The sequence below is a fragment of the Pristiophorus japonicus genome, chromosome 18 (assembly GCF_044704955.1).
Source record: "Pristiophorus japonicus isolate sPriJap1 chromosome 18, sPriJap1.hap1, whole genome shotgun sequence".
NCBI classification, from domain to species: Eukaryota; Metazoa; Chordata; class Chondrichthyes; family Pristiophoridae; genus Pristiophorus; species Pristiophorus japonicus.
In genome coordinates, this window is record NC_091994.1 from 1,705,713 (window position 1) to 1,777,026 (window position 71,314).

The 71,314-nt window shown below is 48.9% G+C and overlaps 3 protein-coding genes across 4 annotated transcripts; 2 read left to right on the forward strand and 1 right to left on the reverse strand.

Moving 5' to 3' along the window:
* Positions 1-4,368: 4,368 nt before the first annotated feature.
* Positions 4,369-31,486, reverse strand: armc6 (armadillo repeat containing 6). Of its 2 annotated transcripts, none has more exons than XM_070859547.1 (8): positions 31,396-31,486; positions 27,138-27,292; positions 26,913-26,992; positions 17,989-18,559; positions 14,121-14,266; positions 9,963-10,094; positions 5,663-5,800; positions 4,369-5,096 (listed from the first exon to the last, which is right to left on the reverse strand). In XM_070859547.1, exons 2-8 carry the CDS (start codon positions 27,256-27,258, stop codon positions 4,884-4,886), a joined length of 1,401 nt encoding a protein of 466 aa, XP_070715648.1. In that variant the 5' UTR covers positions 27,259-27,292; positions 31,396-31,486; the 3' UTR covers positions 4,369-4,883. The 2 variants fall into 2 exon arrangements, with proteins under 2 accessions (XP_070715648.1, XP_070715649.1); XM_070859548.1 differs by having other exon boundaries at positions 31,382-31,422.
* A 13,062-nt stretch (positions 31,487-44,548) lies between these two features.
* LOC139229097 (testis-specific serine/threonine-protein kinase 6-like) lies at positions 44,549-45,361 on the forward strand. Its single transcript, XM_070860754.1, has one exon. It carries the CDS (start codon positions 44,549-44,551, stop codon positions 45,359-45,361), a length of 813 nt encoding a protein of 270 aa, XP_070716855.1.
* A 7,935-nt stretch (positions 45,362-53,296) lies between these two features.
* On the forward strand, positions 53,297-54,109 carry LOC139229096 (testis-specific serine/threonine-protein kinase 6-like). The gene has a single exon (XM_070860753.1). It carries the CDS (start codon positions 53,297-53,299, stop codon positions 54,107-54,109), a length of 813 nt encoding a protein of 270 aa, XP_070716854.1.
* Positions 54,110-71,314: the final 17,205 nt, after the last annotated feature.

Sequence of the window (71,314 nt, forward strand, 5' to 3'; positions counted from 1 at the left end):
TACGCTTTGTGAATCTTATAACGGGAAGTGCCTCGAGAAGAGGTTCACCCAGCCCGCTGTTGCACAGTTCCACCAGCAGGGGTGAAATGGGAACCGCTGATCCAATAAGCAGGTTGGTTTGGAGTTCCCAACCCGTACTGGATTGTGAGCATACTAACAAAAAGAGAGGACCGTTTGTCCAATCACTGCTCACCCAGCGTGTTAGACAGTGCAACCTCCCCACCTGTAGAGACAGAATTCCTGGGGGCAGGCAGGAATAAAAACTGTGGTCAATTTCAGGAAAAACTCTGGGAACTTCCCCCTCAAGTCCAAGGTTTTATTAGAACTACTGGGCCCACAGAGAGTCGCAGAGTCATTACGGCACAGAAGGAGGCCATTCGGCCCATTGAGTCCGTGCCGGCAGAGAGAGAATTTTTTTTCTCACCACCTCTCCTGTCGGTACCGGTCAAAATTAGGCTCCAGGCTCCGTCCAAATGGCTATGCTTTATAGACCAGACAGTCAGCATCAACAAGCTATTCGACTGTATTGCACCCAAGGCTGTTGGCATTCCCACACGAGCTCCACACAAATGAACCTTACAGCGAGGGTCACTGGACAGCAGACAGCACCACTTCTTATTTTGTACGGTGGTAGCAAAGCAAATCAAACATCAATATCCCAGTCGGATATCCAGGCCAAAGCTCCCGGTGTAACAGTGTGGATATCCTGTCGGCTGCCTGTGAATTCTCTCTGAGGGCAGGGCTCGATGGTGCTCCAGGGTCTGATTCGGAGCTCCACAGTCACGTGATGGGGAGGCTTTAATCTCCCACCGATGGAGAAGATGGCAGCATCGACCGTGACCGGTTCTGAGGCGGTTGATGGTTGTCCACAGTTTGTGAGGAAGGTTTGATCCTTCAGGTTGTACTGTGGGGTCCTCGATAAGGAATCCATTCCGTATGTCGCAGTTCTTCCAAACATTTCACCATCGGTCATTAATGCTGAAGCGAAATGGTTGAAGGGCTTCAGCGATGGTATAAAATGGTCTTTGAGATTGGAGACAGGTTGATGGTAGGTTGTTCAAACCACACTGGGAAGCCTTACTGACTTTTCCCCTCCTGCCACGAAAGACCAGAGTTATATCAAAGAGCCCTTGACTGCTAACTCGTCGTAGATCAGGAACTAAACGGCAACCTTCCTGCTCTGTATCATTCAAGTCACGCATTGGGCAGCAAACTGACCAAATAGGCGGTCACATTTACTGCGTGTTGACACTCGAGGGGAAGGTGGCTTATGGTGGCTTGAGGCAACTAACTAAAACAATGAGAGACTGGTCAATATGTGTCAAGAAGATGGATAATTCATGGGAATAGAGCAATTTATAAATACTGCTCCATCTCCTGTAGCATTGCATGTGGGGAGTCAAAGAGCGAGTGCAGATGTTGGTTGGAGCGGGGTTAGAGGGATAATTGGACCAGGGTGTACTCATTTACTTCAGCCCCCACTTTAAAGTTATATATTTTTATAGTTCCCATTATAAATTCCTATGTCCACATTTCTAATCCAAACTGTCCATGTTGCAGCCCCTCTACTGGTGGGATAGTTTAATTACAGTATGACACGTTTACATACTGTTTCCATTTTAAATTCCATAGGAAAAAAAATAGCTGCACACTGATGTAACATTTTTAATTATAAAATATATTATAAACATCTGGGCTTAACTGTCGAGATAAAGAATGAAAGACTGGGCGACTTTAATCTACATATTGATTGGGCTAACCAAACTGGTAGCAATGAGGTGGGGGAGGATTTCCTGGAATGTATTAGGGATGGTTTTCTAGACCAATATTTCGAGGAACCAACTAGAGGGCTGGCCATCCTAGACTGGGTGATGTGTAATGAGAAAGGACTAATTAGCAATCTTGTTGTGCGAGGACCTTTGGGGGAAAGAGTGACCATAATATGGTAGAATTCTTTATTAAGATGGAGAGTGACACAGTTAATTCAGAGACTAGGGTCCTGAACTTAAGGAAAGGTAACTTCGATGGTATGAGATGTGAATGGGCTAGAATTGGCTAGAATAGACTGGCAAATGATACTTAAAGGGTTGACAGTGAATAGGCAATGGCAAACATTTAAAGATCACATGGATGAACTTCAACAATTGTACATCCCTGACTGGATTAAAAATAAAACGGGCACCTCCGACAGTGCGGCACTCCCTCAGCACTGCACTGAAGTGTCAGCCTAGATTTTTGTGCTCAAGTCTCTGGAGTGGTACTTGAACCCACAACCCACTGACTCAGAGACGAGAGAGAGTGCTACCCACTGAGACACGGCTGACATTAAAAAGAAAAAACAAAAAATTGTGGGAATCCACAGCAGGCTGATCAACAGCGCACAGAGGAAGGTTAATGTACGCGCTTTCAGAGAAATGCCTGTACGAGTTGGCAGGGTGAAAATCGCCTTCCTGCACTGTAATGGTGGACTGAAAATTCAGCCCCACAGGCAGGACAGAAAAGGCTACCCAACTTATATCCCACGCTGCCTCCAACTGCAAGATTATAATGTAAAGGGGAATTGAAATCCAGGGCTGAACAAAGTTGTCACAGCGTAACAATCCCTGGGCATTACTCAGCTCCACTGACGTGTTCTCACAACTTGTGCAGTAAATGCCTAATCCAGGTTAGCAGCAACAACAACCTGTATTTATATAGCACCTCTGACGTAGTGAAACGTCCCAAGGCAATTCACAGGAGTATTACGTGATTAAAAATTTGACACCGAGTCGCCCAAGTAGAAATTAGGGCAGGCGACCAAAATCTTGGTCAAAGAGGTCGGTTTTAAGGAGCGTCTTGAAGGAGGAGAGAGAGGTGGAGAGGCGGGGAGGTTTAGGGAGGGAGTTCCAGAGCTTGGGGCCCAGGCAACAGAAGGCACGGCCACCGGTGGTGGAGCGATTATAATCAGGGCTGCTCATAAGGGCAGAATTAGAGGAGTGCAGACATCTCGGGGGGTTGTGGGGCTGGAGGAGATTACAGAGATAGGGAGGGGCGAGGCCATGGAGGGATTTGAAAACAAGGATGAGAATTTTGAAATCGAAGTGTTGCTGGACCGGGAGCCAATGTAGGTCAGCGAGCACAGGGGGTGATGGGTGAGCGGGACTCGGTGCGAGTTAGGACACGGGTCAGCGAGCACAGGGGGTGATGGGTGAGCGGGACTCGGTGCGAGTTAGGACATGGAGACCGAGTTTTGTATCGCCTCTGGTTTATGTAGGGTAGAATGTGGGAGGCCAGCCAGGAGTGTGATGGAAAAGTTAAGTCGAGAAGTAACAAAGGCAGGGATGAGGGCTTCAGCAGCGGATGAGTTGAGGCAATGCCTCAATTATCCAACGCGTGATCTCGACTTGACACCACAATTTCCGTGAGTCCGAGCTTTAGGTGTGGGACGGGGGGTCGGGGGACCAGTGGAGCTGGGTAATTTGTAAGGAAAATAATTTTGTTTTCAAACAAAATGGCAAAGATCATCAAGTTCTCAGGGTTATAAAACAATGTGGGGATCTCTCAAGCAGGATGGAGAGAATCACAGCTCCGTTATTGACAGAGGTTCCACCTCGCCGGAATACTGAGACATATCCAGTCACTTGGAGGCAGTCTTCATCCCTGCTGATCAGGTTTAAAATGTCGTTTTAGAGGTTCTGTAATATAATAATGTATAAACAGAGAATAGCAGCTGCAACTATCAATGGCAAAGTTTTCAAAATTCTCATCCTTGTTTTCAAATCCCTTCATAGCCTCGCCCCCTCCCTCTCTCTGTAATCTCCTCCAGCCCCGAGATCTCTGCGCTCCTCTAATTCTGCCCTCTTGAGCATCCCTGATTATAATCGCTCCACCATCGGTGGCTGTGCCTTCTGTTGCCTGGGCCCCAAGCTCTGGATCTGCCTAAACCTCTCTACCTCTCTTTCCTCCTTTAAGACAGTCCTTAAAACCTACCTCTTTGACCAAGCTTTTAGTCACCTGCGCTAATTTCTACTTATGCGGCTCAGTGTCAATTTTTTTACTTCATAATACTCCGGTGAAGCGCCTTGGGATGTGTCACTACATTAAAGGCGCTATATCAATACAGATTGTGGTTGTTCTAAGTAATTTTGCAGACTTCTATTCACACATCCAGTGAGGCTGTGGCACGATTAAACAAAAGTTTTTTAAAAACGCAGACAGAAAGTGGAGATGAATGCAGCCTGGAGTGCTACATGCTCAGACCTTAGTTTGGTGTTGATATTGTCTACTGATGGGAAATGGGGAGGCAAGGCGGGGGTAGAGAGTCACGGACATCTGACAAATAGCACGTTTAACGGCAGTTACTAATCTGCTTCAAGATACAGAAGCTGCTAGGTTTGATGGTAAACACTTTAATATCCTCTGGTGGCAAGAGGCAAGTACTGCGACAATACAATATCACAACCGCTGCTCTCAAAGCACTTTGCTTTCTGCTGCTGGAACTTCTGCTCAAAGAAAGGCAGACCCTTGGACCACAGAGCAAGGGAATCTCCAGAACCCGGTTACCTGTTGAACTAGGGAAGCCTTCAGACGTGGCGATTTTTAGCGGAGGGACGCTTGGTGAGTTTGCGTGGTATGGGGCAGTGATCCTCACCTGATGACTTGCCCCACCCCCGTCTCCCAGCTCTTGTCGGCAACTCGAGAAGTACAGGTGCGAGTGGTAGTGGCTGGTAGATCGTGAACTTGCGGCAGTCACGTCACAGGTTCTCTGGTCGATTTAACAGCGTCTCACATTGCCGCCGAGGAGTTTAAATGTTGGATTAAAAAACCAGCAACGTGCAACATGATGTCTGTGTTCGGGGTTTTAATTGTCTCGTCTTATTCGCGAGTGATCGCCCGAGCAGCGGTTAATGGGAGATCCCACCTTTCTGCCCCGTCCACAACTCGTGAAGCTCCACTTTGCAGCCGAGATCCCTCAGGGCAGCCTTGGCCAGGTCCTCACAGTCTTGGTGCGTGGTCTTAGCCTGCAGGATCAACATCTCAGCTCCCATCTCCAGGATCAGCTGGGAGAAGGCAGGGTTCCGGGCCACCAAGTTTCGGAGCAACATGCAGGCCTGCTTCTGCAGGAGAGACCAGCCACGTTAAAACGGTGGTTCAACGGTGGGCTCTTTTCCCCCACCTGCAGCCCCCTCCTCTCCCAAACACATCCACTTCCTATCCCCACCCCCTCCCTCTCCCCCTCTTCCTCTCCTCCCAATCCCCAACTCCCCATCCCCACCCTCTCCCCACCCCCTTCCTCTCCTCCCAATCCCCAACTCCCCGAATCCCCACCCTCGCCCCCTGCCCCCCACCCCCTTCCCCTCCCCACCTACTCCCACCCCACTCTCTCCCCCCCACCTACTCCCTCCCCACTCTCTTCCCCCCCATCCCCCCCCACCTACTCCCACCCCACTCTCCCCCCATTCCTCCCCCACCCTCTCCCCCCACTCTCTCCCCCCATCCCCCCCCACTCTCTCCCCCCATCCCCCCCCCACCCTCTCCCCCCATCCCCTTTCTATTCCCCTCCCACCCCCCCATGCCCATCCTTTCCCCTCCGTCCTCTGTCCCCAACCCCTCTGTCCTACTCGCTCCACCTGACCCAATCCGCTCTCCCCCCCGCTTCCCCGCTTCCCCCCCCCCCCCTCACCTGTACGTGCACCTCGGCCGGGTGAGTCTTCATCGCCTGCAGCGCCATCAGCGCTCCACCGCCCTCCATGATCACGCTACAGTTTTCCGGTTTCCGCAGGGCAAACATCCCCAAGGCCGCACATCCCTGCTCACAGATCTGCAGCAACGGAGAACACAGTCAGCGGCAAAACCTCAGCCTCATCCTGCCGGGCAACGGGGCAACAGGGGAAGGGACAAAGGTTTTAATAGAACTTTTGAAAATAGCCTCGCTATTCGTTTTGAAGGATTTGAAAAAGGAAACTGCAGGAGTGGGCTAGAAACCCTGGATTAATTACCGGCTAAAGGAGCCAAGTTTGGTTAAAAGTATTAATTCACCAAAGGCTGACCAAATTCGAGAAGTGTTACGCAGCCTGTCTGGGAGGCTATGGATAAGGAGAAACTGTGGGGAACTGTGGTAAATATCAGACTGTGTAAACCTGGGAAAGTTCCCATAAATTCCAATAAATGCCTTTGAACCCTATTATCTTGAGGAATTATTTCTAAACTTATAGAACATCCATTCCCCAACACTTGGGACATTTGTTAGGTGACGTCACTATATAAATGCATAGTTGTTGGACAAGTAGCAGAAAAATCTTCCAGCTACCAAAGAGAAAGATGTTGCACGTGGGGATAATCAGAGAGCTCCAGTGCGTGTTATAGAGGCAGGACAGTGGGCACCTTCCCCAACCAGGGTTCCACATGGCCATACCCATTTCCTACAAGGTGCAGGAGCTGGGCGAGAGCTTGGCGAGAGCGGAGCGGAGCAGGGATATAATGCGCAACGGCAGCGGTGGTTGGAGACTGTCGTTGCGCATTATAAGGAGCGGGAGAGCTGAGACCAACGCAAACACAGGCAGAACGTGGAAGAGTGATGTCAGAATCAGCGCTGAGAGGAAGGAGCAGCAGCACCCTGGGAAAGTCAGAGGGGAAAGTTACTGAAAAGCTTGTTTCTGTCAGTGAGAATGGTATAAGGGCAGCCAATCTGAAGTGAACGATAGCCCACGAGGAGACCACAAAGACAGGTCAGAAGAACGCCACACAGGATGAGAACATAAGAAATAGGAGCAGGAGTCGGCCATTCGGCCCCTCGAGCCTGCTCCGCCATTCAATAAGATCATGGCTGATCCGATCATGGACTCAGCTCCACTTCCCCGCCCGCTCCCCATAACCCTTTACTCCCTTATCGCTCAAAAATCTGTCTATCTCCACCTTAAATATATTCAATGACCCAGCCTCCACAGCTCTCTGGGGCAGAGAATTCCACAGATTTACAACCCTCTGAGAGAAGAAATTCCTCCTCATCTCAGTTTTAAATGGGTAGCCCTTTATTCTGAGACTATGTCCCCTAGTTTTAGTTTCCCCTATAAGTGGAAATATCCTCTCTGCATCCACCTTGTCGAGCCCCCTCATTATCTTATACGTTTCGATAAGATCACCTCTCATTCTCTGAACTCCAATGTGTATAGGTCCAACCTACTCAACCTATCCTCATAAGTCAACCCCCTCATTTCCAGAATCAACCGAGTGAACCTTCTCTGAACAGCCTCCAATGCAAGTATGGTGATGGAAAATTAACCCCTCAGTCTCCCGAAGCAGAAAAATTGGCCATTTCGAGTCTCGAGTTGTACTACTAATTAAGGTTGTATGAATCTCGATCTCCAAAACTTGTATTTTAATGTTCATAAAACCAATTGTTAGAAAAGTTTAAATCCTTGGTTGATCTTGCCTCAGATTACCCCAAGAAACCCGACAATTTCATTGAAGCATAGCTTACTACAGTCTCCCACCGCTTATAGTGGGCGTGGTGTGATAGAATGTATCGGAGTAACTTTCTTCCCTGAAATGTAGAGGGTGAAGGAGTGCTTTGATTGAAGTTTTCAATATATTAGAAGGAACTGATAGAGTAGATAGGGATAAACTTTTCCAGTGGTTGGGAACTCTAGAACGAGGGGGCAGAGTAGAAAGGTTAGAGCCAGGCCTTTCAGGAATGAAATTAGGAAACACCACTACACACAAATGGTGGTAGATGTTTGGAACTCTCTTCCACGAACAGCAATTGATGCTAGAGCAATTGTTAATTTTAAATCTGAAATTGAGAGATTTTTGTTAACCAAAGGCATTAAGGGATATGGGGCAAAGGCGGGTATATGGAGTTAGGTCACAGATCAGCCATGGTCTCACTGAATGATGGAACAGGCTCGAGGGGCTGAATGGCCTCCTCCTGTTCCTATGTTGTCGTGGTGTTTTGTGCCAATCAATTTAGAAGCATTTGAAAGGGCAGGTGAAATAATATTGTTAAAATTGACACGGTTAATAATTGAGTTTATTGCACAGGAAGTTCTGATGCTGTCTCTGAAAGGTGCGGGCTGCCTACAAAAGTTAACAGTAACTTCCTGAGTTGGGAGCATTGACATGACAAAGCTTCTGTCTCCCACAACTGGTCTCTGGCCAACGACTCCCAATGTCACAGCAGTACCACGATAGTCCGCGCTGTGTCTTGTGACAGAGGGTCACAGCACGACACAGTGAGGATCCTCAATGAGAGATCTGAATCACTACGTGTGCAATGTTACCTCCTTCCCTACCCCTCCCTACTCCTCCCGCACTCCCGCACCCCTCCCTACCCCTCCCGCACTCCCGCACCCCTCCCTCCACACCTCTCCACACCCCTCCCGCACCCCTCCCGCACTCCCCTACACCCCTCCCGCACCCTTCCACACCCCTCCCACACCCCTCCCGCACTCCTCCCGCACCCGCACCCCTCCCTAACCCTCCCGCACCCCTCCCGCACCCCTCCCTCCACACCCCTCCCGCACCCCTCCCGCACTCCCCTACACCCCTCCCGCACCCTTCCACACCCCTCCCGCCCCCCTCCCGCACCCGCACCCCTCCCGCACCCCTCCCTAACCCTCCCGCACCCCTCCCTAACCCTCCCACACCCCTCTACACCCCTCCACACCCCTCCCGCACCCCTCCACACCCCTCCCGCACCCCTCCTCACCCCTCTACACCCCTCCCGCACCCTTCCCTACCCCTCCCACACCCCTCCCGCACTCTTCCCTACCCCTCCTAACCCCTCCCGCACCCCTCCCACACCCCTCCACAGCCCTCCCTACCCCTCCCGCGCCCCTCCCACACTCCGGCACCCCTCCTAACCCCTCCCGCACCCCTCCTAACCCCTCCCGCACCCCTCTCGCACCCTCCCACACCCCGCCCTACCCCTCCTGCACCCCTCTCGCACCCTCCCACACCCCTCCCTACCCCTCCCGCGCCCCTCCCACACTCCGGCACCCCTCCCTACCCCTCCTAACCCCTCCCGCACCCCTCCCTATCCCTCCCACACCCCTCCCGCACGCTCCCACACCCCTCTCGCACCCTCCCACACCCCTCTCGCACCCTCCCACACCCCTCTCGCACCCCTCCCTAACCCCTCCACAGCCCTCCCACAACCCTCCACACCCCTCCCGACCCCTCCCGCACCCTCCCACACCCCTCTCGCACCCTCCCACACCCCTCTCGCACCCCTCCCACACCCCTCTCGCACCCCTCTCGCACCCCTCCACAGCCCTCCCACACCCCTCCCTACCCTCCACACCCCTCCCACATCCCTCCACACCCCTCTCGCACCCCTCCCACACCCCTCCACAGCCCTCCCACACCCCTCCCTACCCTCCACACCCCTCCCACATCCCTCCACACCCCTCCCACATCCCTCCACACCCCTCCACACCCCTCCACACCCCTCTCGCACCCCTCCCACACCCCTCCACAGCCCTCCCACACCCCTCCCTACCCTCCACACCCCTCCCACACCCCTCCTGCGCCCCTCCCGCACCCCTCCACACGCACATTAAAAAGAAAAGACTTGGATTTATATAAATGCAAGTCTTTCTTATATAGCGCCTTTCACGATCACCGCACGTCATAAAGTGCTTTACAGCCAATGAAATACTTTTGGAGTGTAGTCACTGTTGTAATGTGGGAAACACAGCAGCCAATTTGCACACAGCAAGCTCCCACACACAGCAATGTGATGATGACCAGATAATCTGGGTTTTTTTGCTGTATTGATTGAGGGATAAATATTTGCCCCAGGACAGCAGGGAGAACTCCCCTGCTCTTCTCTGAAATAGTGCCTTGGGATCTTTTACGTCACCTGAGAGAGCAGACGGGGCCTCGGTTTAACGTCTCACCCGAAAGACAACAGAGATCGACTCCCTCCCACGCCCCCCCTCCCCCCATTTCCACTGACTCTGGCTGGTTTGAAAGTCCCGTACCTGTGGGCTTCCCATGTGTCGGTTCATGGCTAACACGATCAGGTCCGTTCCGCCAGCATTGATGATTGCATCCTTTACCTCGTCGTTACCTGCGATGGCTCGGAACGCGCCCAGCACTTGCTTCACCAGTTCCTGGAATTTGGAAAGGTGGGGGGGGCGGGGAAGAGACGACAAAAAGCAGTCGTGAGCACTTTCTCAACAGTGGTGCACACACTATTGCGAGCAATGGTGTAAGTATGAGCGCACCATGCCACGGGAGTGATGGTATGTACATTCGCACTTGTGGTCACCATGTACATGGACTGAGTTACCAGCCTCATCCACGACACGATGAGCAGGAGATGAGCACTTGCCCCAGTTAATCCTGTGTCACCCACGGGCAACAAACTCCTATCGCTGGTCTCAGAACAGCACTGCCCTAGAACAAGGACTTGGTCAACCTCTTGACTCTAGGCATGAAGTTATAACTTGTCCCACATGAAGCTCCTCGCACCCAACGTATTCACCAACCGCCAACAGTTCCCTATTCGCCCCCAAAGCAGTGCCTTCAAATTCTTCATCTCCAAATTCCTCTGTAAACTTCTCCAGTCGAGCACGCACCCTCCATTCTTCCAACTTTGGTTGGCCATCAATCCTTTCCTCGCTATTCCAACGTCAAGAGATTAATAAGAGAGGCAAAGTTAAAGCACATGGGATTAGGGGTAGTGTGCTGACGTGGATTGAGAACTGGTTGTCAGACAGGAAGCAAAGAGTAGGAGTAAATGGGTACTTTTCAGAATGGCAGGCAGTGACTAGTGGGGTACCGCAAGGTTCTGTGCTGGGGCCCCAGCTGTTTACATTGTACATTAATGATTTAGATGAGTGGATTAAATGTAGTATCTCCAAATTTGCGGATGACACTAAGTTGGGTGGCAGTGTGAGCTGCGAGGAGGATGCTATGAGGCTGCAGAGTGACTTGGATAGGTTAGGTGAGTGGGCAAATGCATGGCAGATGAAGTATAATGTGGATAAATGTGAGGTTATCCACTTTGGTGGTAAAAACAGAGAGACAGACTATTATCTGAATGGTGACAGATTAGGAAAAGGGGAGGTGCAACGAGACCTGGGTGTCATGGTACATCAGTCATTAAAGGTTGGCATGCAGGTACAGCAGGCGGTTAAGAAAGCAAATGGCATGTTGTCCTTCATAGTGAGGGGATTTGAGTACAGGGGCAGGGAGGTGTTACTACAGTTGTACAGGGCCTTGATGAGGCCACACCTGGAGTATTGTGTGCAGTTTTGGTCTCCTAACTTGAGGAAGGACATTCTTGTTATTGAGGGAGTGCAGCGAAGGTTCAGCAGACTGATTCCCGGGATGGCGGGACTGACATATCAAGAAAGACTGAATCAACTGGGCTTGTATTCACTGGAGTTCAGAAGAATGAGAGGGGACCTCATAGAAACGTTTAAAATTCTGATGGGTTTAGACAGGTTAGATGCAGGAAGAATGTTCCCAATGTTGGGGAAGTCCAGAACCAGGGGTCACAGTCTAAGGATAAGGAGTAAGCCATTTAGGACTGAGATGAGGAGAAACTTCTTCACCCAGAGAAACATAGAAACATAGAAAATAGGTGCAGGAGTAGGCCATTCGGCCCTTCTAGCCTGCACCGCCATTCAATGAGTTCATGGCTGAACATGCAACTTCAGTACCCCCTTCCTGCTTTCTCGCCATACCCCTTGATCCCCCTAGTAGTAAGGACTTCATCTAACTCCCTTTTGAATATATTTAGTGAATTGGCCTCAACTACTTTCTGTGGTAGAGAATTCCACAGGTTCACCACTCTCTGGGTGAAGAAGTTTCTCCTCATCTTGGTCCTAAATGGCTTACCCCTTATCCTTAGACTGTGACCCCTGGTTTTGGACTTCCCCAACATTGGGAACATTCTTCCTACATCTAACCTGTCTAAACCCATCAGAATTTTAAACGTTTCTATGAGGTCCCCTCTCATTCTTCTGAACTCCAGTGAATACAAGCCCAGTTGATCCAGTCTTTCTTGATAGGTCAGTCCCACCATCCCGGGAATCAGTCTGGTGAATCTTCGCTGCACTCCCTCAATAGCAAGAATGTCCTTCCTCAAGTTAGGAGACCAAAACTGTACACAATACTCCAGGTGTGGCCTCACCAAGGCCCTGTACAACTGTAGCAACACCTCCCTGCCCCTCTACTCAAATCCACTCGCTATGAAGGCCAACATGCCATTTGCTTTCTTAACCGCATGCTGTACCTGCATGCCAACCTTCAATGACTGATGTACCATGACACCCAGGTCTCGTTGCACCTCCCCTTTTCCTAATCTGTCACCATTCAGATAATAGTCTGTCTCTCTGTTTTTACCACCAAAGTGGATAACCTCACATTTATCCACATTATACTTCATCTGCCATGCATTTGCCCACTCACCTAACCTATCCAAGTCACACTGCAGCCTCATAGCATCCTCCTCGCAGCTCACACTGCCACCCAACTTAGTGTCATCCGCAAATTTGGAGACACTACATTTAATCCCCTCGTCTAAATCATTAATGTACAATGTAAACAGCTGGGGCCCCAGTACAGAACCTTGCGGTACCCCACTAGTCACTGCCTGCCATTCTGAAAAGTATCCATTTACTCCTACTCTTTGCTTCCTGTCTGACAACCAGTTCTCAATCCACGTCAGCACACTACCCCCAATCCCATGTGCTTTAACTTTGCACATTAATCTCCTGTGTGGGACCTTGTCGAAAGCCTTCTGAAAGTCCAAATATACCACATCAACTGGTTCTCCCTTGTCCACTTTACTGGAAACATCCTCAAAAAATTCCAGGTTTGTCAAGCATGATTTCCCTTTCACAAATCCATGCTGACTTGGACCTATCATGTCACCATTTTCCAAATGCACTGAGAGTGGTGAACCTGTGGAATTCTCTACCACAGAAAGTTGTTGAGGCCAATTCACTAAATATATTCAAAAGGGAGCTAGATGTAGTCCTTACTACTCGGGGGATCAAGGGGTATGGAGAGAAAGCAGGAATGGGGTACTGAAGTTGCATGTTCAGCCATGAACTCATTGAATGGCGGTGCAGGCTAGAAGGGCCGAATGGCCTACTCCTGCACCTATTTTCTATGTTTCTATGTTTCAACAGCAGAGCTTCCAGCCACCAGATCCCTACACTCTATCCAAAACCCTTTGCTACTGCTCTCCCTCACCTTCAAAGGTCTCCATCAAACCTTCGTTTTAAACCAAACCTTCAGTCACCTCCCCTAATCTCTCTCTCTCAGCACAGTGCTGTCCCTGCTCCACATTTGGGACACATGTTAGGTGAAGTCACTACGTAAATGCAAAGTTGTTGGGTAAGTAGCAGATATGTCTTCCCCTCACCAAAGAGCAAGATGTTGCACGTGGGGATAATCACAGAGCTCCAGTGCGTGTTATAAAGTCTGAATGCGCCTCCTCCATTGAAGAGGCAGGACACCTTCCCCAACCGGGGTTCCACAAGACCGTTTCCTTACAGGTTTGAGTGTGGCATTTTTCAGCCCTTTACATCTGCTAACTGTAATCATCATGCAAGTGTCCCTGACACCACAATTGTGCAGGCACCAGTTCTCACGGTCAAATGCTTCCCGCTCCTACATCAGGTGTCAGATATACAATGTGGCACAAAAGGGAGTGAGCAAAACTGCAACGATAAGTAACAAAGCTTAAAAAAAAGCTGTTTAAGAGGAACTGCATAGAATTTACAGCACAGAAACAGGTCGGTGGTTTATGCTCCACACCAGCCCCCTCCCACCCCTCTCCATCTCACCCCATCACCATATCCTTCAATTCCCTTCTCCCGCGTGTGTTTATCCAGCTTCCCCTTAAATGCATCGAAACTATTCACCTCAACCCCTCCCTGTGGCAGCAAGTTCCACATTCTCTGGGTAAAGAGGTTTCTCCTGAATTCCCCATTGGATTTATTAGTGACTGTCTTATATTGATGGCCCCTAGTGTTGGACTCGCCCGGAAGCGGAAACCTCTCTCCTCTGCACCTACCCTGTGGAACCCCTTCGTACTTTTGACGACCATAATCAGGTCACCTCTCGGTCTTTGCTTTTCTCAAGTAAAGAGCGCCAGAATGAAAGGAGATGTTGCGCACCCGATGGTCGATGCAGTCTGCCAACAGTGCTACCATGAAGTTCAGGCCTCCCAGGTCCACGATGTCCTGGCAGAACTCGTTCCTGACGGCAAGGCGGGACAGCGTGCAGCACAACTCACTGAGGACGGACGGATTGTCTGTGAAAGCTGAATGAAAAAAAGAAAGAATTTTCAAGGCATCAGGACGTCCCAAAGCGCTTTATAGCCAATGAAGTACTTTTGAAGTGTAGTCACTGTTGTAATGTAGGAAACCCTGCAGCCAATTTGCGCACAGCAAGCTCCCACACACAGCAGTTAATCTGTTTTAGTGATGTTGGTTAATAAATATTGGGATAACTCCCCATCTGTTCAAAATAGTGCCATGGGATCTTTTTCGTCCACGTGAGAGGACAGACAGGGCCGCGGTTTAACATCTCATCTGAAAGACGGCACCTCAGACAGTGCGGCACTCCCTCAGCACTGCATTGGGAGTGTCAGCCTGGATTTTACGCTCCAGTCTCTGGAGTGGGACTTGAACCCATAATCTTCTAACTCAGAGTGAGAGCGCTACCCACTAAGTCACACCTGAAGGAGGCAGAAATATGTCGGTGCGTACAATTGTAATGAGATATTTGTTCAGTTGATGGCAAGTGACAAGCTGGGACTTGTGCAGCAGGATAAAAAAATATCTTGCTCTGTTGTGGGTGAAGTATTTCCCACACTCAAACCTTGTTCCCAACATGTTGCTTTGAAACTGGCCACAGGCTCAGGCAGTGACTGTGCTGTGTTATGATCCTGAGCCATCTGAAAAGAAAGGTCCGTGGGTTACACTGCTCTCAGGAGAGAGGATGGGTGTACCCTACAATTGGCCTCAGACAATGAGAACAGGATCGAGCTTACCGGTCATTCCCCAATGGTGAAAAGCTCGCTGAAACTCACTGTTTCAGTTTACACTTCAATGGCCATTTTGACCAAGTCTGGAAGGCAGCAAACACACACACAGATGTAGATCCACGCACACACACAGATATACACGTAGAGAGACACTCACTCAATCAAACAAACAGACGGACATATATGCAAAGAGACACGGTACAATATACACACACATGCAACACAAACACACACACGCACGGACATTACATCAAACACTCCCAGGGCAGGTACGGGGGTTAGATACAGAGTAAAGATCCCTCTACACTGTCCCATCAAACACTCCCAGGGCAGGTACAGCACGGGGTTAGATACAGAGTAAAGCTCCGTCTACACTGTCTCATCAAACATTCCCAGGGCAGGTACAGCACGGGGTTAGATACAGAGTAAAGCTCCCTCTACACTGTCCCCATCAAACACTCCCAGGACAGGTACAGGGGGTTAGATACAGAGTAAAGCTCCCTCTACACTGTCTCATCAAACACTCCCAGGGCAGGTACAGCACGGGTTATACACAGAGTAAAGCTCCCTCTACACTGTCGCATCACACACTCCCAGGGCAGGTACAGCACGGGATTAGATACGGAGTAAAGCTCCCTCTACACTGTCCCATCAAACACTCCCAGGGCAGGTACAGCACGGGGTTAGATACGGAGTCGTCATCATCATCATCATCATCATAGGCAGTCCCTCGGAATCGAAGAAGACTTGCTTCCACTCTTAGCATGAGTTCTTAGGTGGCTGAACAGTCCAATATGAGAACCAGTCTCTGTCACAGGTGGGGCAGATAGTCGTTGAGGGAAAAGGAGGGTGGGACAGGTTTGCCGCACACTCTTTCCGCTGCCTGCGCTCGGTTTCTGCATGCTCTCGGCGACAAGACTCGAGGTGCTCTGCGCCCTCCCGGATGCTCTTCCTCCACTTAGGGCAGTCTTTGACCAGGGACTCCCAGGTGTCGGTGGGGATGTTGCACTTTATCAGGGAGGTTTTGAGAGTGTCCTTGTAACGTTTCCGCTGCCCACCTTTGGCTCATTTGCCATGAAGGAGTACCGAGTAGAGCGCTTGCTTTGGGAGTCTCGTGTCTGGCATGCGAACTATATGGCCCCCCCAGCGGAGCTGATCGAGTGTGGTCAGTGCTTCGATGCTGGGGATGTGGTCGAGGATGCTAATGTTGGTGTGTCTGTCCTCCCAGGGGATTTGCAGGATCTTGCGGAGACATCGTTGGAGATACATGAAGTGGTCCACGTTGTCCAGGGCCGTGCCTTGGATCTTGATATCTGGGGGGCAGTGCTGTGCAGCGAGGACAGGCTGGTGGAGGACCTTTGTCTTACTGATGTTTAGTGTAAGGCTCATACTTTTGTACACCTCAGTAAATACGTCGACTATGTCCTGGAGATCAGCTTCTGTATGTGTGCAGACGCAGGCATTGTCCACGTACTGTAGCTCGACGACAGAGGTTGGGGTGATCTTAGACATGGCCTGGAGACGGCGAAGGTTAAACAGCTTCCCACTGTAGTTTAGTTCCACTCCAGCGGGGAGCTTGTTGACTGAGGTGGAGCATGTCAGCGAGGAAGATTGAGAAGAGGGTTGGGCAATGACGCAGCCCTGTTTGACCCCGGTCCGGACGTGGATTGGATCTGTGATGGATCCATTGGTAAGGATCACGGCCTGCATGTCGTCGTGGAGCATGCGGAGGATGATGACGAACTTTTGGGGGCATCCGAAACAGAGGAGGACACTCCATAGTCCCTCGCGGTTGACAGTGTCAAAGACCTTTGTAAGATACAGAGTAAAGCTACACTGTCACATCAAACACTCCTAGGGCAGGTACATACAGAGTAAAGGTCCTTCTATCAAACACTCCCAAGTCATCTAACTCGTGCTGTAACTGCATGAGACGGGGGCCTGATGAGGCAGTATAGAGGGAGCTTTATACTGTTCCTGAACTGGTTAAGGGTTTCATTCCCCCACCAATCATATCCCTTACTTTAATTAGATCAATCCCTCCTACCCCCAGTAAAATGAAATTTTTTCTGTTGTTCCTGTGATCCCAATATTAGAATGACATCGAATGTACAGCACAGAAACAGGCCATTCAGCCCAACGAGTCCGTGCCGGGGTTTATGCTCCACACCAGCCCCCTCCCACCCCTCGTCATCTCACCCCGTCACTATATCCTTCGTCTCCTTTCTTCCTCATGTGTTGATCTAACTTCCCCTTAAATGCATCGACACTATTCGCCCCGACCACACCCTGTGGAAGCGAGTTCCACATTCTCACCACTCTCTGAATAAAGAAGTTTTTTCTGAATTCCCCATTGGGTTTATTAGTGACTGTCTTATATTGATGGCCTCCAGTGTTGGACTTGCCCGCAAGTGGGAACATCTTCTCTACGTCTACTCTGTCATAATCACCCCTCAGTATTCTCTATTCTGGAGAAAAGAGCTCCAGCCTGTTCAGCCCTTCCCGATCGCAGTAAGCTCTCAGCTATTGGGTGTATTTGTGATGTCAGGGGTACAGTAGCAGAGTGGTTATGTTACTGGTCTAATGATCCAGAGACATGCGTTCAAATCCCACCATGGCTGTTAGGGGAATTTAAATTCAGTTAATTAAATAAATCTGGAATTAAAAAGCTAGTATCCGTAATGCTGACCATGATCGGATTGTCGAAAAAACCCAACTGCTTCAATAATGTCTTTTAGGGAAAGAATTCTGCCTCTTCTCCCAGTCTGGCCCATATGTGACTCCAGACCCACAGCAATGTGGTTGATACTTAACTGCCCTCTGAAACGGCCTCAGTTGTATGAAGCCGCCATTGTAGCGGCTCACCATCACCTTCTCATGGGGCAATTAGGGATGGGCAATAAATGGCGGACTAGCCAGCGACGCCCACATCCCATGAACAAATAGCATTTTTATTTGTCAGGACAGAGCTTCCCGTCGCGGTTTTTGCCTCCTACCTTTTGCAGCTTCAATGACGATCCGGAGCCCGTCGTGCTCCATCACGATCAGTTTGGCGTGGTCGTGGGCGCGACCAAAGGGCACTCGGATATCGTCGTCGTAGGTCATGACCCGCAGGGCGCTGCCGGCCTCCTTCACCACGTCGGCCTGGGCGCCGTGGTTGACGATGGCGCCAGTCAGCAGCGCCAGAACCCCGCCCTGCACCAGTTCCTGCCGGTTCTGCTCGTGCTTCAGGCAGCTATGCCGGACGGCGCGGATGGCCGTCACGTTCAGGGCAGTGTGGTCCCGGTGGTGCTTCAGGATCTCCAGCAGGAGGCGCTGGCCCTCGGGGTCCAGGAGGTCAGGCTGGCCGTCCAGGAGAGCAGACAAGGCCTGGACCCCCTTCAGCAGGGAGGGCGGGTCGGACATCAGCTGCCTGCAGGTGGCAAGGACTGTGGGATAGGCCGACTTCTCAGCTGCCAGGTGGCGGTGAGCAAAGTTGAGACTGCACTGCTCGGTGAAGTTAGTCAGGTGGTCGCCCATTTCGTCAAGAGCCAAGAGATCCAGGGCTTTCTGGAGCGCTTCCAGGGCCTAGAAACACACAATGAATCACACTGCATGACAACAACAACTTGCATTTATATAGCGCCTTTAATGTAGTAACGGCAATGTTACCAAACCAAATTTGACACCGAGCCACATAAGGATAGCTCGGAACATAGGAACAGGAGGAAGCCATTCAGCTCCTCCAGCCTGGTCCACCATTTAATGAGATCATGGCTGAACTGCGACCGAACTCCATCTACCCGCCCTTGGCCCATTGCCCTTAATACCTTTCGTTAACAAAAATCTATACATTTCCGATTTAAAATTAATTGATTTAACATCAATTGCCGTTTGCGGAAGAGAGTTCCAAACTTCTACCACTCTTTGTGTAGAAGTGTTTCCTAATTTCACTCCTGATTTTTAGACTATGCCCCCTAATCCCAGACTCCCCAACCAGCGGGAATAGTTTCTCTCTATCTACCTCATCAGTTCCCCTTAATATCTTGAAAACTTTGACCAAATCACCCCGCAACCGTCTAAATTCGAGGGAATACAACCCTAATTTTCCAACCCTTTCTTCATTTGAAAAAGTAAACATGTGTTGGGCCTGAGTGGAGCATAGTTCCATCCCCAAAAATCCAGTGCACAAATGGCTCAGGCAGGGACTCCATCGCCAAGTTGAAAGCATTGGTACAGCTAATACCATTTCTTGCCAAGAGTATCAACCCTTCCAAGGGGGTGCACACTCAACTGTTCTCCCCAGTATGCACAGGCTCTGATGGAGTCCCAAGCCTCTGCCACTGAGACGATGGGAAGCCTGCCTCTACGCTATCCCCACTTGTGTGGTCACCGGGACACATGCAATAATGGATCAGGCAGGCCACCCCCATCCAATTTTGCTTCCAATTGGAAACGGAGCAGAATTGGAGGACTGAATCCATGTCTTCACATTCAGTCCATGGATTGAGTTGTCAGCCGTGTCTCAGTGGGCAGCACTCTCACCTCCGAGTCAGAAGGTTGGGGGTTCAAGCCCCACTCCAGAGATTTGAACACACAATCCAGGCTGACACTCCCAGTGACAGTATTGATGAAGTGCTGCACTGTCGGAGAAGACGTTAAACTGAGGCCTGGGTGCACTCTCGGTGGATGCAAAAGATCCCATGGTATTATTTGAATAGTAGGGGAGTTCTCCCCGCTGTCCTGACCAATATTTGTCCCTTAATCAACATCACAAAAAAAAACAGATCTAGTCATTCTCATTGTGGCAGCTTGCTGTGCACAAATTGGCTGCTACGTTTCCTATATTAGAACAGTGACTACACTTTAAAAAAAAAGTACTTCATTGGGTATCTAAGTCCCTTTACATGGGTGCCGATAAAAATCCATAGTAACAAAGGGACAAGAAATCAGGCAACCTGGTGAAACACTGATGGATGAACACACTGGCTCAAAGACAACAAAAGCTTGTATTTATATAGCACCTTTATTGTAGTAAAATGTCCCAAGGCGCTTCACAGGAGCGATTATCAAACAAAGTTTGACACTGAGCCATATAAGGAGATATTAGGGTAACTGACCAAAAGCTTGGTTAAAGAGGTAGGTTTTAAGGAGCATTTTAAGGAAGAAAGAGAGGCGGAGAGGTTTAGGGAGGGAATTCCAGAGTTTATTGCCCAGGCAGCTGAAGGCACGGCCGCCGATGGTGGGGCGATTAAAATCAGGGATGGTCAGGAGGCCAACATTTTCTGTTTTTATTTCATGTTCCAGCATCCACAGTATTTTGCTTTTGATATCTCCCTCTCCCTGGGTATTTGCATCAAAATATCACATGCCAACTCAAATAACTTTTTTTTAAATTTCAAAATATACTTTATTCATATAAAAATTTGTACAGTACATTCAAAAGCAGTTCAGTACATTTAGCTGCGGTCAGCAATCCCATACACTACATTTGGGAGCTGACAGCAGTTCCGTTCGAGACATTCCCTTGCTTTTCAGTTCAAGTACAATTCGGTACAATACGGGATACGTTGTAGTACATTCAACAAATTACATCACACGTGTCACTGTACAGTACACGCAATGGGTGACGGTACATTTACACTTTTCCTTTCCAACGTGCATTACGAAACAGACCTTGCATTGTACATGGCACTACATAGGTGTTTACAGATCATGGTGCTCCATGTACACAAAAAGGAAGTTACAAGTACGGCCCGAGGGGGGTTTGTACTGATTCCTTCCCCCGGGTTTACCGTGGGAAAGGGCTTTAAACTGTGGCCCTTCCCCACCGTGCCTTTGCGGCAACTGCACCAATTTTTAGTGCGTCCCTCAGCACGTAATCCTGGATCTTGCTCTGGAAGACCAGCAAGTTTCGGCAAGACCAAAGAGCGTCTTTGACCGAGTTGATGGCCCTCCAGCAGCAGGTGATGTCTGTCTCGGTGTGTGTCTCTGGGAACAGCCCGTAGAGCACAGAGTCCTGTGTTACGGAGCTGCTCGGGATGAACCTCGACAGCAACCACTGCATCTCTTTCCAAACCTGCCTTGCGAAGGGGCAATCCTGAAGGAGATGGGTGACAGTCTCGTCCGCCCCGCAGCCGGCTCGGGGGCACCGTGCCGTGCTGCTGAGACGTCGGCTGTGCATGAACGCTCTGACGGGTAAGGCCCTCCTCACCGCCAACCAAGCTACGTCTTGGTGCTTGTGTGAAAGCTCTGGCGATGAGATGTTCTGCCAAACGAGTTCGACAGTCCGCTCAGGGAACCACCCGACAGGGTCCACCCTCTCCTTCTTTCGGAGGGCGTCCAGGATGTTACGTGCTGACCACTGTTTTATGGCCTTGTGGTCAAAGGGGTCTTTTGTGAAAAACTTTTCCACGAAGGACAGGTGGACAGACATGGTCCAACTGGTGGGGGCCGTTTCGCGGCAGCGTGGCCAGGCCCATCCTTCGCAACACCGGGGACAGGTAGAACCTCAGCACGTAGTGATACTTGGTGTTTGTGTACCGAGGGTCTGTGCGCAGCTTGATGCAGCCGCACACAAAGGTGGCCATCAGGATGAGGGCCACGTTCGGAACATCCTTTCCTCCACTGTCCAGAGACACGTTCCATTTTGGACTCCAGACAAAGTGGAAGACGGCCCGGGTGACTGCCACGGCACAGGAGCGAGGGATGGGCCAGACCTGTGCTACGTGCAGCAACCCCGAGAGCACCTCACTCCTGATGACCAGGTTCTTTCCTGCCATGGAGAGGAAGCACAGCTTCCACCATCCCAGTTTTTGCTTCATTTTGGCGATACGTTCTTCCCAGTTTTTGGCGCATGCCCCGTCCGCTCCGAACCATATTCCCAACACCTTCAGGTAATCTGGTTTAACGGTGAAGGGGATAAAGAATCGGTCGGTCCAGTTGCCAAAGAACATGGCCTCGCTTTTGCTGCGATTGACCTTTGCTCCCGAGGCCTGTTCAAACTGGTCGCAGATTGTGAGCAATCCGCGGACCGACTGCGGATCCGAGCAAAAGACGGCCACGTCGTCCATGTACAGGGAGGTCTTGACCTGAGCGCCTCCGCTGCCTGGGATCGTCACCCTTCTAATGCCCGCATCCTTCCTGATGGAGCCGGCAAAGGGCTCGATACAACACACAAACAAGACAGAGGAGAGGGGACAGCCTTGCCTGACTCCAGACCTGATCGGAAAGCTTTCAGTTTCCCACCCGTTGATTAGGACTGTGCTACTGATGTCTGTGTAGAGCAGTTGGACCAATTGCGGATACCCTCCCCAAACCCCATCTTGGAGAGCACGTCCATCAGGTACGTGTGCGATATCCTGTCAAAGGCCTTCTCCTGGTCTAAGGTGATTAAGCAGGTGTCCACCCTCCTGTCCCGCACATAGGCGATCGTATCCCTGAGTAGCGCCAGGCTATCAGAGATCTTTCTGCCGGGGACAGCGCAGGTCTGGTCCGGGTGGATCACCAGCTCAAGGGCAGACTTGACCCTGTTGGCGATGACCTTTGACAGGATCTTGTAGTCCACATTGAGCAGCGAAATGGGCCGCCAGTTTTTGATTTCCTCCCTCTCCCCCTTCTGCTGGTAGATGAGGGTGATGATGCCTTTCCTCATTGATTCTGACATGCTGCCGGCCAGAAGCATACCTCCGTACACTTCCAGCAGGTCTGGGCCCATCCAGTCCCACAGAGCCCAATACAACTCGACCGGTAAGCCATCGCTTCCGGGAGTTTTATTCGTCTCGAAGGACCGGACGGCCTTTGTCATCTCGTCCAGAGTTAGCGGGTGGTCCAGACTCTCCCGCTCGCTGTCGTCTAAGACCTCCGAAATAGACGACAGGAACGACTGGGAGGCCGCGCGGTCTGTGGGCTTGACGTCGTACAGCCCGGCATAGAAGGATTCGCTGATCCTCTGCATGTCAGGCTGCGAAGACGTCACAGAACCGTCTTCTTCCTTTAGGCTGGTGATCACAGAGCTCCCCGTGTGTACCTTTTGGAAGAGGAAACGCGAACACGTCTCATCCTGCTCGACGGAGCGGACTCTGGAGCGGAAGATGATCTTGGAGGACTCTGAGGCAAAGAGCGAGGCTTGCTGGCCCTTCACCTCTTCGAGTTCCTCCGCGACATCGACCCCCATCGACTGCAGCAGGAGCAGGTTTTGCATATTCGTCTGGAGTTGGGACAATTCCCTCTGTCTCCCTCTCGCCTCCTGAACACCTTTGAGGATGAAGAACCTCTTGATGTTTGTCTTGATTGTTTCCCACCAGTGCATGGGGGAATCGCAGATGGGTTTTACGGTTCTCCAACCTTTGTAATCCCTCTCGAGTTCCTCAACGTTTTCCGGAGTCAACAGTTTCACGTTCAGCTTCCATATCCCTCTGCCAACTTTCTGGTTTTCCTGTGGGCGACAGTCGGCCAGTAGGAGGCAGTGGTCAGAGAAGAACACCGGCGTGACGTCGGTGGATCTGACCTTGAGCGTGTGGGACACAAACAGGAAGTCTATTCTGGAACGGACAGACCCGTCTGGTCTTGACCAGGTGTATCTGCGCGGTGCTCCGACTGCAGGGTTGCTGAAGACGTCGCACAGCTTGGCATCTTTTACCGCATCCATCAGGAGTCTGGACGTGGTGCCCAGCTTGCTGTCGGCTCTGCTGGATCGTCCAGCCGCATCGATGATGCAGTTGAAGTCACCGCCCAGAATGACCGGCCTGGACGTCACCAGCAGCAGTGGGAGCTGCTGGAAGAGGGCCAGTTGCTCGTTCTTGAGAGCTGGGGCGTAAACGTTAATTAACCTGAGAGGGGAGTTTTTGTACATTATGTCTACTACGAGGAGGCGGCCCCCCACCACCTCCTTAACTTCGGTGATGGTGAAGTGGCCTCCCCACAGCAGAATGCCCAAGCCGGAAGCCCTGCAGTCGTTGCCTCCTGACCAGACGGTCCATGGGTCCACCATCGTGACCACTGCCGGTAACTGCTGAAGTGCAGCAGACCGCACTCCTGCAAAAACAGCAGGTCTACTTTGACCTTGGCGAGGTACCCCAAGGTGGAAACACATCGCGCAGTAGATTTTACGCTACGCACGTTAATAGTAGCAATTTTAAAATCCATTTTAAAGCTATTGTTTACAGTTACAAACATTACACTTCAGATAAATCGTCCTTTAAGTCCGAGATCTGCTCAATGGCCAGTTCCAGCATGAATAGGTTATTACTATGAAAGTCTACTACACCTGGGCTGGCGTGGTCATCATCCTCTGCCGTGGGAGTGTTTCGACCAGGGGACTGCTGCAGTGCTATGATAAGGTCCGATATGTCCTGTGCACTGTCCTCGCCTGGTGTTGGTGGTTCCCTCTTTTCCTCAGTCGTGGCGGTCTCGGGTTGGTGTGCTTCGATCGCTGTGTCGCTCCCGGTATTCCGGAGGTGGGGTGTGCTGGGTACTTCGCTGCTCCCGTTGTCCCGGAGCTGGTCTGCGTTGGTCGCTGGTTCGCTCCCGGTGTTCCGGAGCTCGTGTGCGCTGGGCACTTCGCTGCTCGCGGGTTCCCGGAGCGGGGCTGTGCTGGTCGCTTCACTGCTCCCGGTCGCCTGTGGCTGTGGGTTGGCGTATTGACTTTTTTTTTTGGTGACGGTAGTGAGGGTTTTTTTCTCACTTTTCCTCAACAGACGAGCTGCCGTCGCTGCTGTCTGTCGTGGTTGTTAGCCGCCTCTTCCCTGTCGTTCCCGCAGGGGTCCTTGCTCGCCTGTTCTCCTTTCGCTTGCGGGCCTTTTTCTTGACGGTCTCTCATCCCGCTTCATCGTCCGCTGTCTCCTCGTTCCTGGACTCGGTGCGATGGGGGAGAGCGTCGCTGCTGGCTGCTGGTGTCTCACAGCTCGCCATGGCAGGCTTCTCTTCCTCACCGACTTGTTCCGAGTCCACGGGGGCGGTTGCTTCTTTGCCCAGGGCGTTGGTCGGGGGGAGGGTGTGGGTCTCCTCTGGAGCGTTGTGTTCCTCAGCTTCCTCCTCCTCTGGTGCAATGTTCTTTGCTGCCTGCGCACAGCTGAAGTTGCGTTTGGGGCAGTTTTTGTAAAGGTGCCCAGCCAGACCACAGAGGTTGCAGCACTTGGTCTCCTTACAGTCCTTTGTCTGGTGGTCTTGGTTCTTGCAGTTTCGACAGATGAGAGTTTTGCAGCTTGCCGCCACATGGCCTGCCTTCCCGCAGGTGCGGCACACGTTGGGTTGGCCAGCGTACACCATGTCGCCCTGACTACCTCCGATGGCGAAACTGGAGGGGGGTGCAGGATGGTTCCGCTGGCGTCCACCTTCATGGTGACCTGGATCTGACGCTTGCTGGTCCATATCCCGTGCAAGTCTTTCACGTCGCTGCTGTTTCCTGCCCCATCGACATACCTGGCGAGGAAAGTCAGCACATCAATGACTGGGATGTGGGGGTTGTACATCTGCACTGTGATAGTGCGTCTTCTCTGCGACGGGAGGGTGAACAATGGCTCCCAAGTCAGCACTGAGCGCAGCGGTTCACTCGCCTCCTTCAAACCCTTCAGGAACTTCAGGCAGAGGGTGACGGTTCTGAAGGTCACATCGAAGTAACCTCTCTTCGGGAGGTCCTGCAAGGCGAAGATGTCAGCGACTTTCATGCCGCATGTTCCCAGCAGGATTTTCTTCACGAACAGGTCCCGGTTGATCGTTGCCTGTCCTTCCACTTTCTTCACCGTCACTCGGATGGTGTTTCGGACGCCCTGGTTCACCGCTCGGTCGGCCGCCATCCGGGTGGCAGATGCCTCCTTTCGATGTGTATCAACTCAAAGAAGAGACGACCTGAACCATGCTCTTTATCAAAGCCACTGTATAACCAGGTACATAGGAGAAGGAAGGCAGCAGATACTGGTGTCCTCCACCTCCAGCACAGCATGGCTATAATCGAAAACTCACTACATGCACAGAATTGCTAGTTGTTGATGTTGGGCAAGCAATCAGACAGCAAGAGTGGTTTGTCCGCATGCATATGGGAAGCAGGCAGAGGACTGCGTTGTCAAGGGGGTAATATGCAGATGAGGACTAGGAGGGGGAAAGCTTGAGGCTCTGTGCAGTGGGAGAGAGAAAACATTGCAGCTTTCTGGATACAATGTGATGGGCAGAAAGGGAACCAAGTGATGCGGGTGTCACGGAAGAGAACATAAGAATTAGGAGCAGGAGTCGGCCATTCGGCCCCTCGAGCCTGCTCTGCCATTCAATAGGATCATGGCTGATCTTCGACCTCAACTCCACTATCTCCATATCCCTCGATTCTCTTAATATCCAAAAATCTATCGATCTCTGCCTACTCAACAACTGAGCCTCCATAACCCTCTGGGGCAGAGAATTCCAAAGATTCACCACCTTCTGAGTGAAGAAGTTTCTCCTCATCTCTGTCTTAAATGGCCGACCCCTTATCCTGAGACTGTGACCCCTGGTTCTACACACTCCAGCCTGGGATCAACATCCTCTCAGCATCTACCCTGTCAATCCCCTTCAAAATCTTGTATGTTTCAATGAGATCATTTCTCATTGAGGTGGAATAATGGGGAATAGGATTAATTAAGCTATTAGAATAAAAGTAAACGGCTTAGTTGAAATAATTGAAAACAAAATACAATTGTGGTGGAGGGTGCTTGTGGAACAGGAGTTGCAGAGGATTTCAACAAGGAAACGTGGCTGGAGGTCAGAGGTTGGGGGGGGGGGGGGGTTGCGGAGGGCACAGGAGGAAGTGGAAAAACTTTCAAAACGAATGGAATTTATTTTTAGAAGAGACAGTCATCACAGAAACACATCTACCAGTTGATGCTTCCATTTTCTGAAGGTAAAAAAAGCTAAACATGAAGAGATTTTTAAAATGACATCGCAAACGTGCAGCCTCTCGCACTGCCCTCACCTGTAGGACGTTGTGCTTCTGGTTGCTGGCTTCTGCAGCCCTGTTCTGGACCACTTTCACCACGTTGATGAGGTCGACACCTGCGGGGAAACGGAAACAGATCCCAAAGGAAGTTAGACATCTCCAGCATTGTGTCGGTTGCTTCACTGAGCGACTTTAGCGCATCCGGCCCCAGTGTGCTTCTGTGCGATCCCTTTAACTCTCTATGTTCAAATCTTCACGCACCTTGTGACTCAAACTGCTGTATTGCCTCACTCAGAGCCTCTTCCGGCTCCATCTCAAACTCGATCATGTTTTCCTGCACCACAGTATCGAAGGTTTCCTGGGTAATCCGTCGGCTCGCCATTCTTCCACAATTTTCACCGCCTCGCAGTAGATCTCTGGGACAACATTTTAAAAAAATTGTATTCAGAAAATTTAAAAAGCACCGATAGATTTGTTTGGGGTATGTAAAATCCTTCGGCAAAGTGTTAGGTTTGAAGTGGGGCTTCTGAGTTCTGTTTTAATTAAAGGGTTAAGAATGGATCTCGGAACTAAAACGAGCTGAAATAGGCTTTATGGTGGTCAACTTTCTAAAGGTGTTTAAAGGGAAATAACATGGGGGAATGATTAATTGTTACAAGCTGTGTAACCTGAGGACAATCACAGGAGGCCAAAGTGTTGAATCACGCGAGGCCCAGAGAGGCAGTGAAACAGGGCAAGGGGTCAAAGGTAACACGTTGGGAAAAACTCCATTTGGTATGAGACATAGGCCAATGATTCTATGACGCGAAAGGGAATTAATCAACAATTGTGCATGAGGCTGACATGCATCAGTAAGTGTATCAAAGGTTGCTTGGAATTTTGTATCATTGGAGAGGCCTGGCTACAGACAACCAGCAGGCAGGCTCCCCACTAGTGCAAAATAAAGACTACTTGAATCTTCGAACTCAGACCTGGTGGTGTGTGTTTATTTGAAATACTCCACTAGTTCGATATTAGGAAGTATTTCATTCAGACAGACAGCGCCCTCTGGAACAAGTACTGCAGCATGCGATGTGTATGGATTCCAAAAGGAAACGGGGAGAGAGGAGGTTTGTAAAGCTGTTGCATTGTGAGTGGCTTAGCCAGTCACGTGATGTTCACAAGACTCAATAAAACCCCAGCCAGTTGGGTTCAGGGTGTCCACGATGTGGCAGGTGGTTGTGAGCCTGGTAATGTGCAGTGTGATTGTTAAACCTTTGCTAATAAACCAACTCGTTCTTAACAGCAATGTGTTGCGATGAATTCTTAAGCCAAGAACCCATGAAGCAAATACATTACAGAGGGCTCAAGTCTCTGGAATGGGGCTTGAACCCACGACCTTCTGACTTAAGAGTGCCACCCATTGAGCCACAGCTGACATCTCTTTCTCTCAAAAAAAAACGGATCAAAAGCACGTCTCCCAATAATTTTTTTTTTGCGTGAAATTTGTTGTATTTGCGGCATCTTAGAGGAAGCAGCTTGTGAGCGGCATGCGCAGTGCCTTCCCGACCGCTGCACAGCCGCAGCTCAGAGCGAACATTGATCAAGAGGACGGGGGCAGGAGGATTAATAAATGATCTCCCAGTAAAGGATCCTCTAGGAATGAGTGACCATAACATGGTTGAATTTCAAATTCAGTTGGAGGGTGAGAAAGTTGGATCACAAACTAGTGTCCTAAGCTTAAACAAAGGAGACTACAAAGGTATGAAGGCAGAGTTGGCTAAAGTGGACTGGGAAAATAGATTCAGGTGTGGGACGGTTGATGAGCAGTGGCAGACATTTCAGGAGATATTTCATAACTCGCAACAGAAATATATCCCAATGAGAAGGAAAGACTGTAAGAGAAGGGATAAACATCCGTGGCTAACTAAGGAAATAAGGGATGGTATCAAATTGAAAACAAGGGCATACAATGTGGCCAAGACTAGTGGGAGGCCAGAGGATTGGGAAACTTTTAAAAGCCAGCAAAGGACTAAAAAAATAAAGAGAAGGAAGATAGATTATGAAAGTAAACTAGCACAAAATATAAAAACAGACAACAAGAGTTTCTACAGGTATATAAAAAGGAAAAAAGAGTGGCTAAAGTAAATGGTGATCCCCTAGAGGATGAAACTGGGGAATTAATAATGAGGAACAGGGAAATGGCAGAGATGTTGAACAAATATTTTGTATCGGTCTTCATGGTAGAAGACACTAAAAACATCCCAATAATGGATAATCAAGGAGTTATAGGGGGAGGAACTTAATACAATCACTATCACTAAAGAAGTAATACTTGGTAAAATAATGGGACTAAAGGCGGACAAGTCCCCTGGACCTGATGGCTTACATCCTAGCGTCTTAAAAGAAATGGCTGCAGAGATAGTGGATGCATTGGTTGTAATCTACCAAAATTCCCTGGATTCGGGGGAATGTCCCAGCGGATTGGAAAATCACAAATGTAACGCCCCTTTTTAAAAAAGGAGGCAGACAGAAAGCAGGAAACTATAGACCACTTAGCCTAACACCTGTTGTTGGGAAAATGCTGTAGTCCATTATTAAGGAAGCAGTAGCAGGACATTTGGAAAAGCATGATTCAATCAAGCAGAGTCAGCATGGTTTTATGAAAGGGAAATCATGTTTGACAAATTTGCTAGGGTTCTTTGAGGATGTAACGAGCAGGATGGATAAGGGGAAACCAGTGGATGTGGTGTATTTGGATTTCCAGAAGGCATTCGATAAGGTGCCAATAAAAGGTTACTGCACAAGATTAAAGTTCACGGGGTTGGGGGTAATATATTAGCATGGATAGAGGATTGGCTAACTAACATAAAACAGAGAGTCGGGATAAATGGGTCATTTTCCGGTTGGCAAACAGTAACTAGTGGGGTGCCGCAGGGATCGGTGCTGGGGCCTCAACTATTTACAATCTATATTAATGACTTGGATGAAGGGACTGAAGGGACCGAGTGTACTGTAGCCAAGTTTGCTGATGATACAAAGATGGGTGGGAAAGCAAATTGTGAGGAGGACACAAAAAATCGACAAAGGGATATGGACAGGCCAAGTGAGTGGGCAAAAATTTGGCAGATGGAGTATAATGTGGGAAAATGTGAGGTTATCCACTTTAACAGAAAAAATAGAAAAACAAATTATAATTTAAATGGAGAAAAATTGCAAAGTGTTGCAGTACAGAGGGACCTGGGGGTCCTTGTGCATGAAACACAAAAGGATAGTATGCAGGTACAGCAAGTAATCAGGAAGGTAAATGGAATGTTGGCCTTTATTGCAAGGGGGATGGAGTATAAAAGCAGGGAAGTCCTGCTACAACTGTACAGGGTATTGGTGAGGCCACACCTGGAGTACTGCGTACAGTTTTGGTCTCCGTATTGAAGGCAGGATATACTTGCTTTGGAGGCTGTTCAGAGAAGGTTCACTGGGTTGATTCTGGAGGTGAGGAGGTTGACTTACGAAGATAGGTTGAGTAGGTTGGGCCTCTACTCATTGGAGTTCAAAAGAATGAGAGGTGATCTTATTGAAACTTATAAGATAATGAGGGGGCTCGACAAGGTGGATGCAGAGAGGATATTTCCACTCATGGGGGAAACTAGAACTAGGGGGCATAGTCTCAGAATAAGGGGCCGCCCATTTAAAACTGAGATGAGGAGAAATTTCTTCTCTCAGAGGGTTGTAAATCTGTGGAATTCTCTGCCCCAGAGAGCTGTGGAGGCTGGGTCATTGAATAAATTTAAGGCGGAGATCGACAGACTTTTGAGCGATAAGGGAGTAAAGGGTTATGGGGAGCGGGCGGGGAAGTGGAGCTGAGCCCATGATCAGATCAGCCATGATCTTACTGAATGGCGGAGCAGGCTCGAGGGACCCAATGGCCGACTCCTGATCCTATTTCTTATGTAACTCCACAATAGAATAATTTGGGTTGGAAATAATGGATGAACTTTAAAGTCTCGTCCAAAAGACGGCACCTCCGACAGTGCGGCGCTCCCTCAGCACTGCACTGGGAATGTCAGCCTGGATCTTTCTGCTCCAGTCTCTAGAGTGGGACCTGAACCCACCACCTTCTGACCCCGAGGCAAGGGAGCTGCCCACTGGGCCCGGGCCGGCACTGGGCCCTCCTGGGCCGACACTGACACTGGGCCCGGGCTGGCACTGACACCGGGCCTGGGCCCTCCTGGGCCGACACCGGGCTCGGGCCGACACGGGGCCCGGTGGCAGCACCAAGGCCTCCTCCATTTAATTCCGACCCAAGACATTTATTCAGTGGGAGGAATGTGGCCGCAGCCTCCTGGGGACAATGGCCTTTTATGAAGAGACCGAACGCGGCGGGTGTTTGTGGGAGGCCCCGGCCCCGGGGCGGTGCTGAATTGCGGCTTTGGTTATAATGGTTAAATGGTTGGTTATATTGGTTATAATGGTTAAATGGTTGGTTAAAATGGTTATAATGGTTATAATGAATTGTTATAAAGAACCTTTCTGCACCTACCGCAGCTCTGCAGTCCCCGAGTGCCACACCCTTCACCTTCCTCCCGTTACCATGGCAGCGGCGAAGATTCGTTCCCCCTCCCGGCCCACAGAGAGGCGGACCGCTTTCCCCTGCGCACCTACTTCCGGCAATACAATCTTGTGGTTGATGGGTTGCTATTTGTCCCAGATGAGTGGGAGGGAGGGAGGGTTTGATTGATTGGTCCCCAGCTCTCTGAATGCAGCTATTGTTCACACAGAGTGCCCTGGCTTTACCTCAACTCTCTGTTAATCAATGCATTCTTTTCTTTCTATTTAAAAAAAATACAATTGTTGTACAGGAACGCTGCATCATAAAAAAAAATATACACAAGAGTGACCATAATATGGTAGAATTCTTTATTAAGATGGAGAGTAACAGAGTTAATTCAGAGACTAGGGTCCTGAACTTAACAAAAGGTAACTTCGATAAAGGCTCTGTGCCTCAGTGTAAGGAGTATTCGGAATAATGTGGACGAATTAACTGCGCGGATAGCAGTTAACGGATACGATGTAATTGGCATCACAGAGACATGGCTCCAGGGTGACCGAGGCTGGGAACTCAACATCCTGGGGTATTCAACATTCAGGAAGGATAGACAGAAAGGAAAAGGAGGTGGGGTGGGGTTAAAGAGGAAATTAACGCAATAGTAAGGAAGGACATTAGCTTGGAGGATGTGGAATCGATATGGGTGGAGCGACGGAATACCAAAGGGCAGAAAACGCTAGTGGGAGTTGTGTACAAGCCACCAAACAGTAGTAGTGAGGTTGGGGGCAGCATCAAACAAGAAATTAGAGATGCGTGCAATAAAGGTACAGCAGTTATCATGGGCGACTTTAATCTACATATAGATTGGGCTAACCAAACTGGTGGCAATGCGGTGGAGGAGGATTTCCTGGAGTGTATTAGGGATGGTTTTCTAGACCAATATGTCGAGGAACCAACTAGGGAGCTGGCCATCCTAGACTGAGTGATGTGTAACGAGACAGGACTAATTAGCAATCTTGTTGTGCGAGGCCCTTTGGGGAAGAGTGACCATAATATGGTAGAATTCTTTATTAAGATGGAGAGTGACACAGTTAATTCAGAGACTAGGGTCCTGAACTTAAGGAAAGGTAACTCCAATGGTATGAGTCGTGAATTGGCTAGAATATACTGGCGAGTGATCCTTAAAGGGTTGACGGTGGATAGGCAATGGCAAACATTTAAAGATCACATGGATGAACTTCAACAATTGTACATCCCTGTCTGCAGTAAAAATAAAACGGGGAAGGTGGCTCAACCGTGGCTAACAAGGGAAATTAAGGATAGTGTTAAATGCAAGGAAGAGGTATATAAATTGGCCAGAAAAAGCAGAAAACCTGAGGACTGGGAGAATTTTGTAATACAGCAGAGGAGGACAAAGGGTTTAATTAGGAGGGGAAAAATAGAGTATGAGAGGAAGCTTGCTGGGAACATAAGAACTGACTTCACATCTATAGAAACTTTTGCAGAGAAAAAGATTAGTGAAAATAAACGTAGGTCCCTTGCAGTCAGATTCAAGTGAATTTATAATGGGAAACAAAGAAATGGCATACCAATTGAGCAAATACTTTGGCTCTGTCTTCACGAAGGAAGACAAATAACCTTCTGGAAATACTAGGGGACCGAGGGTTTAGTGAGAAGGAGGAACTGAAGGAAATCCTTATTAGGTGAGAAATTGTGTTAGGGAAATTGATGGGATTGAAGGCCGATAAATCCCCGGGGCCTGATAGCCTGCATCCCAGAGTACTTAAGGAAGTAGCCCTAGAAATAGTGGATGCATTGGTGATCATTTTCCTACAGTCTATCGACTCTCGATCGGTTCCTATGGATTGGAGGGTAGCTAATGTAACCCCACTTTTTAAGAAAGGAGGGAAGAGAGAAAACGGGTAATTATAGACCGGTTAGCCTGACATCAGTAGTGGAGAAAATGTTGGAATGAATTATTAGAGATGAAATAGCAGCGCATTTGGAAAGCAGTGACAGGATCGGTCCAAGTCAGCATGGATTTATGAAAGGGAAATCCTCCTTGACAAATCTTCCAGAATTTTTTGAGGATGTAACTAGTAGAGTGGACAAGGGAGAACAAGTGGATGTTGTGTATTTGGACTTTCAAAAGGCTTTTGACAAGGTCCCACACAAGAGATTGATGTGCAAAATTAAAGCACATGGTATTGAGGGTAATGTACTGACGTGGATAGAGAACTGGTTTGCAGACAGGAAGTAGAGAGTCGGGATAAACTGGTCCTTTTCAGAATGGCAGGCAGTGACTAGTGGAGTGCCGCAGGGCTCAGTGCTGGACCCCAGCTATTTACAATATACATTAATGATTTAGATGAGGGAATTGAGCGTAATATCTCCAAGTTTGCAGATGACACTAAGCTGGGTGGCGGTGTGAGCTGTGAGGAGGACGCTAAAAGGCTGCAGGGTGACTTGGACAGGTTAGGTGAGTGGGCAAACGTGTGGCAGATGCAGTATAATGTGGATAAATGTGAGGTTATCCACTTTTGGTGGCAAAAACGCGAAGGCAGAATATTATCTGAATGGTGGCAGATTAGGAAAAGGGGAGGTGCAACGAGACCTGGGTGTCATGGTTCATCAGTCATTGAAGGTTGGCATGCAGGTACAGCAGGCAGTGAAGGCGGCAAATGGTATGTTGGCCTTCATAGCGAGAGGATTTGAGTATAGGAGCAGGGAGGTCTTACTGCAGTTGTACAGGGCCTTGGTGAGGCCTCACATGGAATATTGTGTATAGTTTTGGTCTCCTAATCTGAGGAAGGGCATTCTTGCTATTGAGGGAGTGCAGCGAAAGTTCACCAGACTGATTCCTGGGATTGTAGGACTGACATATGAGAAGAGACTGGATCAACTGGGCCTGTATTCACTGGAGTTTAGAAGGATGAGAGGGGATCCCATAGAAACATAAAATTCTGCATAGATACTGAAAGAATGTTTCCGATGTTGGGGAAGTCCAGAACCAGGGGACACAGTCCAAGGATAAGGGGTAAGCCATTTAGGACCGAGATGAGGAGAAACCTCTTCACTCAGAGAGTGGTGAACCTGTGGAATTTCCTGCCACAGAAAGTTGTTGATGCCAGTTCATTGGATATATTCAAGAGGGAGTTAGATATGGCCCTTACGGCTAAAGGGATCAAGGGGTATGGAGAGAAAGCGGGAAAGGGGTACTGAGGTGAATGATCAGCCATGATCTTATTGAATGGTGGTGCAGGCTCGAAGAGCCAAATGGCCGACTCCTGCACCTATTTTCTATGTTTCTATGTAATGACTGGGAACGTTTGGCCTGGAGTTCGTTCTCTGTGCCTTTATCGGATGTGGCCAACATTCCCTTGGTTAGCTCCCAACAGCCGGGTTGTACAGCTCTTTCTTTTATAACTGGCAGTTTCTTACAGCCCTCCACCTTTTGTAAATCTCAAATCATCCAAAACTCTGCAGCCAGTTTCCTATTCTGCCCCCCACCCCCCCCCCCCAACATCCTGGTGATTAAATCCCTTCGTAGCCTCGCCCCCTCAAATCACTCTCTGTAACCCCCTCCAGCCCTTCACCCCCCCCCCCCCCCAAACTCTGTCCCTCTGACCTGAGCTCTCTCTGCTTTCCCATCTCGTTCCGCCTCTCCATCGGCGGCCGTGCCTTCACCCATTTAGCCCCTTATTCTGGAATTCCCTCCTAAATCATCCCCACTCTCTACATGTCTCTCCATCTTTAAGACGCTCCTTAAAACCTAGCGCTTTGACCAAGCTTTTGGTCACCTATCCTAATTTCTCGCTCACTGGCGCTATCCATGTTTGTCTGATAATGCTCCTGTGAAACACCTTGGCACTGTTTGCTGTATCATTGCACGCTGTTGCCATTGCTGTTGTCTGCTGGGGAATGACGTGCAGCCAGTGTGCTGAATGTAAGGTCGATAGGAAACAGATCGCCTCCCTGCTGCTGGGCTGAAACACCGGGAAATGCAGCGCAAAACCAAGTGGACCGAGAGCTGCAAATCCAATTAAAAAAATATATTGTTTCTAAAAGTGTTTGTGTGCGTGTGTGTATCTGTGCACGTGTGTGTGTGAGAGAGTGTGTATCTGAGTGTGTGTGTGTGTGTGAGAGTGTGTGTATCTGAGTGTGTGTGTGTGTGTGTGTGAGAGTGTGTGTATCTGAGTGTGTGTGTGTGTATCTGAGTGTGTGTGAGAGAGTGTGTATCTGAGTGTGTGTGTGTGTATCTGAGTGTGTGTGTGTGTATCTGAGTGTGTGTGTGTGTGTATCTGTGTGTGTGAGTGTAACTGTGAGGATCGATGTGTGAGAGTGAGGGAATCTGTGCGGATACTTGGTGAGGACAAGGTTAAGTTTAGGCTGTGACGCCCCCCATGGTCGATCACGCTGATCATGAATAATTAGGGGAGTAGTGCGTATGCAATAACTCAATAGGCTTAGTACCGTGAACTCAATCAGGTGCGACCTGACTCTACTTTATTAGCTCACAAAGTGAGGATTAAACATGGAGGCTTTCTTTATATACAAGGGCTGCACATGTGTGTCTGTGGCCCAATGACCTTGGACGGTCACTCCCCCTGGTGGCAGCATACATACATTACAGGGAGGTACCAGAGGGATGTTGGAGCCTGCTCAGCTCCACCCCACGCAAATATTGGTGCCGTCGGGAGAGGGGATGAAGAAGGGGAGTCAACTGAAAAGAGCAAGTTATGTCAAAAGAAGCAAGAATCAAAAGGAGGGATGAGATGAGAGCCAAGGGCTCACCACCGTCCCTCGACAGCCACTACATGCAAAACAAGAATCTAAATGGGGTGGAGGAGCAAAGGGATCTCGGATACAAATATGTAAATCACTAAAAGTTGCGACACAGGTCAGCAAGGCCGTAAAAAAGCAAACCAAGAACTAGGATTTATTTCCAGAGGGATAAAATCGAAAAGCAGAGAAGTTATGTTAAACCTGTATCGAACCTCGGTTAGACCGCACGTGGAGCACTGTGTACAGTTCTGGTCGCCATATTATAAAAAGGATATGGAGGCACTGGAGAGGGTGCAGAGGAGGTTTACAAGGATGATACCAGAAATGCGAGGGTATACATATCAGGAAAGGATGAACAGGCTGGGTCTCTTTTTTCTTGCAAAAAGGCGGCTGAGGGGTGACCTGATAGAGGTTCTTTAAAATGATGAAAGGTTTTGATCGAGTGGATAGAGAGAGAGAATGTTTCCACTTGTGGGGAAGAGTATAACTAGAGGCCATCAATATAAAAGATAGTCACCAGTAAATCCAATGGGGAATTCAGGAGAAACTTCTTTACCCAGAGAGCGGTGAGAATGTGGAACTCGCTGCCACAGGGAGGGGTCGAGGTGAATAGTATCGATGCATTTAAGGGGAGGCTGGATAAACACATGGGGGAGAAGGGAATAGAGGGTTATGCCGATAGAGTTAGATGAGGAAAGACGGGAGGAGGCTCGAGTGGAGCATAAACGCTGGCATGGACTGGTTGGGCCGAATGGCCTGTTTCTGTGCCGTATATCCGATGTTAGCAGTTGCTGTGTCAAACTGCACAGCTGAGGGAAACTGGGAATGAAGGCTGGCGAAGGACAATAACACAAGCCACTGGGCGAGAAACCCTCTTAAGGATTAGGTCTTCTTACTCATAAGTTTCTCAAAGAGCAGGGTTCAAAAGCATTTATTGGCAATCATAGGAATTAAGCATACAACATCGATTATTAACAATAATTACACATCTAATTCTTAGTTTTTTTTTACTAGTTCCTGGGATGTGGGCGTCGCTGGCAAGGCCGACATTTATTGCCCATCCCTAATTGCCCCTTGAGAACCTTCTTGAACCGCTGCAGTCCGTGTGGTGAAGGTGCTCCCACAGTGCTGTTAGGGAGGGAGTTCCAGGATTGTGACCCAGCGACGATGAAGGAACGGCCGATATATTTCCAAGTCGGGATGGTGTGTGACTGGGAGGGGAACGTGGAGGTGGTGGTGTTCCCATGCGCCTGCTGCCCTTGTCCTTCTAGATGGTAGAGGTCGCGGGTTTGGGAGGTGCTGCCGAAGAAGCCTTGGCGAGTTGCTGCAGTGCATCTTGTAGATGGTACACACTGCAGCCACGGTGCGCCGGTGGTGGAGGGAGTGAGTGTTGAGGGTGGTGGAGGGAGTGAGTGTTGAAGGTGGGGGATGGGGGGCCGATCAAGCGGCTGCTTTGTCCTGGATGGTGTCGAGCTTCTAGAGTGTTGGAGCTGCAACTCATCCAGGCAAGTGGGGAGTGTTCCATCACACTCCTGACTTGTGTCTTATAGATGGTAGAAAGGCTTTGGGGAGTCAGGAGGTGAGACACTTGCCGCAGAATACCCAGCCTCTGACCCGCTCTTGTAGCCACAGTATTTATGTGGCTAGACCAGTTAAGTTCTTGATCAACAGTGACCCCCAGGATGTTGATGGCGGGGGATTCGGCGATGGTAATGCCGATGAATATCAAGGGGCGGTGGTTAGACTCTCGCTTGTTGGAGATGGTCATTGCCTGGCACTTGTGTGGCACGAATGTTATTCGCCACTTCTCAGCCCAAGCCTGAATGTTGTCCAGGTCTTGCTGCATGTGGGCACGGACTGCTCCATTATCTGAGGAGTTGTGAATGGAACTGCACACTGTGCAGTCATCAGTGAACATCCCCACTTCTGACCTTATGATGGAGGGAAGGTCATTGATGAAGCAGCTGAAGATGGTTGGGCCTAGGACACTGCCCTGAGGAACTCCTGCAGCGATGTCCTGGGGCTGTGAGGATTGGCCTCTAACAACCACAATCATCTTCCTTTGTGCTGGGTATGACTCCAGCCAGTGGAGAGTTTGCCCCGATTCCCATTGACCAGTTTTACTCGGGCTCCTTGGTGCCTCACTCGGTCAAATGCTGCCTTAATATCGAGAGCAGTCACTCTCCCCTCTGGAATTCAGCTCTTTTGTCCATAGAGTCCTGGAAATTTACAGCACGGAAGGTAGCCATTTCGGCCCATCATGTCCGTGCCGGCCGACAAAGAGCTACCCAACTTTCCAGCTCTGGGTCCGTAGCCCTGCAGGTTACGACACTTCAGGTGCACATCCAAGTAATTTTTAAATGCGATCAGGGTTTCTGCCTCTACCACCCTTTCAGGCCGTGAGTTCCAGACCCCCACCACCCTCTGGGTGGAAAAAGTTCCCTCAAATCCCTTCTGCCAATTACTTTAAATCTATGCCCCCTGGTTATTGACCCCTCTGATAAGGGAAATAGGTCCTTCCTATCCACTCTATCTGGACCCCTCATTATTTTGTACATCTCAATAAGGTCTCCCCTCAGCCTCCTCTTTCCAAAGAAAACAAACCCAGCCTATCCAATCTTTTCTCATCGCTAAAATTCTCCAGTCCAGGCAACATTCTCATAAATCTCCTCTGTACCCTCTCCAGTGCAATCACATCTTTCCTGTAATGCGGTGACCAGAACTGCACGCAGTACTCTAGCTGTGGCTTAACTAGTGTTTTATACAGTTCAAGCATAACCTCCCTGCTCTTGTATTCCATGCCTCGGCTAATAAAGGAAAGTATTCCATATGTCGCCTTAACCACCTTATCCACCTGGCCTGCAACCTTCAGGGATCTGTGGACCTGCACTCCCAGGTCCCTTTGTTCCTCTACACTTCAGTGTCCTACCATTTAATGTGTATTCCCTTGTCTTGTTAGCCCTCCCCAAATGCATTACCTCACACTTCTCCGGATTGAATTCCATTGACCATTGTTCTGCCCACCTGACCAGTTCATCGATATCTTCCTGCAGTCTGCAGCTTTCTTTTTTATCAACCACACAGCCGATTTTAGTATCATCTGCAAACTTCTTAATCATACCCGCAACATTCAGTCTAAATCATTGACATATACCACAAAAAGCAAGGGACCCAGCACTGAGTCCTGTGGAACCCCACTGGAAACAGCCTTCCAGTCACAAAACACCAACAACCATTACCCTTTGCTTCCTGCCTCTGAACCAATTTTGGATCCCACTTGCCACTTTGCCCTGGATCCCATGGGCTTTTACTTTTGTGACCAGTCTGCCATGTGGGACCTTATCAAAAGCCTTGCTAAAATCCATATACATCAAACGTACTGCCCTCAACGACCCTCAAAAAATTCAATCAAGTTAGTCAGACACGACCTTCCCTTAACAAATCCATGCTGACTGTCCTTGATTAATCCATGTCTTCCGAAATGAAGATTTATCCTGTCCCTCAGGGTTATTTCCAATAATTTCCCCACCACCGAGGTTAGGCTGACTGGTCTGTAATTACTCGGTCTATCCGTTTCTCCCTTTTTAAAGGTACAACATTAGCAATCCTCCAGCATCACCCCTATAGCCAGAGCGGATTGGAAAATGATGGTCAGAGCCTCTGCTATTTCCCCTTTTGCTTCACTTAACAGCCTGGGATACATTACATCCAGGCCTGCAGATTTATCCACTTTCAAAGCTGCTAACCTCTTAAATACTTCCTCTCTCACTATGTTTATTTCATCTAATATTTCACACTCCTCCTCACTCACTGCAATGTCTGTACCGCCCCTCTCTTTTGTGAAAATAGATGCAAAGTATTCATTAAGAATGGCAGACATATTGAACAAATACTTTTGTTCTGTCTTCACGAAGGAAGGCACAAATAACCTTCCGGAAATACCAGGGGACCGAGGGTCTAGCGAGAAGGAGGAACTGAAGGAAATCCTTATTAGTCAGGAAATTGTGTTAGGGAAATTGATGGGATTGAAGGCCGATAAATCCCCAGGGCCTGATAGGCTGCATCCCAGAGTACTTAAGGAAGTGGCCCTAGAAATAGTGGATGTATTGGTGGTCATTTTCCAACATTCCATGGACTCTGGATCAGTTCCTATGGATTGGATGGTAGCTAATGTAATTCCACTTTTTAAAAAAGGAGGGAGAAAGAAAGCAGGGAATTATAGACTGGTTAGCCTGACATTGGTAGTAGGGAAAATGTTGGAATCAACTATTAAAGATGTAATAGCAGCACATTTGGAAAGCAGTGACAGGATCGGTCCAAGTCAGCATGGATTTATGAAAGGGAAATCATGCTGGACAAATCTTCTAGAATTCTTTGAGGTTGTAACGAGTAGAATGGACAAGGGAGAACCAGTGGATGTGGTGTATTTGGACTTTCAAAAGGCTTTTGACAAGGTCCCACACAAGAGATTGGTCTGCAAAATTAAAGCACATGGTATTGGGGTAATGTACTGACGTAGATAAGAGAACTGGTTGGCAGACAGGAAGCAGAGAGTCATGATAAATGGGTCGTTTTCTGAATGGCAGGCAGTGACTAGTGAGGTACAGCAGGGCTTAGTGCTGGGACCCCAGCTATTTACAATATACATTAATGATTTAGATGAAGGAATTGAATGTAATATCTCCAAGTTTGCAGATGACACTAAGCTGGGTGGCGGTGTGAGCTGTGAGGAGGATGCTGAGAGGCTGCAGGGTGACTTGGACAGGTTAGGTGAGTGGACAAATGCATGGCAGATGCAGTATAATGTGGATAAATGTGAGGTTATCCACTTTGATGGCAAAAACAGGAAGGCAGAATATTATCTGAATGGTGACAGATTAGGAAAAGGGGAGGTGCAGCGAGACCTGGATGTCATGGTACATCAGTCATTGAAAGTTGGCATGCAGGTACAGCAGGCGGTGAAGGCGGCAAATGGCATGTTGTTTTTCATAGCAAGGGGATTTGAGTACAGGGGCAGGGAGATCTTACTGCAGTTGTACAGGGCCTTGGTGAGGCCTCACCTTGAATATTGTGTTCAGTTTTGGTCTCCTAATCTGAGGAAGGACATTCTTGCTATTGAGGGAGTGCAGCGAAGGTTCACCAGACTGATTCCCAGGATGGCAGGACTGACATATGAAGAAAGACTGGATCGACTAGGCTTATATTCACTGGAATTTAGAAGAATAAGCGGGGTCCTCATAGAAACATAAAATTCTGATGGGACTGGACAGGTTAGATGCAGGTAGAATGTTCCCGATGTTGGTGAAGTCCAGAACCAGGGGTCACAGTCTAAGGATAAGGGGTAAGCCATTTAGGACCAAGATAAGGAGAAACTTCTTCACTCAGAGAATTGTGAACCTGTGGAATTCTCTACCACAGAAAGTTGTTGAGGCCAGTTCATTAGATATATTCAAAAGGGAGTTAGATGTGGCCCTTACAGATAAAGGGATCAAGGGGTATGGAGAGAAAGCAGGAATGGGGTACTGAAGTTGCATGATCAGCCATGATCACATTGAATGGTGGTGCAGGCTCGAAAGGCCGAACGTTTCTATGAGATCCCCTCTCATTCTTCTGAACTCCAGTGAATACAAGCCCAGTTGATCCAGTCTTTCTTGATATGTCAGTCCCACCATCCCGGGAATCAGTCTGCTGAACCTTCGCTGCACTCCCTCAATAGCAAGAATGTCCTTCCTCAAGTTCGGAGACCAAAACTGTATACAATACTCCAGGTGTGGCCTCACCAAGGTCCTGTACAACTGTAGTAACACCTCCCTGCCCCTGTACTCAAATCCCCTCGCTATGAAGGCCAACATGCCATTTGCCTTCTTCACCGCCTGCTGTACCTGCATGCCAACCTTCAATGACTGATGTACCATGACACCCAGGTCTCGTTGCACCTCCCCTTTTCCTAATCTGTCACCATTCAGATAATAGTCTGTCGCTTTGTTTTTACCACCAAAGTGGATAACCTCACATTTATCCACATTATACTTCATCTGCCATGCATTTGCCCACTCACCTAACCTATCCAAGTCACTCTGCAGCCTCATAGCATCCTCCTCGCAGCTCACACTGCCACCCAACTTAGTATCATCCGCAAATTTACCGTTCCCTACGTGAGAACATCACCCTATTCAATAACTTCCGTTTTAATGAGAATCACTCCCCGCACTTTATCGCGGCTTCAACTTGACTGAGCTGTCAATCAAATCGTTCGACTGGAGACAGTTACAGGGAGACTAAGGCACAAAGGCTGCCTGCGAAATGGACGTGGCCATTTGCCCATATTCCATTCGAAACGTTCACGGGGTAAGTTAACGTCCCAGCTATTGAAATTATAACTTCTCCAATTGATGGTCGATGTATCCTGAGACCATTACTTAGAAGACCGACCTGCATTTATATAGCGCCTTTCACGACTTCAGGACATCCCAAAGTGCTTTACAACCAATGAAGTACTTTCAGAGTGTAGTCACGGTTGTAATGTTGGAAAGCCGGCAATCAATTTTCCACAAATAGTAATGTGATAATTACCAGATAATCTGTGTTAGTGATGTTGATTGAGGGATAAATATTGGCCCAGGACACCGGGGAGAACTCCCCTGCTCTTCTTCGAAATAGTGCCCTGGGATCTTTTACGTCCACCCGAGAGGGAAGGGACCTCGGTTTAATGTCTCATCTGAAAGGCGGCACCTCCGACAGTGCGGCGCTCCCTCAGTACTGCCCCTCCGACAGTGCAGCACTCCCTCAGTACTGACTCTCCGACAGTGCGGCGCTCCCTCAGTACTGCCCCTCCGACAGTGCGGCGCTCGCTCGCCAATCCAATCAGTCCCACTCCCGACTGCTCTTTCCCCATAGCCCTGTATATTTTTGTAGTTGTGTTCCTTTTTCACATAACAATCATCATCTTTCGTACGGTGATAGCAAAGCAAATCAAACATCAACATCTAAGTTGGATATCCAGGCCAAAGCTCCCGGTGTAACAGCGTGAATTCCCTCTGGGGGCAGTGCTCGATGATGTGCTCCAGGGTCTGATTAGGAGCTCCACAGTCGCATGATGGGGAGGCTTTAATCTCCCACCTATGGAGACGATGACAGCATCGACCGTGAGGATTATTCTGCGATGCAATATTGTGTACAGTTTTATACTGAGAAGCCCCCACGTTCAGTACGGAGGGAGCAAAAAGCATTTCCAAACCAGTTATTGAGGTACCTGTGTTATGAATAACGTACACAGCCAGGAGAGGCATTGGCCTCATGCGTCAGACCTATATCTCCCTCCATGTCTCATTAAGTCGGCTCCCCCATGATGTCATAGTGGTCAGCAGGTCAGTTTGACCTCTTACATCTGCGAGTGAGGTCACAGGTCATCCATGGCAGTGTCAAGACAGTCGTCAAACTTCGTTACCACACATACCACTCAGAAGAACAAGAATTAGGAGCAGGAGTTGGCCATTCGGCCCCTCAAGCCTGCTCCACCATTCAATGAGATCACGGCTGATCATCGACCTCAACTCCACTTTCCCGCCCGATCCCCATATCCTTTGATTCCCTGAAGATCTAAAAATCTATTGATCTCTGTCTTGAATATACTTAAAGACTGAGCCTCCACAGCCCTCTGGGGCAGAGAATTCCAAAGATTCACCTCCCTCTGAGTGAAGAAATTTCTCATCTCAGTCCTAAATGTTCAACCCCTTATCCTGAGACTGTGACCCCTGGTTCTAGACTCCCCAGCCCGGGGGAACACCCTCCCTGCATCTACCCTGTCAAGCCCTGTAAGAATTTTGTATGTTTCAATGAGATCACATCTCTAGAGAATATAGCCCTAGTCTACTCATAGGACAATCCCCCATCATAGCCTCGGAATCAGTCTGGTGAATAAAAACAAATAAACTGCAAAACACAAGATAGATCGGAAAGAAGCAAATAATGAAGGATTTGTATATTGGGCAATCTCCAAGACCAGGATGTATCTTGGAGTTGGGAGTAGACCACAACTGGGCCTGAGGAGGACATGGGCTCTAGATAATGCAAAGCTTCCTATGTCATTACTTCATCATCATTCAGCTCTTTACAGTCTAAATCCCCGTCAAACCATGCTGTCCTACAATCCTTTTCGGGGAATTGCCAGAATTGCAAAGGTATGACATTTGCCACCATTTCGAAACATATTTTCCAAGCCCATGTCTATAAATGGCCACCTGGTGAGTGATGCCTACAGAAACTTCACAATCAGAAATTATTACAGCACATGTGTGAACTGGTTTACTCATAAGGCCAATACCTCAAAATAAAAAGTGGATAAAAAACATGGCTATACACCATGTCCGGAGACACATTTCTGGCTGAGTTAGGTTATAAACTAGGAAAAACCATCGGTGAAGGCAGCTACTCTAAAGTAAAAGTAGGCAGTTCTAAGAAGTACAGGGAGAATGTTGCCATAAAGGTAGTAGACAGGAAGAAGGCACCACCAGACTTTGTCAATAAGTTCCTGCCAAGGGAGTTGGCTATCTTGAGGGGAATCAAGCACCCTCATATTGTGCAGGTTTACGAATTCATTGAGGTTTGCAATGGGAAGCTCTACATTGTTATGGAGCAGGCGGCCACTGACCTCCTCCAGCTGATCCAACACAGGGGCCACATCCCATGCAATGAAGCCCGTCACTTGTTCTCGCAGATTGCCTGCGCGGTCAAATACCTTCACGAGCACGACATCGTCCACCGGGACCTCAAGTGCGAGAATATCCTTCTGACCGAGGAAATGCAGGTAAAGATCACCGACTTTGGATTCGGCAAGAAGATTCATGGGTACCCGGATCTTAGCAGCACTTACTGCGGCTCAGCGGCCTATGCCCCACCCGAGGTCCTCATGGGCGTCCCCTACGACCCCAAAAAGTACGACATTTGGAGTTTGGGGATCATCCTTTATGTGATAGTGACCGGCTGCATGCCGTTTGATGACTCAAACATCAGCAAGTTACCCAAGAGCCAGCAGAAAGGGGTGGTCTACCCAGAGAGCATCCAATTGGACGAGAAATGCCAATCCTTGATTCGGGAACTGCTGCAGTTCTGCCCCTCGGGACGACCAGCAGCCAATCAGATAGTCAAGCACGCCTGGCTTAGAGACAACAAGTAGAACGACCAAAAAAAAAAACCCACAGGGGCAACGAACATTAGTTTCTTCATAGTGTTACCATAAATGTGTAACGACCTTTCTAAAACCATTCACAATTAAAGCTTTGAGAGTGCACGAGCTTTTTTTCCCCTAGTCAGTCAGTGTTGAAACTTTGACCCAAGGAGATTCTACAAGGTGAATGGCATCTGAAGGAAAACCAATTTCGTTGTTGAACTTGCCGTGTAATAGTCTACTGCTATCTTCATTGAGGTACTTGGACAGTTTAGAAAGACCAGAGAGTAAAGATCTAAACCAGATGATTACGGAAGGGTTGGATAGGGTAGACGTAGAGATGTTTCCACTTGTGTTGAGACCAGAACTAGGGGCCATCAATATCAGACAGTCACTAGTAAACCCAATGGGGAATTCAGGAGAAACTTCTTTACCCAGAGAGCGGTGAGAATGTGGAACTCGCTGCCACAGGGAGGGGTTGAGGCAAATAGTATCTATGTATTTAAGTAGAAGCTGGATAAACACATGAGGGAGAAAGGAATAGAAGGATATGGTGATGGGGTGAGATGGAGAGGGGTGGGAGGGGGCTGGTGTGGAGCATAAACCCCGGCACGGAGCGGTGGGCCGGATGGACTGTTTCTGGGCTGCAGACTCAAAGTCTTCACCTCCTGTTGTGGTATTGGGGTCATTCAGATCAGACAGCTCACGTATTCCTCCTCACCCACTGATCTCAGTGAGTGAGGGGAGAAAAACTCAAATCCTGCTCCCGATTACAAGCTGGTGATCCCTGCTAGAAAAGACGTGACCTACGGCCAGAAAAGGTGTGGGCTGCACTGTGATGCCTCTCCCGGTCAATTGGCCTGCAGAAACTCAGCAGCTGTTCATATATGAAGAATGGGCATTGGGAGGTGTTGGACGGTGCAACAGGCTCGAGGGGCTGAATGGCCTACTCGCATTCCTATGTCAATGTTCATGGAACGACTGCAGCAAGAATCATTAAGGGTAACTGTGCGATTTAGTGCTTCCCCCTGGGCGTGGGCCCTGCTCATAGGAAGCAGAGGTCCGATCTGGCTAGAACCCTTTGCCCCTATTCTCAGACCCTCGCTCCCTGCCAGTATAACTCCCAGCGAGAGCACCAGATGGTGCAACTACCCGCATTTAATTAAAACATTTTTTGGGGATGTGGGCTGACACTGGCAAGGCTGGCATTTATTGCCTGTCCCTAATTGCTTGAGAAGGTGGTGGTGAGCCGCCTTCTTGAACCGCTGCAATATTAAGCACAATATCTACTCTCTACTAAAGGTGGTTAATATGTTATTGATTGTCCCAGCGATTAAGTAATAAGCAATTTTTTAAACTTAGGAGCAGGAGTTGGCCATTCAGCCCCTCTCGCCTGTTCCACCATCCAATGAGTCATGGCTGATCTGTATCTTAGCTCGAGTTACCTGCCTTATGTAACCTGGGTAATCAAAGTCATCTTTCATCTTAAAGGAGGAGAGATGTAGAGAGGCGGAGAGGTTTAGGGAGGGAGTTCCAGAGCTTGGGGCCCAGGCAGCTGAAGGCACGGCCACCGATTAAAATCAGGGATGCTCAAGAGGCCAGAATTGGAGGGTTATAGGGCTGGGGGAGATTACAGAGATAGGAGTGAGGCCACGAAGGGATTTGAAAACAAGGGTGGGAATTTTAAAACGAGGCGTTTTCAGACTGGGAGCCAATGTAGGTCAGCGAGCACAGTGGGTGATGGGTGAGCGGGACTCGGTGTGAGTTAGGACACGGGGCAGTGAGCACAGGGGGTGATGGGTGAGTGGGACTCGGGGCGAGTTAGGACACGGGGTCAGCAAGCACAGGGGGTGATGGGTGAGTGGGACTGGGTGTGAGTTAGGACACGGGGTAGTGAGCACAGGGGGTGATGGGTGAGCGGGACTGGGTGTGAGTTAGGACACGGGGTCAGCAAGCACAGGGGGTGATGGGTGAGTGGGACTGGGTGTGAGTTAGGACACGGGGTAGTGAGCACAGGGGGTGATGGGTGAGCGGGACTCGGTGCGAGTTAGGACACGGGGTAGTGAGCACAGGGGGTGATGGGTGAGTGGGACTGGGTGTGAGTTAGGACACGGGGCAGCGAGCACAGGGGGTGATGGGTGAGCGGGACTGGGTGCGAGTTAGGACACGGGGTCAGTGAGCACAGGGGGTGATGGGTGAGTGGGACTGGGTGTGAGTTAGGACACGGGGCAGTGAGCACAGGGGGTGATGGGTGAGTGGGACTCGGTGTGAGTTAGGACACAGATCAGCGAGCACAGGGGGTGATGGGTGAGCGGGACATGGGCAGCAGAGTTTTGGATGAGGTCAAAGTTTATGGAGGGTGCAAGGTGGGAGGCTTGCCAGGGGAGCGTTGCAATAGCTTAGAGTCAAAAGGCACGCAAGAGAGTTTCAGCGGCAGATGAGCACAGATAAACGTAGTCGCCGGTGTTACGGAGGTGGAAGTGAAAGTGCATTCCAGATCACTCGCTGCGTAAAAATAATTTATCATCTCCCTTCTGGCTCTTCTGCCAATGATCTTAAATCTGTGTCCTCTAGATTAAATCCTTTGCTTGAAGGAGAACAATCCCAGCATCTGTAGTCTCTCCACATAACAGAGGTCGCTGGTATCAGTTAGATTGAAATACTTTACGCAGAAGACCAAAGGAGCCAATTGGGCAACTGACAGACGGTTGGCGAGGAAAGTGATTGAGGGATCCGAGGGAGAGACGGTTGGCGAGGAAAGTGATTGAGGGATCCGAGGGACAGACGGTTGGCGAGGAAAGTGATTGAGGGATCCGAGGGAGAGACGGTTGGCGAGGAAAGTGATTGAGGGATCCGAGGGAGAGACGGTTGGCGAGGAAAGTGATTGAGGGATCCGAGGGACAGACGGTTGGCGAGGAAAGTGATTGAGGGATCCGAGGGAGAGACGGTTGGCGAGGAAAGTGATTGAGGGATCCGAGGGGCAGACGGTTGGCGAGGAAAGTGATTGAGGGATCCGAGGGAGAGACGGCTGGCGAGGAAAGCGATTGAGGGATCCGAGGGACAGACGGTTGGCGAGGAAAGTGATTGAGGGATCCGAGGGACAGACGGTTGGCGAGGAAAGTGATTGAGGGATCCGAGGGACAGACGGTTGGCGAGGAAAGTGATTGAGGGATCCGAGGGACAGACGGTTGGCGAGGAAAGCGATTGAGGGATCCGAGGGGCAGCAGTGGTTGGAATTTGAGCTTTGGCACCAACCAGGTAGACGTGAATGGTCTCTTCCGTTGTTGTCCATCTGGTTGGTCGAAAAGGGTATAAAATTCCATCCACCACAACCACTTGCATTTATATAGCGCCTTTAATGTAGTAAAACAACCCAAGTGCTTCACAGGAATGTAATCAGGCAAAAGAAAATGGATACCAAGCCAAGGAAGTAGAAGACATTAGGACACTTGGTCAGAGGGGCAAGTTTTCAAGAGCGTCTTAAAGCAGGAGAGAAGCAGAGAGATTCAGCCATTCGGCCCCTCGAGCCCGCTCCGCCATTCAATAAGATCACGGCTGATCTTCGACCTCAACTCCCGCCTGATCCCCATATTTAGGGAGGGAATTCCAGAATTTAGAGACTACAGTCCACAGCACAGAGCAGCCGTACTGCCACCAAACCCGGCTCCACTCAAAGATATTGTTACTGCTGTTAATGAACATGTTTCCAGGAAGCACATTCTTCAGGATACTGTGAACACACGAAAACTAAAGCAAACTACCACGGGAATCTGAAATAAAAACAAAGTGTTGGAAATGCGCAGCATCTGTGGGGTTACTCTCATTTGTTGGGTGAGAGAGAAACTGAAGACAACTATTGACATCTCCAACTCGAGTCCTCCTTCATCCATGGACATTCTTGCTCTCACTGTCACCTCTGGTCTCAATAGCAACACCCACATCTCCGTCACCGCTAAAGCAGCAGCCAAGACACTCAGGCTGCTCATTTGTGCCAACGCTTCTTTTCTACCTCAACTCTGTTCATTCTTTATTGAAGTCAACATTCGATCAACACTTAAATCTTCCTTCCACACTTGGGGTGAGGCTTCAAACACTCGACACTCCAGTCTCCAATCTCATTCCCTTCACGTCAACCTTGTTTAACCGATAACAGTGTGATTGTTGATCCTCTGATCTTCACACATGCTTCTCTCTCTTACTGTGTCTTCACTGTTCACAGGATTACACGGGATATACGGCACAGACACAGGCCATTCGGCCCAACCAGTCCATGCCGGTGTTTATGCCCCACTCGAGCCTCCTCCCGTCTTTCCTCATCTAACTATCAGCATAACCCTCTATTCCCTTCTCCCCCATATACTTGTCCAGCCTCCCCTTAAATACATCGATACTATTCGCCTCAACCCCTCCCTGTGGCAGCGAGTTCCACATTCTCACCGCTCTCTGGGTAAAGAAGTTTCTCCTGAATTCCCCATTGGGTTTCCTGGTGACTATCTTATATTGATGGCCTCTAGTTATGCTCTTCCCCACAAGTGGAAACACTCTCTCTGTATCCACTCGATCAAACCTTTCATCATTTTAAAAGAACTCTATTAGGTCACCCCTCAGCCTTCTTTTTCCAAGAGAAAAGAGACCCAGCCTGTTCATCCTTTCCTGATATGTATACCCTCGCATTTCTGGTATCATCCTTGTAAATCCTCTCTGCACCCTCTCCAGTGCCTCTACAACCTTTTTGTAATATGGTGACCAGAACTGTACGCAGTGCTCCATGTGTGGTGTAATTAAGGTTGGACACAGCAATGTGATAACGGCCAGATAATGTTTCAGTGATGTTGATTGACAGAAGACTCTTGTTCAAATCAAAATTAATGGCAGCACTTTGCTGGGACCGCCTCACTTTGAGGTGCAGCGTCTTAAAATCCCAAATTTGGTGTGTCTCACTCATTATTTCCTCATTACCTTCTCAGCTCAATCAGGTGTCAGCCGTGTCTCAGTGGGCAACATTCTCTCCTTTAAGTCAGAAAGTTGTGGGTTCAAGTCCCACTCCAGAGCACAACAATCTAGGCTGACACTCCCAGTGCAGTGCCGAGGGAGCGCCGCACTGTCGGAGGGGCAGTGCCGAGGGAGCGCCGCACTGTCGGAGGGGCAGTGCCGAGGGAGCGCCGCACTGTCGGAGGGGCAGTGCCGAGGGAGCGCCGCACTGTCGGAGGGGCAGTGCCGAGGGAGCGCCGCACTGTCGGAGGGGCAGTGCCGAGGGAGCGCCGCACTGTCGGAGGGGCAGTGCCGAGGGAGCGCCGCACTGTCGGAGGGGCAGTGCCGAGGGAGCGCCGCACTGTCGGAGGGGCAGTGCCGAGGGAGCGCCGCACTGTCGGAGGGGCAGTGCCGAGGGAGCGCCGCACTGTCGGAGGGGCAGTGCCGAGGGAGCGCCGCACTGTCGGAGGGGCAGTGCCGAGGGAGCGCCGCACTGTCGGAGGGGCAGTGCCGAGGGAGCGCCGCACTGTCGGAGGGGCAGTGCCGAGGGAGCGCCGCACTGTCGGAGGGGCAGTGCCGAGGGAGCGCCGCACTGTCGGAGGGGCAGTGCCGAGGGAGCGCCGCACTGTCGGAGGGGCAGTGCCGAGGGAGCGCCGCACTGTCGGAGGGGCAGTGCCGAGGGAGCGCCGCACTGTCGGAGGGGCAGTGCCGAGGGAGCGCCGCACTGTCGGAGGGGCAGTGCCGAGGGAGCGCCGCACTGTCGGAGGGGCAGTGCCGAGGGAGCGCCGCACTGTCGGAGGGGCAGTGCCGAGGGAGCGCCGCACTGTCGGAGGGGCAGTGCCGAGGGAGCGCCGCACTGTCGGAGGGGCAGTGCCGAGGGAGCGCCGCACTGTCGGAGGGGCCGTCTTTCGGATGAGACATTAAACCGAGGCCCCGTCTGCCCTCTTAGGTGGACACAAAAGATCCCATGGCACTACTTCGAAGAGCAGGAGAGTTCTCCCCGGTGTCCTGGACAATATTTATCCCTTAATCAACATCACTAAAACAGATTATCTGGTCATTATCACATTGCTGTTTGTGGGAGCTTGCTGTGCACACGTTTCCCACATTACATTGACTACACTCCAAAAGTACTTCATTGGCTGTAAAGTGCGTTGGGACAGAGGTCATGAAAGGCACTATATAAATGCAAGTCTTTCTTGTTAGCGTGCTCGTTCTACTGTTGATAGTTTTCCTGTACAAGGGGCCTTGCGCCTATTTAAGGTTTCTCAATAAAAAGTAAAATACACGGAAAGCACGACAATGGTGTTGATTCATTCTTCCAAAGTCCGCTGGTCCCAAGAATAGAGGGACCATTGAGTTAATATGGCCAAATGGTGTCAAACTACCCCAGAATAACAATGAGTGAGCACCCCAATGAGGATGGATCTGAGCCGCTGAGGTTTGTTTGAATCTCCGTAGTCAGCGTCACTTTGGGGTGAGGGAGTCGCATCGTCTGAACTCCCTGCTTAAAGATTCTTCGTGGTAGACATTATTTTCTTTAAAAGGGCATCCTGAAGGTGAGTCTTCGTGTTTGAAAGGAACTCCGAATAACAACAGGAGCAGGAGTCGGCCATTCGGCCCCTCGAGCCTGCTCCGCCATTCAATAAGATCACGGCTGATCTTCGACCTCAACTCCACTTTCCCGCCCGATCCCCATATCCCTCGATTCCCCTAGAATCCAAAAATCTCTCGATCTCTGTCTTGAATATACTCAACGACTGAGCCTCCACAGCCCTCTGGGGCAGAGAATCCCAAAGATTCACCACCCTCTGAGTGAAGAAGTTTCTCCTCATCTCAGTCCTAAATGGCCGACCCCTTATCCTGAGACTGTGACCCCTGGTTCTAGACTCCCCAGCCCGGGGGAAACATCCTCCCTGCATCTACCCTGTCAATCCCCCTCAGAATCTTGTATGTTTCAATGAGATCACCTCTCATTCTTCTATATTCCAGAGACTAGAGGCTCAATTTACTTAGTCTCTGATGGAAAGAGTCCAACTATGTGGGAGCCCAAGGCGAGAATCACATTGACTGCCTGATTGCAAATGGTGACGTCTTCAAAGGGAGACTGGATTGTCTCTTTCAAACAGATCCAATGGATCAAACCTGCCTCCCTCCTTGAACAAGGAGACACTTCCTGTTTCCTGTCTTTCCCTGGAAGCCACAGAGATGTGCGTTTCTGGATGATCTAGGGAAGAGCAGAATTGAGGAGCGGGAGTTGGAGAGCCATGGCTCCTTGAGATCATCCAATTAGAAATCTCCAAAGGAGGAAGATCACCCAGTTAGAAAATAACTGCCGGTCAAGTGGGGACACATAAGAAATAGGAGCAGGAGTCGGCCATTTGGCCCCTCGAGCCTGCTCCGCCATTCAATAGGATCACGGCTGATCTGACTTGCCCATGGAGCGCCCAGCTCAGCTGCTTTGGGTGATGCAACTCAACCTATCCCACACCTCATTGCTCAGGATGATCTCATAACCCAGGAGTGTCTCGGTCAAAGGTCGGAAGTCACCCCCACCAAAGAAATGCAAGGACAAACATTTCACATTTATCGATTATATATTCTATTTTTAAACACGAGCATTGCTGATGAATCCCTTACTTTCCTTTCTCAAAGCAAAAGCGAACTTGTGTGTTTCTTGGAATGAATGGAGCCGCATTCCTTTATAAGGTCACAAAAAGAGTTGGAGATTTTGGAAAGCACGGGCCGAGGTGGTCAGGTTGACGGCAGGAAATGACCCATCAATTTATATTGCACTGCTAAGTTTTTACAGTCAATATTTTCTGAAGGCATTTCCTGGCACATGTCTATAAATGGTGATGGGGTAGGGCTGTGACACAAGGGAAACTTCACAACAGCAAATTATTACAGCAGATGCATTGATTGGACAAGTTTGTTGATTGGGGTATTGCCTTAACAAGATGGCCGTGTAACATGTCGGGGAGCAAACTACTAGCACAGTTAGGTTATAAACTGGGGAAAACTATCGGAGAAGGCAGCTACTCCAAGGTTAAAGAAGCCATTTCAAAAAAGTACAACAAAAATGTAGCAATCAAAGTGGTCGACAGGAAGAAAGTTCCAAAAGATTTTGCCAGCAAGTTCTTGCCAAGAGAGCTGGCCATTTTGAGAGGGATCAAGCATCCTCATATTGTCCATGTTTACGAGTTCATTGAGGTTCGTAATGGGAAAGTCTACATTGTCATGGAGTTGGTCTCTACAAATCTTCTACAGTTGATCCAACAGAGGACCTGTGTCTCATGCCAGGAGGCCAAGTGCTTGTTTTCTCAGGTCACCAAAGCCATCAAGTACCTCCATGAACGGGATATTGTCCATCGAGACCTCAAGTGCGAGAACATCCTCCTGACAGAACAGATGCAGGTGAAGTTAGCAGATTTTGGATTTGGGAGGAAGAGCCGAGGTTACCCAGAGCTCAGTACCACCTACTGTGGCTCAGCCGCCTACTCCCCCCCAGAGGTACTTCTGGGTGTGCCCTACGACCCCAAAAAGTATGATATCTGGAGTATGGGGGTGATCCTGTACGTAATAGTGACCGGCTACATGCCGTTCAATGACTCCAGCATCAGCAAGTTACCAGAAAAACAGCTTATGGGTGTGATTTATCCAGAAGAGATTACACTAGAAGAAAAGTGCCAGTCTTTGATAGAGAAATTGTTAACTTTCAGTCCACCGATGCGTCCAACAGCTAACCAAGTTACAAGACATGCATGGTTTAGAGAACGAAAATAAAGGAATATGCTCTAATGAGGGTCAATGTGGGAGCCTTGTTGCATTTTTGCTGCTGTAGATTTTTCAAACTGGTTTCAGTCAAAGACTATTAGACATTGGATGTCAAAGAGTCAGATACACCGACCTATCCTTAAAATAGTGGCTGGTTTCATGAGAAAGAGAGACAGAGTGAGAGAGAGATAGGGAAAGAAAGATGAGAGAGAGGGGGAAAGGGAGAAAGATTTTCATTTATATAACACTTTTCACAATCTCAGGACATTCCAAAGTGGTTTACAGCCAATGAAGTATTTTTGAAGTGTAGTCAATGCAGGAAACACAACTGCCAATTTGTGCACAGCAAGGTCCCAAAAATAGCATAACAACTTGTATTTATATAGAGCCTTTAACGTCGTGAAACACCCCAAGTCGCTTCACAGGAGTATTATGAGATAAAAATTTGACACCGAGCCGCAGAAGGAGAAATTAGCGCAGGGGTAGGTTTTAAGGAGCGTCTTGAAGGAGGAAAGAGGGGTAGAGAGGCTGAGAGGTTAAGGGAGGGAGTTCCAGAGCTTGGGGCCCAGGCAACAGAAGGTACGGCCACCAATGGTTGAATGATTATAGTCAGGGATGCTCAAGAGGCCAGATTAGAGGAGCATAGACATCTCCGGGGGTTGTGGGGCTGGAGGAGATTACAGAGATAGGGAGGCCATGGAGGGATTTGAAAATAAGGATGAGAATTTTGAAATTGTGGTGCTGCTTAACCGGAAGCCAATGTAGGTCAGCGAGCACAGGGGGTGATGGGTGAGCGGGACTCTGCGAGTTAGGACACGGGTCAGCGAGCACAGGGGGTGATGGGTGAGCGGGACTTGGTCCGAGTTAGGACACGGGCAACCGAGTTTTGGATCACCTCTAGTTTACGTAGGGTAGAATGTGGGAGGCCGGCCAGGAGTGTGTTGGAATAGTCAAGTCTGGAGGTAACAAAGGCATGGATGAGGGCTTCAGCAGCGGATGAGCTGAGGCAGGGCCGGAGACGGGCAATGTTACGGAGGTGGAAATAGGCGGTTTTAGTTATGCTGCGGATATGTGGTTGGAAGCTCATTTCAGGGATAAATATTGGCCCCAGGACACCCAAGAGAAATCCTTTGCTCTTCTAAAATAGTGTCATCCACCAGCGAGGGAAGACAGGGCCTCGGTTTAACGTCTCATCTTAAAGACGGCACCTTTGACAGTGCAGTGCTCCCTCAGTACTGGTACTGGAGTGTCAGCCTAGATGATGTGCTCAAGTTCCTGGAGTGGGACTTGAGCCAACAACCTTCTGACTCGGAGGCGAGAGTGCTGCCCACTGAGCCACGGCTGACAGGGAATTGGTTTAATCATTTTCTTCCCGTCGCTTGTCACTGACTCAGGGTTACGGGAGAGCAAGCTGGGCAGTGGGATTAGTTCAATGCCATTGGACCCAGCCACCCTCGATAAATCAGTTATGAAGCCATTGTTAATTCATGAGCTTGGACTGCGGAGCTATGTTTGTGTTGGGGGTGGGGGGGGGAAGGTGTTGTAGGGCAGCACTGGACAATACAACAGTGCCCAATCCAATGCTCATGTGATGATGAAAAACTTGCCAATTACTGCACATTTGGGAAAGGAGCCAGAGGGATTACTGATCCCTGTAGTCCCTTATCCTGAATTGAGCCTTTAGACCAGGGGAGAAAATCCACAAACAGACAACTAAACAAAATTCATCAGCTTCTCAACAAGCAATTCTCCATTTGAGCCTACAGATTACTGCTTCTCATTAGGATTGCTGGTGGACTGAACGAGTATAGAATCCAGCGGGAATCTTTCTAGAATGCGCCGCAAGAGAATGTGTCTTTGCGCAATGAACCACCATGTGTCGCTTGACCTTCGCACTCTTTGATAGAGAGAAGATAGTTTATGGGAGTAAACTAGCAAGAAATATAAAAACAGACAGCAAGAGCTTCGACAGGTTATAAAAAGAGTGGCTAAAGTAAACATTGGTCCCTTAGAGGATCAGACTGGGGAATTAATAACAGGAAACTGAGAAATGGCAGAGACTTTGAACAAATATTTTGTATCGGTCTTCATGGTAGAAACACTAAAAGCATCCCAATAGTGGATAAACAAGGGGCCATGGAAGGGGGTGGGGGGACTTAAAACAATCACCATCACTAGAGGAAAAGTACTCGGCAAACTAATGGGACTAAAGGCGGACAAGTCCCCAGGACCTGATGCCTTGCATCCTAGTGTCTTAAGAGAAGAGGCTGCAGAGATAGTGGATGCATTGGTTGTAATCTACCACAATTCCCTGGATTCTGGGGCGGTCCCAGCGGATTGGAAAACCGCAAATGTAACACCACTATTTAAAAAAGGAGGCAGACAGAAAGCAGGAAACTATAGACCAGTTAGTCTAACATCTGTCGTTGGGAAAATGCTGGAGTCCATCATTAAGGAAGCAGTAGCAGGACATTTAGAAAATTATAATGCAGTCAAGCAGAGTCAGCATGATTTTATGAAAGGGAAATCATGTTTGACAAGTTTGCTGGAGTTCTTTGAGGATGTAACAAGTAGGGTGGCAAAGGGGGAATCAGTGGATGTGGTGTATTTGGATTTCCAGAAGGCATTCGATAAGGTGCCACATAAAAGGTTACTACACAAGATAAAAGCTCACGGGGTTGGGGGTAATATATTAGCAAGGATAGAGGATTGGCTAACTAACAGGAAACAGGGAGTTGGGATAAATGGATCATTTTCACGTTGCCAAACTGTAACTAGTGGGGTGCCGCAGGGATCAGTGCTGGGAGCTCAACTATTTACAATCTATATCAATGACTTAGATGAAGGGACCGAGTGTACTGTAGCCAAGTTTGCTGATGATACAAAGATAGGTGGGAAAGCAAATTGTGAAGAGTATGCAAAGAATCTACAAAGGGATATAGACAGGCTAAGTGAGTGGGCAAAAATTTGGCAGATGGAGTATAATGTGGGAAAATGTGAGGTTATCCACTATGACAGAAAAAATAGAAAAGCAAATCATTATTTAAATGGAGAGAGATTACAAAATGCTGCAGTACAGAGAGACCTGGGGGCCCTTGTACATGTAACACAAGTAATTAGGAGGACAAATTGAATGTTGGCCTTTATTGCGAGGGGGATGGAGTATAAAAATAGGGAAGTCTTGCTACAACTGTACAGGGCGTTTGTAAGACCACACCTGGAGTACTGTACAGTTTTGGTCTCTGTATTTAAGGAGGGATATACTTGCATTGGAGGCAGTTCAGGGAAGGTTCACCAGGTTGATTCCTGAGATGAAGGGGTTTGTCACATGAAGAAAGGTTGAGCAGGTTGGGCCTCTACTCATTGGAGTTTAGAAGACTGAGAGGTGATCTTATTGAAATGTATAAGATTCTGAGGAGGCTTTACAGGGTAGATGCAGAGAGGATGTTTCCCCTCATGGGGGAATCTAAAACTAGGGGGCATAGTTTCAGAATAAGAGGCCGCCCATTTAAAACGGAGATGAGGAGGAATCTCTTCTCTGAGGGTTGTGAAACTTTGGAATTCTCTGCTCCAGAGAGCTGTGGAGGCTGGGTCATTGAATATATTTAAGACAGAGATGGACAGATTTTTGAACTATAAAGGGAGTCAAGGGTTATGGGGAGCAGTCGGGGAAGTGGAGTTGAGGCCAAGATCCAATCAGCCATGATCTTATTGAATGGTGGAGCAGGCTCGAAGGGCCGAATAGCCGACTCCTGCTATTTCTTATGTTTTTTGAATGTCACGACTGGCTGAGCATCATCTCCGCGGCAACGAAGACGGTTCCAGAGTTTAGAAGGATGAGTGATCAAGTCAGACGAGGGCTGTTCAATGGATGTGTGTGTGTGAAAACACCATGTTGATGTAATACTGAGCCATGCAGACCAGGACAGGTGCACGTCTGCATGCCGGTCTCGGTGAACCTGGGCCAGTTCAGCTGGGTGAGTGACCGGGTCATGCAAATTCCAGCCAACTTTCCTGGGGCAAGTGCGGGACAAATCAACTCACCTGCTTGCTCACAGTACTCCAGGTGTGGTCTAGCCAGGGCTTTGTGTAGCTGCAGCATAACCTCTAACCTTTTGTATTCTAATCCTCTCCACAGAGAGTCACATATCCAAGTTTGCCAATGAAACAAAGATAAGTGGCATTGTAAGCATAAAATCACAAAGGGATATTAATAGATTAAGTGAATGAGCAAAACTGTGGCAAATGTCTAATAATGTTAAAAAGACAGATTTACAAGCATTGTATCTGAATGCACGAAGCATCTGTAATATGGTAGACAAATTAACAGCACAAATAGATGTAAACGGATACGATATAGTTGCAATTACGGAGACATGGTTGCAGAGTGACCAGGGTTGGGAACTGAATAGCCAAGGATATTCGATATTTAGGAAAGTCAGGCAAAAAGGAAGAGGGGGTGGTGAGGCGTTGTTAGTAAAGGATGAAATCAGAGCAATAGTGAGAAAAGATATTGGCTCAGAAAATCAAGATGTAGAATCAGTCTGGGTGGAGCTAAGGAGCACCAAGGGGTAGAAAACATTAGTGGGAATTGTCTATAGCCTCCAAACAGTAGTGGTAGGGTAGGGGATAGCATCAAACAGGAAATTAGAGATGCATGTAACAAGGGTACTACAGTAATCGTAGGTGACTTTAATTTACATATATACTGGCCAAACCAAATTATTAATAATACTGTGGAAGATGAATTCCTGGAGTGTGTACGAGATGGTTTTTTAGTCCAGTATGTTGAGGAGCCTACTAGGGAACAGGCGATCCTAGATTGGGTATTGTGCAATGAGAAGGGGTTAATTAACAGGCTTGTTGTGCGGGTTCCTTTAGGGAAGAGTGACCATAACATGATTGAATTTTTATTAAGATGGAAAGTGAAGTAGTCCAATCCAAAACTAGGGTCCTAAATCTAAACAAAGGAAACTACGAAGGTATGAGGAATGAATTGGCGATGATAGATTGGGAAGATCCATTAAAAGGCATGACGGTGGATCGGCAATGGCTAATATTTAAGGAACGAATGCATGAATTGCAACAGTTATACATTCCTTTCTGGCATAAAAACACAAAAGGAAAAGTGGCCCATCCATGGCTAACAAAAGAAATTAAGGATAATATTAGACCCAAAGAGGAGTTATACAAAGTTGCCAGAAAAAGTAGCAAGCCTGAGGATTGGGAGAAGTTTAGAATTCAGCAAAAAAGGACCAAGAGATTGATTAAGAGGGGAAAAATAGAGTATGAGAGTAAACTTGCAAGGAACATAAAAACCGACTGCAAAAGTTTCTACAAGTACATAAAAAGAAAACGATTAGTGAAGACAAATGTAGATCCTTTACAGACAGAAACGGGAGAATTTGTAATGGGGAACAAGGCAATGGCAGAACAATTAAATAAATATTTCAGTTCTGTCTTCATGGAAGAGGACACAAATAACGTCCAAGAAATGCTGGGAACCAAGGGTCTTGTGAGCAAGAGGAATTAAAGGAAATGATAATTAGGAAGAAAATAGTGCTAGAGAAACTAATGGGACTGAAGGCCGATAAATCCCAGGGTCTGATGATCTGTATCCCAGAGTACTAAAAGAGGTAGCCATGGAAATAGTGGATGCATTGGTTGTCATCTTCCAAAATTCTATAGATTATGGAACAGTTCCTGCAGATTGGAGGGGGGGCAAATGTAACCCCACTATTTAAAAAAGGAGGGAGAGGGAAAACAGGGAACTACAGACCGGTTAGCCTAACATCAGTAGTAGGGAAAATGCTGGAGTCTATTATAAAGGATGTGATAACGGCACACTTAGATAATATCAACGGGATTAGACAAAGTCAACATGGATTTATGAAAGGAACATCATATTTGACAAACCTACTGGAGTTTTTTGAAGTTGTAACTGATAAAATAGATTAGGGAGAACCAGTGGATGTAGTGTATTTGGATTTTCAGAAGGCTTTTGATAAAGTCCCACATAAGAGGTTAGTGTGTAAAAAGCACATAGGTTTGGGGGTAATGTGTTGGCATGGATTGAAAATTGGTTAACTGACAGGAAACAGAGAGTAGGAATAAACGGGCCTTTTTTGGGGTGGCGGGCAGTGACTAGTGGGGTACCACAGGGATCAGTGCTGGGGCCCCAGCTATTCACACTATATATATATATATAAATGATTTGGATGAGGGAACCAAATGTAATATTTCCAAGTTTGCTGACGACACAAAGCTAGGTGGGATTGTGAGTTGTGAGGAGGATGCAAAAACGCTGCAAGGCGATTTAGATAGGTTGAGTGAGTGGGCAAACACATGGCAGATGCAGTATAACGTGGATACATGTGAAGTTATCCACTTTGGTAGAAAAAACATAAAGACAATGTATTATTTAAATGGTGATAGTTTGGGAAAGGTTGATGTACAGAGGGGCCTGGGTGTCCTTGTACACCAGTCAGTGAAAGCAAACATGCCGGTGCAGCAAGCAGTTAGGAGGGCAAATGGTATGTTGGCCTTCATTGCAAGAGGGTTTGAGTACAGGAGCAAGGATATCTCACTACACTTATACAGGGCCTTGGTGAGACCGCACCTGGAGTATTGTGTGCAGTTTTAGTCTCCTTACCCAAGAAAGGATATACTGGCCATAGAGGGAGTGCAGCGCAGGTTCACCAGGCTGATTCCTGGGATAACAGGACTGTCATATGAGGAGAGATTGGATCGACGAGGCCTGTATTCACTAGAGTTTAGAAGAATGAGAGAGGATCTCATTGAAACGTATAAAATTCTGACGGGGTTGGATAGACTGGATGCAGGGAGGATGTTTCCCCTGGGCTGGGAAGTCTAGAACAAGGGGTCACAGTCTCAGGATATGGGGTAGGAAATTTAGGACTGAGATGAGGAGAAATGTTTTCACTCAAAGGGTGGTGAACCTGTGGAATTCTCTACCACAGAAGGCTGTGGAGACCAAGTCACTGAATATATTTAACAGGGAGATAGATAGATTTCTAGAAACAAAAGGCATCAAGGGGTCTGGGGAAAAAGCGGGAATATGGTGTTGAGATAGAAGATCAGCCATGATCGTATTGAATGGCGGTGCAGGCTCGAAGGGCCGAATGGCCGACTCCTGCACCTATTTTCTATGTTTCCCAGTACCCACCCTTGCAGCGTATTGCCGTTGGCCCCGAATGCTGCTGTGGCCAGGATGGGGAACTGTCCTCGTGGGGAAACTGTTCAGCAGCTAAGCTCCCTACTGCTCCTATTTTCTATGTTTCTAAATGGATTTCAATGTAGGCAATAGGAGGTCATCCACTTTGGACTGAAAAAGGACAGAACAAAGTACTTTCTAAATGGTGAAAAGGTAAAAACAGAGGAGGTCCATAGAGATTTGGGGGTACATGTACGTAGATCACTGAAATGTCAGGGACGGGTACAGAAAATAATCAAAAAAGCTAATGAAATGCTGGCCTTTATCTCTAGAAGACTTAAAAAACAGGGGTAGAGGTTATACTGCAGCTGTACAAAGCCCTGGTTAGCCCACACCTGGAGCACTATGAGCAGTTCTGGGCACCACAGCTTAGGGAGGGTATATTGGCCTTGGAGGGAGTGCTGCGTAGGTTTACCAGAATGAGACCCGGACTCCAATAGGCGAGATTACACAAACTAGGTTTGTATTCCCAGGAATTTAGACTGTGAAGGGGTGATTTGTTCAAAGTTTTCAAGATATTAAAGGGAACAGTAGATAGAAATTATTTCCACTGTTGGGGATTCTAGGACTAGGGGGCAGTGTCTAAACATTAGAGCCAGGCCTTTTAGGAGTGAAATTAGGAAACACTTCTACACACAGGGTGGTAGACGTTTGTTACTCTCTTCCGCAAACGGCAATTGATGCTAGATCAATTGTTAATTTTAAGTCTGGGATCAATAGATATGTTAACAAAAGCTATTAAGGGATATGGGCCAAAGGCGGGTATGTTGAGTTAGGTCGCAGATCAGCTAAGATCTCATTGAATGGTGGAACAGGCTCGAGGGGCTGAATGGTCGCCTCCTGTTCCTCTGTTCCACTCCAGTGCCATTTGCTGGATGGACAACCATGGTGGACATCTTACGAGAATGGAATTGTGGAATTACATCGCGTCTTCAGCACAGAAACCGGCCATTGGGCCCCACCGCTCCGTGCCGGGGTTTATGCTCCACACCAGCCCCCACTCCATCTCACCCCATCCTTCTATTCCTTTCCCCCGCATGTGTTTATCCAGCTTCCCCTTAAATGCATCGATACTATTCACCTCAACCCCTCCCTATGGCAGCGAGGGAGACTGGAGGTTGGATTGTGGAGCAACAAGGCGGTGAGTGGGAGCATCACAGAGAGAGCAGCCGCCCCCAGTCTCCCAACCCCCGCGGTCTCTCCAGCCCCACCCCCCGCTGTCTCCCCTCTCCCCCAGCTATCAGTCTTCCATCACCCTCGGTCTCTCCTGTCCACCGCCCGTCCCCCTCCCCCTTCCCCCCGCTATCAGTCTTCCAAACCCCCCACTGTCTCCCCTCTCCCCCCCAGTCTTTCGCCCACCCCTGTCCCCCTCACCCCGTTCCAACAGTGGATAGTCAAGGGGCTATGGGGGGGGGGGGGGGGAACTTAATACAATCACTAAGGGGGTGGTACTCAGTAAGATAATGGGACTAAAAGTCAGATAAATCCCCTGGACCTGATGGCTTGCATCCTAGGGTCTTGAGAAGTAGTGGCAGGGATTGTGGATGCATTGGTTGTAATTTACCAAAATTCCCTGGATTCTGGGGAGGTCCCAGCAGATTGGAAAACTGCAAATGTAATGCCCCTATTTAAAAAAGGAGGCAGACAAAAAGCAGGAAACTATAGACCAGTTAGTCTAACATCTGTGGTTGGGAAAATGTTGCAGTCCATTATTAAAGAAGCAGTAGCAGGACATTTGGAAAAGCAAAATTCGGTCAGGCAGAGTCAGCATGGATTTATGAAGGGGAAGTCATATTTGCCAAATTTGCTGGAATTCTTTGAGGATGTAACGAACAGGGTGGATAAAGGGGAACCAGTGGATGTGGTGTATTTGAACTTCCAGAAGGCATTTGACAAGGTGCCACATAAAAGGTTACTGCACAAGATAAAAGTTTACGGGGTTGGGGTAATATATTAGCATGGATAGAGGATTGGCTAATGAACAAAAAACAGAGAGTCGGGATAAATGTATAATTTTCAGGTTGGCAACCAGTAACTAGTGGGGTGCCGCAGGGATCAGTGCTGGGACCCCAACTATTTACAATCTATATCAACGACTTGGAAGAGGGGACCGAGTGTAATGTAGCCAAGTTTGCTGACGATACAAAGATGGGAGGAAAAGCAATGTGTGAGGAGGACACAAAAAATCTGCAAAAGGACATAGACAGGCTAAGTGAGTGAGCAAAAATTTGGCAGATGGAGTATAATGTTGGAAAGTGTGAGGTCATGCACTTTGGCAGAAAAAAAATCAAAGAGCGTTATTATTTAAATGGAGAAAGATTGCAAAATGCCGCAGTACAGCGGGACCTGGGGGTACTTGTGCATGAAACACAAAAGGTTAGTATGCAGGTACAGCAAGTGATCAGGAAGGCCAATGGAATCTTGGCCTTTATTGCAAAGGGGATGGAGTATAAAAGCAGGGAAGTCTTGCTCCAGTTATACAGGGTATTGGTGAGGTCACTGCTACTTGGCTTGAACCCTTTTTTCAAGTAGTGGATTTAATTATAGACCTGCTCCATAATTAATGGAGTGAAATAAAGCCTATTTATTCCAGATCACAATTCAATTTATCTGACAATTTAAACTCCTGCTTGTGTTATTTAAGTTGCTTAATTCACATTTTTAGATAATTCAAATAAGTGTATTCACACCTGGAATACTGTGTGCAGTTTTGGTTTCCATATTTATGAAAGGATATATTTGCTTTGGAGGCAGTTCAGAGAAGGTTCACTCGGTTGATTCCGGAGATGAGGGGGTTGACTTGAGGAAAGGTTGAGTAGGTTGGGCCTCTACTCATTGGAATTCAGAAGATTGAGAGGTGATCTTATTGAAACGTATAAGATTATGAGGGGGTTTCACAAGGTGGATGCAGAGAGGATGTTTCCACTGATGGGGGAGACTAGAACTAGAGGGCATAATCTTAGAATAAGGGGTCGCCCATTTAAAACTGAGATGAAGAGGAATTTCTTCTCTCAGAGGGTTGTAAATCTGTGGAATTCGCTAGACAGTTTATTAAATGATAAGGGAGTGAAGGGTTATGGGGAGCGGGCGGGGAAGTGGAGCTGAGTCCGTGATCGGATCAGCCATGATCTTATTGAATGGTGGAGCAGGCTCGAGGGGCCGAATGGCCGACTCCTGCTCCTATTTCTTATGTTCTTATGTTTATGTTTCCCTCAGTCTTCCCCCCACCCTGGGTCTCCCGTTCTCCCCCTGCCCACAGGGACCTCCCATTCTCGGAATGTCTCACACAATAGCTGCTGGCGCAAAACAAGCAGAAATACCCAACTACAGGAGACGCGACCGTTGAGATAAATGCAGTAAAATCTGTAGCTATCAGATGTCACGCAGTCAGAACGTCACTTGATCCAACCTCCAGGAATGCCTCCAACCAGAGTTGGCAACTGTACCAAGTAATAGAAGGCAGTCAGAAGACTTAGAACAACAACTTGTATTTATATAGCGCCTTTAACGTAGTGAAATGTCCCAAGGCGCGTCACAGGAGTATTATAAGACAAAAAAATTCAACACCAAGCCACATAAGAAATTAACGATGGCGAAAAGCTTGGTCAAAGAGGAAGGTTTAAGGAGAAGCTTAAAAGGAGAGGGAGGTAGAGAGGCAGGGAGGTTTTAGGGAGGGAGTTCCAGAGCTTGGGGCCCAGGCAACAGGAGGCACGGCCACCGATGGTGGAGCGATTATAATCAGCGATGCTCAAGAGGGCAGAATTCGAGGAGCGCAGACATCTCGGTGGTTGTGGGGCTGGAGGAGATTACAGAGATAGGGAAGGGTGAGGGCCATGGAAGGATTTGAAAACAAGGATGAGAGTTTTAGAATCGAGACATTGCTTTTCCGGGAGCCAATGTTGGTCGGCGAGCACAGGGGTGATGGGTGAGCGGGACTTGATGCGAGTTAGGACACAGGCAGCCGAGTTTTGCATCACCTCTGGTTTACATATGGTAGAATGTGGGAGGCCAGCCAGGAGTGCGTTGGAATAGTCAAGTCTGGAGGTAACAGGGGGTGATGGGTGAGCGGGATTTGGTGCGAGTTACAAAGGTAGCTTTAAAAATAAACAGAATCTTTTATGGATGAAGGGTCCAAATCTGTACGGCTAAAGTCCTCAAATTTATGACCAAAAATGCTGACGCAGATCATAAAATAGGGTCAATGCTGGTAACTGACTCATCGGGGGAAAGTTGCACTTTTAAGCAAAACCACAGGAGGGCGACAAAGTGCCAGACCATCACCGTCCGACGTGCCTTACTTGGAAGAGCTGAGCAAAGGATATTCAGGAGGGAAAGGGAATAAAGATTTCACCTACAGGGCAGAAAGTAAAAACTTCCGCTGTGTTACACTGCTGGTGAATTCTCAGGACAAGTTCTCCTCCAGGAACGGCTGTTATCATGCACAATGGGGGCTCAGATAGCACGGACACTCACTCATTCTGTACAGATCGGTTCAAAACAGACATTCCCCACCCTCCCCCCGCCACAAGCAGCGGCTGGAAGGGAGGTGGGCACGATTACCACCCAGAGTCAGCCCCCCTGCCCTGCCTTTGGATTGGCGTTGGTCCAGAGCCCTGTCAATCAAACTGGCGCTGAGTAAGTAGGCTGGTCACGTGACCACTATTTGTCAGTCAGCTGATGAGAAAACGACACCCGCACAATGGTCACATGATTACTATTCGCCAAAAAGCTGCTTCAGAAGTGACATCAATTTCTGCTCTTCCAACACAAAACAAGCCCCTCTACGGACTTGAGCCCCATAATCCAGGCTGGCACTCCCAGGTCAGCGCCGAGGGAGTGCCGCTCCGTCAGAGGGGCAGTGTCGAGGGAGTGCCGCTCCGTCGGAGGGGCAGTGTCGAGGGAGTGCCGCTCCGTCGGAGGGGCAGTGTCGAGGGAGTGCCGCTCCGTCAGAGGGGCAGTGTCGAGGGAGTGCCGCTCCGTCACAGGGGCAGTGTCGAGGGAGTGCCGCTCCGTCAGAGGGGCAGTGTCGAGGGAGTGCCGCTCCGTCGGAGGGGCAGTGTCGAGGGAGTGCCGCTCCGTCGGAGGGGCAGTGTCGAGGGAGTGCCGCTCCGTCAGAGGGGCAGTGTCGAGGGAGTGCCGCTCCGTCGGAGGGGCAGTGTCGAGGGAGTGCCGCTCCGTCAGAGGGGCAGTGTCGAGGGAGTGCCGCTCCGTCGGAGGGGCAGTGTCGAGGGAGTGCCGCTCCGTCGGAGGGGCAGTGTCGAGGGAGTGCCGCTCCGTCACAGGGGCAGTGTCGAGGGAGTGCCGCTCCGTCAGAGGGGCAGTGTCGAGGGAGTGCCGCTCCGTTGGAGGGGCAGTGTCGAGGGAGTGCCGCTCCGTCAGAGGGGCAGTGTCGAGGGAGTGCCGCTCCGTCGGAGGGGCAGTGTCGAGGGAGTGCAGCTCAGTCGGAGGGGCAGTGTCGAGGGAGTGCCGCTCCGTCGGAGGGGCAGTGTCGAGGGAGTGCCGCTCCGTCGGAGGGGCAGTGTCGAGGGAGTGCCGCTCCGTCGGAGGGGCAGTGTCGAGGGAGTGCCGCTCCGTCGGAGGGGCAGTGTCGAGGGAGTGCAGCTCAGTCGGAGGGGCAGTGTCGAGGGAGCACCGCGCTGATCGGAGGTGCCGTCTTTCGGATGAGACATTAAACCGAGGCCTTGTCTGCCCTCTCGGGTGGACGTAAAAACATCCCACGGCCACTAGTGGAAGAGCGAGGAGCTCTCCCTGCTGTCCCGGGCCGACATACACCCCCCCCCAACCCTGTGCTGTTTGTGGGATCTTGCTTGGGTGGTTTGTGGGAGGGGCTTGACCACATAACAGCGTTGACTGGGAATTTTATCGGAGCTGCTCCTGCTCCCATGCTGTAACTTGGCCGGAATATTCCAACGCTCAACTGGCCACCCTCCCTAAAGCTGAGCTTATCCAAACCTGGTGTTGTCCGTACCCCAGCATGCACCACTTCGAACTAAACCACGCTGGAAATGGCGGCACAGATTCAAACGGGCCAATGGGAAATTTAGGACAGATGCCACGACATTTTTCTTCAGAGTAGATTCTGGGTACGGTACTGGAATAAACACGAGGCCATTCAGCCCCTCGAGCCTGTTCTGCCATTCAATTAGACTTTAACTCCATTTACCCATCTTGGTTCCATTATGCTTAATACCTTCACCCAACAAAAATCTATTGTAAGTGCCTCCTGACATCACCCCTCAACTGCCTGACGCTAATTTTAAGGTTATGCTCTTTTGTTAAGGACTCTCCCTACCAAAGGAAATAGTCTATCTCCCTCTACCCTATTAGCTCCGTTAGATTACCCATTAATCTTCTATAGTCAAGGGAATACAAGCATAGCTGGTCCTCATAATTTAACCCTTTTAGGTGCTCTATCATTGAGCCAGTAGGACATGTGACTTCTTGATTGATGAGCTTAGATGTGGCAAATTATCTCCTTTATCCATTTCTATTGCATGGACAAGTATAGTAGCGTAATGGATTAGACAGACTGTTCACTTCTGGGAACAGATCCAGCAGATTCAAGGAATGCGCGATGTCCCAAGTTTTTGATGGGACAGTGTAGAGGGAGCTTTACTCTGTATCTAACCCCCTGTACCTGTCCTGGGAGTGTTTGATGGGACAGTGTAGAGCGAGCTTTACTCTGTATCTAACCCCCTGTACCTGCCCTGGGAGTGTTTGATGGGACAGTGTAGAGGGAGCTTTACTCTGTATCTCACCCCGTGCTGTACCTGTCCTGGGAGTGTTTTGGTTGCAGTTGACACCAGGTGCCCAAAATTAAAATGCTCCCTCACCTTATTGAGATCAAAAATCACAAAAAGATAAAAGGGTAACTTGCTCATTAAAGAAAGTGGCTCAGCCTCTCAGGCTGTGTCTGTACTTTCCCTCTCCTCCCAACGTCTGCCTGTAGTTCAATCAAACTCGAACCAACTGTGTCAGGTTTTCACTCCTGGCCACTTACCTTTCGAGATTCAGTCTGCACAATGGTCAACTGATATTCTGACCGCTACCGGTGCAAATGCTTACTCTGGCTGACGCAGCCCCACCATGATCAAACGTCCACTCCAACGGAACCCTCATGGTTTCTTAAAAGGTTATGCACAGTAGGTGAGGTAATGCCTCCTCTGGCGTAGAGTTCCAGCTAAAGCGGCAGCTCAAGGACCTTCGCCGTGATGTTGTGTCGGTGCGGAGAGGACATCTTAAAACTACTGACTGGGCGGGAAAAAAGAAGAAATACGAAGTAATTGTAAATGAGAAAGGCAGACACACAACACACAGACTGGTGGCAGGACTGGACCAACAATGGGCCTGTTGGCCAGTGAGTGAGGTCACAACGGGATTTCACTGTTGCTAAGCTGATGACATCACAGACAGCACCGTTTAATTTTATGGGTGGGTTGGCCTCTTTGTCTGTCGCTACCTCTCGATGGCGAAGGCACAGACTACCGCCAAATCCTTCCATCCTGTGACCTGGACAACGGTGAAGGATGGGTTTTGGGGGTCGTTAGAGTGAGATTGGTCTCGGCTCACCTGGGCCAAGGCCAAGAACAAAATTTAAATAATCAGCCCAGCTTCCGGCTACAAGACTGGCAAGGCTCCCCCTGTGTGATGTAGACGGTCAGTTTGGAACCCATGGAACTGACCCCCCCCCCCAGTGTGAGCCCTGCTGCCTTCAAGGCAACAAGAGTTTTGCTTTGGAGTCGGCTCCAGGTTTTCTACCTTATCTGGTCCCTGCCACTCACCTCCTCCCTCAATCCCACCTAGCCCTCAATCCCAATATCCCACCACATCCATTAACTCACCACATCCCTCAATCCCTTATCTCTTCAGAAACACATCTAATGCTATCTCACCCATCAGTGGTCAACACTGGGGAAATGTTCAAAGGGGTTATCTATTTCCTGGGTGTCCAACCCAAGTCTCTGTTCCCATGGAGCCCTGAGCCCTTGTAAATTAAAGAAAAAAGTTATTTGAATTTATAAGCGTGCCTTTCATGTTATCAGAAGATCCCAGAATGCTTCAGTCAATTAATGACCTTTTGGAATCTAAGCTGCTGCTGTTGTATAGGCAGCATACACAGCAAGATCCCATATGCAGCAAATGTGACAAATCAGTGAAATGATGACCTCTGACCTCTCCGCCCCCCTACACTGTTTCAACGAAGCCCAACACAACAGCACCTCATCTTTCGATTCGGCACTTTACAGCCTCTGGACTCAACATAGAGTACAATTTCAGAGCGTAACCTCTCCCAATCTTTGACTCCCTCCTCCTCCCCGAGCTAGTTTCTTTTTTGGCAACTGGTCATTATCCTGCCATTCACACCCGATCTTGACTAATGTTTTTCTAACTCCTGGCATTACCATTTCAATTCTGTCTCTCTAATCTCACCCGTCTTCCACCCTATCACAGACCTTCCCTTTTGTTCTTCCCCTCCCCCTTTCAGTGCTTGTAAATAGCCAAACAAATCTAATCCCTCTACAACAACTTGCATTTATACAGCGCCTTTAATATACATAGGAACAGGAGTAGGACATTCAGCCCCTCGAGCCTGTTCCGCCATTCAATGAGATCATCGCTAATCTGCGACCTAACTCCATATATCCGTCTTTGGCCCATATCCCTTAATACCTTTGGTTAACAAACCGCTATCAATCTCATTTAAAATTAACAATTGATCTAGCATCAGTTGCCATTTGCCAGAGAGTTCCAAACTTCTGTCACCCTGTGTGTGTAGAAGGGTTTACTAACCACTCCACAAAAGCCTGGCTCTCATTTTTAGACCCTGCCTCCAGTCCTAGAATAGCGGGAATAGTTTCTTCCCATCAATATCCTGAAAAATTTGACAAAATCATCCCTTAACCTTCCAAATATTGTATTCCCTTAACCAGGGAATACAATATTAGCTTGTGTAATCTCTATTAATTTAACCCTTGAAATCCGGGTATCATTCTGGTAAACCCACGCTGCACTCCCTCCAAGGCCAATATATCCTTCCCACGGTGTTTGATGGGACAGTGTAGAGGGAGCTTTACTCTGTATCTAACCCCCTGTACCTGCCCTGGGAGTGTTTGATGGGACAGTGTAGAGGGAGCTTTACTCTGTATCTAACCCCCTGTACCTGCCCTGGGAGTGTTTGATGGGACAGTGTAGAGGGAGCTTTACTCTGTACCTTACCTGAGAGTGCGCTTGACATTGGGTGCTGAAACATCTTCACCGACATCCTCTCAACTTCAGGAGCGAGAAAAGAGCAAAAACTCCATGAAGAACAGACAGTGGCGTCACAATATTGTTTGTCCGGTTTTATTTGTCATTCAAATGCTAAAAATCCCTCACAATACAATATACATCATCCATTTCAAGCATGGATTTAAATTCTCCAGCAGGGCTTCAGCGGGAATGGGCGGCTTGCAGCAATTTCTTTGAAACTTCTTTCTATCAAAGGCTATAGTCACAGTAAATAGAAAGCCCAGAAGGTAACCGGCCCGCCTGCAACGAATCTTGTGATTTCCGTCACCTGGAATATAAACTTGCCGGCGACGAAATGTGGAGATAAAAATTATTTTGCATGGCGCGAGTTTCCTGTCGTTTTTGCAGTATTTCCGTGCACACGGCATCGCTCCCACGTGAAAACTGTTTTTGCTTACATACAATATGTGCTTGAGGTTTTTGGGGTGTGCATTCATTCTAGAAAAATACCTGTCAGTTGCTCTTGCATGCCTCCCCCTCCGACAGCCAATAGTTGGGGGAAGGGGAGAGGGGAAGAGAACGGGAGCGGGATCCGAAGAGGAAGATGGGAGTCACAGGCCAAAAAAAAAGGGTTTCTGATTATTCTGCAAACCCTACACTCCAGCAGTGAAGCCAGCCACATTATTTGGTATCAAATTGTCACTGATCATCTGACTGAGGTAAGCGATCTCTTGTGGACTACTTTCCGTCAA

Bases quoted from the DNA above. Each gene is read 5' to 3' on its own strand.
- armc6 (XM_070859547.1), bottom strand. From the start codon at position 27,258: ATGGCGAGCCGACGGATTACCCAGGAAACCTTCGATACTGTGGTGCAG. The intron at 26,993-27,137 runs GTGCGTGAAGAT...GTTTCCCCGCAG, and splicing joins ACAGCAGTTTGAGTCACAAG to GTGTCGACCTCATCAACGTG. The intron at 10,095-14,120 runs GTGCGCAACATC...TCCAAATTCCAG, and splicing joins CAGACTGCATCGACCATCGG to GAACTGGTGAAGCAAGTGCT.
- LOC139229097 (XM_070860754.1), top strand. From the start codon at position 44,549: ATGTCCGGAGACACATTTCTGGCTGAGTTAGGTTATAAACTAGGAAAA.
- LOC139229096 (XM_070860753.1), top strand. From the start codon at position 53,297: ATGTCGGGGAGCAAACTACTAGCACAGTTAGGTTATAAACTGGGGAAA.